The sequence below is a fragment of the Oncorhynchus mykiss genome, chromosome 2, assembly GCF_013265735.2.
Source record: "Oncorhynchus mykiss isolate Arlee chromosome 2, USDA_OmykA_1.1, whole genome shotgun sequence".
Classification (NCBI taxonomy): domain Eukaryota; kingdom Metazoa; phylum Chordata; class Actinopteri; order Salmoniformes; family Salmonidae; genus Oncorhynchus; species Oncorhynchus mykiss.
The window spans coordinates 21,617,480-21,685,718 of record NC_048566.1 but is presented as its reverse complement, the minus strand read 5'-3'; the positions used below and the strand labels follow the sequence as shown (position 1 = coordinate 21,685,718).

The 68,239-nt window shown below is 41.7% G+C and overlaps 2 protein-coding genes and 1 pseudogene across 2 annotated transcripts; 2 read left to right on the top strand and 1 right to left on the bottom strand.

Annotated features, from left to right (window-relative positions):
- Positions 1-8,798: 8,798 nt before the first annotated feature.
- Positions 8,799-14,229, bottom strand: LOC110537622 (C-X-C chemokine receptor type 3-2). Its single transcript, XM_021623806.2, has 2 exons — positions 14,108-14,229; positions 8,799-11,781 (listed from the first exon to the last, which is right to left on the bottom strand). Exons 1-2 carry the CDS (start codon positions 14,138-14,140, stop codon positions 10,666-10,668), a joined length of 1,149 nt encoding a protein of 382 aa, XP_021479481.1. The 5' UTR covers positions 14,141-14,229; the 3' UTR covers positions 8,799-10,665.
- Positions 14,230-38,232: 24,003 nt separating this feature from the next.
- On the top strand, positions 38,233-40,425 carry cnfn (cornifelin). Its single transcript, XM_021623793.2, has 4 exons — positions 38,233-38,381; positions 38,508-38,639; positions 38,845-38,981; positions 39,746-40,425. The coding sequence occupies exons 2-4, from the start codon at positions 38,510-38,512 to the stop codon at positions 39,833-39,835; spliced, it is 357 nt and encodes a 118-aa protein (XP_021479468.1). The 5' UTR covers positions 38,233-38,381; positions 38,508-38,509; the 3' UTR covers positions 39,836-40,425.
- An 11,648-nt stretch (positions 40,426-52,073) lies between these two features.
- Positions 52,074-54,329, top strand: LOC110534450 (annotated as a pseudogene).
- The last annotated feature ends 13,910 nt before the right edge of the window (positions 54,330-68,239 follow it).

Genomic DNA, 68,239 nt, shown 5'->3' with positions numbered 1-68,239 from the left:
AACATACCCTCATAAAACTGACTATCCTACCGATCCTTGACTTCGGCGATGTCATTTACAAAATAGCCTCCAACACTCTACTCAGCTATTTGGATGCAGTCTATCACAGTGCCATCCGTTTTGTCACCAAAGTCCCATATACTAACCACCACTGCGACCTGTATGCTCTCGTTGGCTGGCCCTCGATTCATATTCGTCGCCAAACCCACTGGCTCCAGGTCATCTATAAGTCCTTTCTAGGTAAAGCCCCGCCTTATGTCAGCTCACTGGTCACCATAGCAGCACCCACCAGTAGCACACGTTCCAGCAGGTATTTTTCACCCAAAGCCAATTCCTCCTTTGGCTGCCTTTCCTTTCAGTTCTCTGCTGCCAATGACTGGAACGAATTGCAATTGCTCCTTTGCACCACCGTATCTCTACTTCCACATTCATCTTCTGCACATCTCACTCCAGTGTTTATTTGTGAAATTGTAATTATTTTGCCACTACGGCCTATTTATTGTCTTTCCTCCCTAATCTTACTTAATTTGCACACACTGTATATAGACTTTTGTATTGTGTTATTGACTGTACGTTTGTTTATTCCATGTGTAACTCTGTGTTGTTGTTTGTGTCACACTGCTTTGCTTTATCTTGGCCAGGTCGCAGTTGTAAATGAGAACTTGTTTTCAACTGGCTTACCTGGTTGAATAAAGGTGAAATAAAAATTAATCAAATACTGTATGTGGGAATGTCCATCCTACATGTAGTGTTGGTACATGGACTATTCCTCAACTGCATATATCATAAATTGCTATTGAAAATAGAAGTATTATTTTCAACAACTGACATTTTCAGATTTTATTTTGACACACACTTTGGTGCTTACAATTCATTCTCTACTGTCATAGATTTGGTGGGCACTGTCATCTGTGATCTTTGTGATATGACTTTCTTTAAGCACGTACTGATGAAACTGTCACTTAATATTTTTTTCTTAAAGTCTAAAAACGCTCTAAAGTCGTGGCCAAAAGTTTGGAGAATGACACAAATATTAATTTTCACAAAGTTGGCTGCTTCAGTGTCTTTAGATATTTTTGTCAGATGTTACTATGGAATACTGAAGTATAATTACAAGCATTTCATAAGTGTCAAAGGCTTTTATTGACAATTAGATGAAAAGAGTCAATATTTGCAGTGTTGACACTTCTTTTTCAAGACCTCTGCAATCCGCCCTGGCATGCTGTCAATTAACTTCTGGGCCACATCCTGACTGATGGCAGCCCATTCTTGCATAATCAATGCTTGGAGTTTGTCAGAATTTGTGGGGTTTTGTTTGTCCACTCGCCTCTTGAGGATTGACCACAAGTTCTCAATGGGATTAAGGTCTGGGGAGTTTCCTGGCCATGGACCCAAAATATCTATGTTTTGGACCCCGAGCCACTTAGTTATCACTTTTACCTTATGGAAAGGTGCTCCATCATGCTGGAAAAGGCATTGTTCATCACCAAACTGTTCCTGGATGGTTAGGGGAAGTTGCTCTCGGAGGATGTGTTGGTACCATTCTTTATTCATGGCTGTGTTCTTGGGCAAAATTGTGAGTGAACCCACTCCCTTTGCTGAGAAGCAACCCCACACATGAATGGTCTTAGGATGCTTTTCATGTTGGCATGACACAGGACTGATGGTTGCACTCATCTTGTCTTCTCCGGACAAGCTTTTTTCAGGATGACCCAAACAATCGGAAAGGGGATTCATCAGAGAAAATGACAGTACACCGGTCCTCAGCAGTCCAATCCCTGTACCCTTTGCAGAATATCAGTCTGTCCCTGATGTTTTTCCTGGAGAGAAGTGGCTTCTTTGCTGCCCTTCTTGACACCAGGCCATCCTCCAAAAGTCTTTGCCTCACTGTGCGTGCAGATCCACTCACACCTGCCTGCTGCCGTTCCTGAGCAAGCTCTGTACTGGCAGTGCCCCGATCCCGCAGCTGAATCAACTTTAGGAGACGGTCCTGGCGCTTGCTGGACTTTCTTGGGCGCCCTGAAGCCTTCTTCACAACAATTGAACCGCTCTCCTTGAAGTTCTTGATGATCCGATAAATGGTTGATTTAGGTGCAATCTTACTGGCAGCAATATCCTTGCCTGTGAAGCCCTTTTAGTGCAAAGCAATGATAACGGCACGTGTTTCCTTACAGGTAACCATGATTGACAGAGGAAGAACAATGATTCCAAGCACCACCCTCCTTTTGAAGCGTCTAGTCTGTTATTTGAACACACTCAGCATGACAGAGTGATCTCCAGCCTTGTCCTCGTCAACACTCACACCTGTGTTAACGAGAGAATCACTGACATGATGTCAGCTGGTCCTTTTGTAGCAGGGCTGAAATGCAGTGGAAATGTTTTTGGGGGATTCAGTTCATTTGAATGGCAAAGAGGGACTTTGCAATTAATTGCAATTCATCTGATCACTCTTCATAACATTCTGGAGTATATGCAAATTGCCATCATACAAACTGAGGCAGCAGACTTTGTGAAAATTAATATTTGTGTCATTCTCAAAACCTTTGGCCACGGCTGTACATTTATTCACTCTGTGATAGGGTTGGATCCTATATACCACTTTTATTGTCCTGTAAATGGTTCAGTGCCTATAATTTAGGCTGTGTGTAGAATGGGGCATAAAGGAAATTACCTCTACTAATAAATGACTACTAGATTATAGTGATAAGGAAAACAGCATACAAATTTGGCCTGTGTATTCATTTGCCTTGTGTATTGATAACTAATCATAATTCCATTATTTTTACATAAAAAAGGGAATACTTCAAAATGAGAAGATCCTGCCATGGAAAAGACGACTGGGCTTCCATAAAGTGTAAAGGAGGGGAAATAACTCACCACGCAGCAGGACACGTTCAGCTGTGGGGTCTTTATAATGCAGGTTTGATAGTTATATTTTCAATAATGAATGGTTAGCTGTTCTTTTTTGGTGTAGATGGCCAAGGAAGTTGCACAGAACTTCCCCAACATCCCTTCCCAAATGAATATGGAACCTTCAAAAACACATGGAGCAACTGTGAAAAGAAATGGCTGAGGATATACTAAAAATGTCTGGTATGTAATGACATTTAATTCAAAGTAAATGTAAATTCTTTATTTTTATGTAGTAGTGTGGGACAGCCATATGTTCAGTTCATGACTCTGATTTCAGAGTTCAACAAAGCCAACAACTGCTTCATGTGTGCCACTGATAAAGAACCTGGATGTGGCCCAAAGACTGACTGGGTTAGTAACTTTATTTATCATGTTTATAATCTTTTGACAACAGTGACGGCATGTAAGACAATTTATGATATAACACAATGGACGGCTAATTCGAAATTCGTCATACTGCATTGATATTTGATATTATTTATAACGTCTTACGCTTTGTTTTGTTTTGATTTAATATTTTGCATGCCAACGGTGGTTCCATGTGCTGTGCCTAGGAATGATGACAGAGTTCAACATAGTAAAGAACACAAACTGGAAGTGCAGTCTTTGTTGTTGAAAATGTATGCTATACCCCATCCACACTGAAGAGATAAAACCAGGGATAAAGAGAAAGTCAACACTGTGAAATGTTTCATACTTAATTGAAGTTAAGTGTCTGTTGATATTTTGGAAAAGATTAAAGGTCTACAAGTTGTTTTATTTGTCAATATTATATTTTTATTAATTGATTTACTGGCCACCATTACTGTGGTTACATGTTCAGTATATGTATTGACCAGCAAACCCACTGCAGCCTACCTCACTAACTCCCTCTCCATCCCTGCTTTGGACAATTAATAGCATGATTCTCGTACTTTGCCCCTTTCCTTTATGGTTGATATTAACAATGAAAATAGATATTATCTGTCTCTCTCCTATTGTGTACCACTGTTAAATACTGTGGAAAAATAATTAAAAAAACAGGGAAAATAAGTACTTAGTACTACAAATTATTGTAGAGAAATATTAAAGAAAAGGGTAAACACTGGACTGAACCCCCTAATTGTCAAACTAATAATAATGTACAACAATATAGAAGAGACATAGAGGTTATGCAATATGGGTGTATATCCACTGCATGCTTCTTAGGTGTGTAATTGACATGACCAAGGAGCTATTGCAAATGTGAAATTATGAAAAAGGTATGTTACACCACGTGATTTTACAGTACACAAACAAGAGTGTGCAATATAGAAGGGTAGTCAGCGGACATTAGGTCACATGACCAAGGAGCTATTGCAAATTTGAAACTACGAAAAATGTACCTTACACCACGTGATTTTACAGTACACAAACAAGAGTGTGCACCAAGGAGCTATTGAAATTCTACATTTTGAGAAATGTATGTAAAACCATGTGAGATGAAAATAGACAAACTAAAGGGTGTGCAATGTGTAGGCCTACTGAGTGGACATTCTGAACCTTGTTTGAAGTCACTAGGTCACACGACCAAGGAGCTATTGAAACTTTACATTTTGAAAAATGTGAGATGAAAATGCACAAACTAAAGGGTGTGCAATATAGATGGGTAGTCAGTGGACATTCTGAACCTTGTTTGAAGTCAGTAGGTCAGATGACCAAGGAGCCATTGAAATTATTTATGTAAAAAAAAGTTTGTACTTTGTTTTACGCTCCCTAACTAATTCAACTTGGAATACAAAATGCTGCTCACATTTCCACATGTTTATTGGCTTTGGAAAGCATATTAATGTCCAAATCGTGAAAATAAGACCTGTGCACTGTTGTGCGCAATTTTTCCAACATCATGACATTATTTGTTGTCTGTGGCTCAAGTGGTTTGAAAGCTTTTGAGGTTTGAAAGCTGACTTGAAACTGTCTTTACCTCGGTAAGATTAGCCTACTAAAAGCAACAGGGTTATGCATACATACATTACATATCCTATTGCCCAATCTGTTCTCAGAGCATTTCATATGATTCTATAATTAATTCTGAGAGATGCAATTTAGTTTGATATGTTACATTTAGTATGGTCAGTTATAGCCTACAGTATATACCGATACTTTTTTTTACAGTGTTGTTCACTTTTCTTTCAATCTGACTGGACTGCGTCATCACTGAAAACCCTACAGTGGTTGGCGTATGCCGCTTGTGGGACATGTTGTTTTTAAACAATTAGCAGCGGGGGAAAAATAGATTACGGTAGGTTGTAATCTTTACTCGCACACTGTGCTCGTAAATCATTTTATTTTTTGGGGCAAATGCGAGTGAAATACTCGCACTGTAGAGCCCTGCTACTGTTCAAAAGTTTGGGGTCACTTAGAATTTGTTTTGTTTTTGAAAGAAAAGCATTTTTTTTTGTCTATTAAAATAACATCAAATTGATCAGAAATACAGTGTAGACATTGTTAATGTTGTAAATGACTAGTGTAGCTGGAAACAGCTGATTTTTTTATGGAATATCTACATAGGCGTACAGAGGCCCATTATCAGCAACCATCATTCCTGTGTTCCAATGGCACGTTGTCTTCGCTAATCCAAGTTTATAATTTTAAAATTCGAATTGATCATTAGAAAACCCTTTTGCAATTATATTAGCACAGCAGAAAACTGTTCTGATTAAAGAAGCAATAAAACTGTCCCTCTTTAGACTAGTTGAGTATCTGGAGTGTCAGAATTTGTAGGTTCGATTACAGGCTCAAAATGGCCAGAAACAAATAACTTTCTTCTGAAACTTGTCAGTCTATTCTTGTCCTGAGAAATTATGATGGCCTTCTAGGCAGAGTTGCAAAGAAAAATACATATCTCAGACTGGCCAATAAAAATTAAAGATGGGCATAAGAACACACACTGGACAGAGGAAGATTGGAAAAAAGTGTTAAGGACAGACAAATCTAATTTTGTGGTGCTTGGATCACAAATAAGAACATTTGTGAGATGCAGAAAACATGTAAAGATGCTGGAGGAGTGCTTGATGCCATCTGTCAAGAATGGTGGAGGGAATGTGATGGTCTGGGGGTGCTTTGATTGTGGTAAAGTGGGAGATTTGTACAGGGTAAAAGGGATCTTGAAGAAGGAAGACTATCACTCCATTTTGCAACGCCATGCCATACCCTGTGGACGGCGCTTAATTGGAGCCAATTTCCTCCTACAACAGGACAATGACTCAAAGACCCTCCAAGAAGAAGCAGTCAGTTGATATTCTGTCTATAATGGAGTGGCCAGCACAGTCATCGGATCTCATCCCTATTGAGGATTTGTGGGAGCAGCTTGACCGTATGGTACGTAAAAAGTGCACATCAAGCCAATCCAACTTGTTGGAGGTGCTTCAGGAAGCATGAGGTGAAATTTCTTCAGATTACCTCAACAAATTGACAGCTAGAATGCCAAAGGTCTGCAAGGCTGTAATTGCCGCAAATCGAAGATTCTTTGACAAAAGCAAAGTTTGAAAGACACAATTATTATCTCAACTAAAAATCAATATTTCTAACCTTGTCAATGTCTTGACTATATTTCATATTAATTTTGCAAATAATTTCATGCATGTTTTCATGGAAAACAAGGACATTTCTAAGTGACCACAAACTTTTGAACGGTGTACATATATATATATTTTTTGCTATAAACCACCTTCCCTGAATGACGGGTCACCACTGAGTATGGTATTTATTCATTTGTGGATGTCCATCTTCGATTTTGTATGATATGTTAAGAATTACAATTCCTATTATATGTTACGAATATGTAAAATGTAAAATAAGTTATGAATTCGCAAAACATATTATATGTTACAAATTTGCAAAAATGTACACTATATTATGAATTTGCAAAATGTATGATATGTTACGAATTCTGGCTAGGTGGCAATCATAAGCTAGCTTGCAAATGTTAGCTAGGCTAGGGGTTAGTGTTAAGTTTAATTTATAATTTAACCAGGCAAGTCAGTTAAGAACAAATTCTTATTTACAATGACAGCCTAGGAACAGTGGGTTAACTGCCCTATCAAGGGGCAGAACGACAGATTTTTACCATGTCAATTCAGGGATTTGATCCAGCAACCTTTCGGTTCCGAGCCCAAGACTCTAACTCCCAAGACTCTATATTCCTTTAACCACTAGGCTACCTGCCACCTCTAGGTTAGGTTAAAGGGCTATGGTTAGGGTTAGGGTTAGGGTAATGGTTAGCTAGCATGCAAAGTAGTTGCAAAAGTGCTACAAAGTAGTAAGTAGTTGAAAAGTTGCTAATTACCTAAAATGCTAAAGTTGGCCGTGGTGAGATACAAACTCGCAACCTTTGGTTGCTAGACATTTGCGTTATACATAGTTGCAAAGTAGCTAAAAAGTAGTATGTAGTTGAAAAGTTGCTAATGAACTAAAATACTAAGTTGTCTCTGATGAGTTTCAAACTCGCGCACCCATCCACCCTTACCAACCACCCATAAGTAACCATCTGTCTTATGTACCCATCAGTTGCGGTCGTTGAAGATGAGGGAGGACAATTTAGACTTTTCATGAGAATAGCTTATTTCTATTACAGTACATTGGATGACTGTCATTCATATTCCTTTCATCCAGTTCAATGTGACAGTGATAGGTTTAGGCTACTACATGATTCTCGAATTTTCCCTATACACATCATGAGGTTGCTACAACCTAGCCTATGAATGAAAGTTTACAACGTAGGTGCACACAGGCCGAGATCATGTTTTTGGGTGACAGACAGTGACACATGGACAGACGGTGACACATTCAATATCGCCTTGCACACTCTTCTTGCCTGCATCTAGCTGATCTAGGGTCTAATCATTAGTCCAACAGTTGCAAATACAAGTTGATATTAGAAAAATTCAGGTATGTTTATCCCCGTTTTGTTCCTTTTGCTTCCGTTTAAGAAACTTATTTTCCACAGAATCGGCAGAATGAATACACCCCGAGATGATTCACTTTTATAGCAGCCACTGTTTTCCTTTTCGCATGCCCCTCCACTCACCGTTTCCCTTCCCTTGTGGACTTCACTGCATTACACATCGGCTGTATGTGACCAGGCGAAAAAACCTTTACAAGCCAAACCATATCATAACCCCTACATCGTTGTCACCATATTGGCTAAAATAACGTCATAGTCAGCATAGCTAATACTAGAACTAACATGTTAACCTGCTACAATCATACAGTCAGTAAGCAGTGTAGCAGTTACCTCAGCGAGCCCTGGTGGCAATAAATTAGTAAAACCAAAACTTTGTATTGAAATCAATGTACCCAGAGGAGGATGGAAGCTAGCTATCCTCCAGCTGCACGATGGTGCTACCCTACAGAGTGCTGTTGAGGCTACTGTAGACCTTCATTGCAAAACAGTGTGTTTTAATCCTTTTTTTTGTGACATGTGAATATATTTAGTATAGTTTTATCTGAAAATAATCACTTCTAAAATGTTTTATTTGTCTGAAATTCACTGAGGAGGATGGTCCTCCCTTTCCTCCTCTGAGGGGCCTCCACTGGTACCCATACCAAACACAACATATCATACTAAATGGAGTGTCTCGGATTTACATACAGAATAATACGAAATGCTCTGAGGTTAAATGGCCTGGGAATTTGTTTTCACCTGCCATGTTGTTTCGAAGTAGAGATAATGTATCCTACAGATTAAGAGGATAAGGAAAGAAATATAACATAAATTGTTTTATATGTTGTCCACCAGATGGCGAGATTGGCCTTTTTTGGTAAGTACTACTGGAATGTTTCCTGATACAACTTGCTACATTAATGCAGGTAAATTAACCTTGAAATGTTGTATAGCCAAAAATATCTAGAGATGTAACAAGATATTTGCATATCATTTATTTATTGATATGAAAATTACATTTCCCCCAATGTTTTATTCTATTTTCTCAAATTTCTACAACATAGAAATACATGCATACAATCCTATGTACATATCTGTTGTGCTGACTGATTGATAACAATCTCATCTAAATAGGTAAATTAGCAAATGTTGAACAACAGTCTGGTACCAAAGGACACGTGGACAGTTTGCCATAGGTAAAGCTGCATGTCTGTCATAACTTTACACCTTTGTTTCCCCTCTTCAGCAAGTGACAAAATGAAGCAATCAACTAAAGAAAAAATTATTGCTGCGAGGATTTGAAATGTAAAAAAAAAAAAAAAAAAAAAAGTATTTGCTGCCTTCAAAACTACAAGGCAATATATGAGTAACACATATAGTGATGACTTGGCCCTTTTGAGGGAGTGGGTATCAAACATTTAAAAAAAATCTATTTAGCAGTTCCTTGAAATTATAGTCATCACTTTATCATAAAGCCAAACACTAGAGGCAGATGGGGTTAACATGGTAGGCTATGCGATTGAATGGACTCTAGAATCTCATGAACAAAAATGACCCCAACATTGTATTTACAAGAAGATAGCGAAAGTAGGCTACTATATGAAAAATTCCCCGTCCTGAGAAGGTGTGGTCTTTAAAAGCACCATCATTTTGAGCTAGGCAACTATCAGGAAGCACCAGAGGAATGAATCACAACAAAATAACATACGTTTTTTCCTCACTTTGACACAATGCGCACATCTGTATTTCTTCCCCATTTTGTCAGTTTCACAATCATTCCAATTTCTGTTCCGTCTTTTCATGACTCCCTGCCCCCCTTTTGTCTTGTATTCTCTCTTCCTCTCTCTTTTTATGTCAGTCTCCACATTCCCCTCTTTCTCCCCTTCTTCAAATCTGATTTTAAACCTAACCTTACCCCTAACCACACTTTTAACCTTATGCTTAACCCTAACCTTAAATTAAGACCAAAAAGTTATTTTTTGTTTTCATACATTTTTACATTAGAGCCAATTTAGCCTTTTTGGCTGTGATAACTAGTGACAACCACCTTAAAAAAAGTACATCTCTAAATACATAACATACTACCTGCCTTTGTAGAGATAAAAAAAAAAAAAAAAAAAACTTTATTTCTGCAACAACACACTCACTCAAATTGTAAGCACGCTAGTTACAGTGCCTCCTAAACACATGATTGACATTGGGTAAAGACGATAGGCTATCAGCTGATCATTGTGTTGATGATTGATGTAAACCTGATAGTTAACTAGCATTTTTTGTGATTTCTCTTCAATGCTCTTAAATAATAACTTCATTATATACTATAATATTCATACTCTTCTAACTCATGCTACGGTATATGGCTGGCTGGTGGCCTGTGTGGATATTTTAGTATATGGTGGCTAGCTAAAGTCCAGACTACCTGTGTTGCTGCTGCCCTGACACACATGTGCAACACCCGAAGGGATGAAGGGATGGAGTTGGGTCAGAGGGTCGTAGAGGGTCGTACAGCCTGAATGCAGCTGCTCCTCTCGGTCTTCTGCCTCTCTGCTGCGCGTAGGCTATGTAGACCAAACAAAATATTGATGATGATGCAGATCAAATGTTATGCTGCTGTGGCAGTACTGTTGATATTTAAACTAGGTAGCTTGCTACACAGACTCGACCGGTGACTGCATCCCAAGCCATGCATGTTTGGATACCAGGCACACGCAAGCTCTGTACAGGGCAGACCAATGGGATGGGGGGTTGGGGGTGGTGAACTTGACGACTTTACGATGACTTGTGGGTTCAGAACAACAACAAAAAGGTGCTCGGGTACAGGTAGACCCCTCTCTGTGCACGTGGCTGGCTCACGCCATGACAGAGAAGTGGGAGGTGTTCTCGCTCTCTACTGAGCTGAAGGACCCAGTGGTCCTCCGAAGTTTCCTCTGTCCTCCCCATCTGTTCATCCCTGGATAGAACCTCTGTCCCAGCAGACCCTTACACATTCTGGTCAGCTCCCTCCTAAACTTCACCCCCACAAAGCCATACAGCAGCGGGTTCAGGGCACAGTGTGACAGCCCCATGCTCTCAGACACCAGGATCCCGATGTCCACCGTGCGGCCAAACTGGCAGCCTCCACTAATTACGCCCAGCTTCTTCAGGCTTTCGGCCAATTGGAAGGAGTTGTAGGGTGCCCAGCAGAGCACAAACATGGACACCAGGGAGACGATGAGGTGAAGGGACTTCCTCTTCTGGCGGCGCGAGGCGTTGCAAAGGGAGCGGAAGATACGGATGTAGCAGTAGAGCATGACCAGCAGGGGCAGCCCAAAACCCAGCACCAAGTTGACTAGCGGCATCCCCACCTGCCACTGCACTGAGCTGTGGGGGAACACCGTCTGGCACACCAGCAGGCCCTGATGATCCCCCGAGCGCCCCACTTCCACCTCCACCACCTGTCTAAAGGCGATGTCCACCCCACTCAGGCCAAAGCACACTGTCCAGATGAGGGCACAGGCAATCTGGGCATGGCAGGAGTTGCGTTTCCAGCCGGTGCTGACGGCGTGGACGATGGCTAGGTAGCGGTCGAAGCTGATGCAGGCCAGGAACAGGATGCCGCTGTAGCGGTTCAGAGAGAACAGGGCTCCGGAAATCTTGCAGGCGGCCACACCGAACAGCCACAGGTGGGACCACTGGACGGCGAACAGGGGCAGCGTGAGAGCCAGCAGGAGGTCGGACACGGCCAGGTGGAGCAGGAAGGTGTCGGTGAGGGAGAAGGAGCAGGCCCCGCCTGTCTGAGAGGTGCGGTAGCGCATCAGCACACACAGCACCAGGATGTTACCCACCAGCGCCAGCACAAACACCAGGCTGTAGACCACAGGGGAGTAGCTCCGGGTGAAGTCCATGATGCCATCCTGGTTGCAGGGCACGCCACTGGATTGGCTACTGCCTGTTTCTGGTGAAAAGCTGTAGTTGTCTTCATAAATCTGGAGACATAAGAGAGGAAAAGAGAGTTTGAGGAAGGAAAATTAGCTAACTACAACAATGTTCTGGGTCCGTATGCATGAAGCATTCCCCCTGCCATATAATCTTGTTCATTATGATCAAAAAGGTAAAACTGACCCTAGATCAGCACTGCTACTCTGAGACACTTTATGGATACAGGCCCTGGATTTTCCTCATAGGACAGAGCGCATTTGTATCTCTGACTAAACTCAAGATGATGCAGTGCTATATTCATACAGATGTGTGTACCTATTACATATAATACACAATACACTTAATTTGACCTACAGTGGGGCAAAAAAGTATTTAGTCAGCCACCAATTGTGCAAGTTCTCCCACTTAAAAAGATGAGAGAGGCCTGTAATTTTAATCATAGGTACACTTCAACTATGACAGACAAAATTAGAAAAAATCATTTTTTATGAATTTATTTGCAAATTATGGTGGAAAATAAGTATTTGGTCAATAACAAAAGTTTCTCAATGAAGACTTACAGAAAACGTTTGACAAGATTTTCACACACTGTTGCTGGTATTTTGGCCCATTCCTCCATGCAGATATCCTCTAGAGCAGTGATGTTTTTAAGCTGTTGCTGGGCAACACAGACTTTCAACTCCCTCCAAAGATTTTCTATGGGGTTGAGATCTGGAGACTGGCTAGGCCACTCCAGGACCTTGAAATACTTCTTACGAGGCCACTCCTTTGTTGCCCGGGCGGTGTGTTTGGGATCATTGTCATGCTGAAAGACCCAGCCACGTTTCATCTTCAATGCCCTTGCTTTCACTCAAAATCTCCCGATACATGGCCCCATTCATTCTTTCCTTTACATGGATCAGTCGTCCTGGTCCCTTTGCAGAAAAACAGTCACAAAGCATGATGTTTCCACCCCCATGCTTCACAGTAGGTATGGTGTTCTTTGGATGCAACTCAGCATTCTTTGCCCTCCAAACACGACGAGTTGAGTTTTTACCAAAAAGTTATATTTTGGTTTCATCTGACCATATGACATTCTCCCAATCTTCTTCTGGATCATCCAAATGCTCTCTAGCAAACTTCAGACGGGCCTGGACATGTACTGGCTTAAGCAGGGGGACACGTCTGGCACTGCAGTATTTGAGTCCCTGGAGGCGTAGTGTGTTAGTGATGGTAGGCTTAGTTACTTTGGTCCCAGCTCTCTGCAGGTCATTCACTAGGTCTTGTGATCATTTTGAGCCCACGGGGTGAGATCTTGCGTGGAGCCCCAGACCGAGGGAGATTATCAGTGGTGTTGTATGTCTTCCATTTCCTAATAATTGATCCCACAGTTGATTTCTTCAAACCAAGCTGCTTACCTATTGCAGATTCAGTCTTCCCAGCCTGGTGCAGGCCTACAATTTTGTTTCTGGTGTCCTTTGACAGCTCTTTGGTCTTGGCCATAGTGGAGTTTGGAGTGTGACTGTTTGAGGTTGTGGACAGGTGTCTTTTATACTGATAACAAGTTCAAACAGGTGCCATTAATACAGGTAACGAGTGGAGGACAGAGGAGCCTCTTAAAGAAGAAGTTACAGGTCTGTGAGAGCCAGAAATCTTGCTTGTTTGTAGGTGACCAAATACTTATTTTCCACCATAATTTGCAAATAAATTAATTAAAAATCCTACAATGTGATTTTCTGGATTTTTTTTCTCATTTTGTCTGTCATAGTTGAAGTGTACCTATGATGAAAATTACAGGCCTCATCTTTTTAAGTGGGAGAACTTGCACAATTGGTGGCTGACTAAATACTTTTTTGCCCCACTGTATATAGTCACAGCAAAATAGTCCTGAAGCCACAGGATATGAACATTTAGTCCATAATGGTGCTTGATTGGTGGTTAGAATATTAGCTGGACAAAAGTAGTCTACATGAAAAGTAATGTCAATATAACCGTGTGTAAGTTTTCAGTGAAATTATGTAAATTACAAAGCTTATCTGCATTTCCTGTGGTGCAGGAAAATTCTCAGCAACAAAAGCATGATCAAATTAAGATCATACACTTGTAGCTTCTATGATTTTGAACAATATTTAAGTGGCTTCAGATTCTCTAACCATTGTTTTAAAATACAAGTTTTAATGTACAGATTGTTATACATTGTCTCATACATATTTAGTTTTATTCTGTTCATTTCTTGACCAACCATGTTATAAATATATAATTTCTTATTTGACTTACCTGGCTAATAATTTTTTTTAGTCTGCTACTCCCAATTATTTATTGCAGCATCTATTGCTCTTGTAGTCATAAAGAACTACATTCATCAGTATGTGGCATAACAAGACCGTTACTCACATAGTAATCTGTGGTTGCCTTGACGTGATCCATTGTTACCAACAAAACAGCGGAACACCTGAAACACCTTCACAGACTCAGGACACTCTTCTCGTAGTCTCACCCGCGTTCCTCTCTTCTTTTGCCACAAATAAAAAGGAGAAGCTAGTAATTCAGGAACCGAATCCTCTCATATTTTAGGCCAAGCAGACCTATTCAAAGACAGCTGTTAGGAACCGGTGACTGTCCAAAGGGGATTGTGACAAAGTTTAAAAAAATGTATGTGGCTTACTCAGAGACAGACAGACATGTTTTTCTAGTTATGCACTCTCTCTAGCTGTTATTCCTGGCTTATATTGGCGATATGTAGTACATTGCCATGTACAGTACACACAGTGCCTTCGGAAAGTATTCAGACCCCTTAACTTTTTAAAACATTTTGTTAAGTTATTAAAACTAAAAAACAGAAATACATGATTTACATAAGTATTCAGACTATTTTCTATGTGACTCAAAATTGAGCTTAGGTGCATCCTGTTTCCATTGATCATACTTGAGATGTTTCTACAACTGGACCACCTGTGGTAAATTCGATTGATTGGATATGATTTGGAAAGGCACACACCTGCCTATATTAAGGTTCCACAGTTGACAATGTATGTCAGAGCAAAATCCAAGCCATAAGGTCGAAGAAATTGTCCGCAGAGCTCCGAGACAGGATTGTGTCGAGGCACAGATCTGGGGATGGTTACCAAAAAATGTCTGCAGCATTGAAGGTCCCCAAGAACACAATGGCCTCCGTCATTCTTAAATGGAAGAAGTTTGGAACTGTAAAGGTTTTCCTCCTCTTTGTCTGAAGAGGTGTAGCAAGGATCGGACCAAGATGTGGCGTGGTAAGTGTCCATGGTTGTTTATTTAAAAAACATAAACTGAACACTCAATGAAATACAAAACAATAAACGTGAACAAAACCGAAACAGAACCGTGTGGCGAATAAACACAGACACGGAAACAATCACCCACAAAACAACAGTGAAACCCAGGCTACCTAAGTATGATTCTCAATCAGAGACAACTAACGACACCTGTTCTGCCTCTGATTGAGAACCATACTAGGCCGAACACAGAAAACCAACCTAGAAACACAAAACATAGAATGCCCACCCAACTCACGTCCTGACCAACTAAAACAAACAAATAACACAATAACTAGGGTCAGAACGTGACAGGACCCACCAAGACTCTTCCTAGAGCTGGCCGCCCGGCCAAACTGAGCAATCGGGGGAGAAGGGCCCTGGTCACAGAGGTAACCAAGAACCCAATGGTCATTCTGACAGAGCTCTAGAGTTTCTCTGTGAAGATGGGAGAACCTTCCAGAAGGACAACCATCTCTGCAGTACTCTACCAATCAGGCCTTTATGGTAAAGTGGCCAGACGGAAGCCACTCCTCAGTAAAAGGTAGATGACAGCCCGCTTGGAGTTTGACAAATGGCATCTAAAGGAATCAGACCAAGAGAAACAAGATTATCTGGTCTGATGAAACCAAGATTGAACTCTTTGGAATGAATGTCATGTGTCACATCTGAATGAAACCTGTCACCATCCCTACGGTGAAGCATGGTGGTGGCAGCACCATGCTGTGGAGATTGTTTTCAGTGGCAGGGACTGGGAGACTAGTCAGGTATGAGGGAAAGATGAATGGAGCAAAGTACAAAGATATCCTTAATGAAAACCTGGTCCAGAGCTCTTAGGACCTCAGACTGGGGCGAAGGTTTACCTTCCAACAGGACAACGACCCTAAGCAAATAGCCAAGACATTGCATGAGTGGCTTCAGGACAAGTCTGAATGTCCATGAGTGGCCCAGCCAGAGCCCGGACATGAACCCGATCGAACATCTCTAGAGAGACCTGAAAATAGCTATGCAGCGATGCTCCCCATCCAACCTGTCAGAGCTTGAAAGGATCTGCAGAGAAGAATGGGAGAAACTCCCCAAATACATGTGTGCCAAGCTTGTAGTGTCATACCCAAGAAGACTCAAGGCTGTAATCGCTGCCAAAGGTGCTTCAACAAAGTACTCAATAAAGGGTCTGAATCCTTATGTAAATGTGATATTTCTGTTTTTAATACATTTGCAAAAATTTCTAAAAACCTGTTTTTTGCTTTGTCATTATGGGGTACTGTGTGTAGATTGATAAGGGGAAAAAAAACGATTTAATCCATTTTAGAATAAAGCTGTAACATAACAAACTGTATGTTTTATGTGCAGTGCAGTAGCCTACATTCTAAGAAAAAACCCACACAAACATTGAGACCCCCCCCCCCCCCCCCCCGAAGGAAAGTGTATTCAAATGTCTATGAGCGGACTAGATGCAGAAACTGATATACAAATCCCTGACTGCTTGCCAATTTAATTGAGTACAGAGAGACTGAATGTCTGGCACACATTCCCATAACATTGGGAAATGTTTTGAACTTGCCCCATCTGGGGAAGTGAAATCTGTGTTTTGCAGGAGTTGGGTTTTTACTGTCTGTACTGTGGTATTATTCAGTTTCGACCCTGTCTATTGTAGCTAAAAACCAGACAAACATTTGCATTGTTTGTGGATATGAATCTGTTGGATGGATACAATCAGACATTCTTTGATTTCTGTAAGCATTTCTCTGAGCTCACATGGATATCCAGTTATTTCTAAACCTTGCGGCCATGCGATACAGTCTCCGATACAGTCTCCAAGAGCATGAAAATCATTCTAAAGATATTCCCCACTGTGGAGCCATTGCAAAAACAGGATAGTGAAAAATACAGTGTCTAGCATAGAACAAACTCTTAAAGTCTTTACACATAACTAAATGCAAAGATGTTGTATTATATTATTACTGATATAAAAGCCTCTTACCTGCTCACTGTCGGAGTGTTGACGTGTTGGGGACGTGGACCCCCTGAGGAGATTGAGCAAGTTTGATATCGCTTGCAGTTAGGTGAGGAAGAAGATGTACCTCTGTTTCAGGTCACAGAGTTACCTCTGATGTGCTTTCACACTGTGTCACCCATGCAACGCCCCAGGGAACTGGAATAGATCAGCCATTTGCTGGTTTACTCACTATTTCCCTTAAGCATAGATACTGCATGTATATCTGTTATCTAGAATCTGGCCTTATTCAGATGGTGTGATCGTAAATAGTCATAGAGCAACTATTAATCAAATCAAATCAAATCAAATGTATTATATAGCCCTTCGTACATCAGCTGATATCTCAAAGTGCTGTACAGAAACCCAGCCTAAAACCCCAAACAGCAAGCAATGCAGGTGTAGAAGCACGGTGGCTAGGAAAAACTCCCTAGAAAGGCCAAAACCTAGGAAGAAACCTAGAGAGGAACCAGGCTATGTGGGGTGGCCAGTCCTCTTCTGGCTGTGCCGGGTGGAGATTATAACAGAACATGGCCAAGATGTTCAAATGTTCATAAATGACCAGCATGGTCGAATAATAATAAGGCAGAACAGTTGAAACTGGAGCAGCAGCACAGTCAGGTGGACTGGGGACAGCAAGGAGTCATCATGTCAGGTATTCCTGGGGCATGGTCCTAGGGCTCAGGTCCTCCGAGAGAGAGAAAGAAAGAGAGAATTAGAGAGAGCATATGTGGGATGGCCAGTCCTCTTCTGGCTGTGCCGGGTGGAGATTATAACAGAACATGGCCAAGATGTTCAAATGTTCATAAATGACCAGCATGGTCGAATAATAATAAGGCAGAACAGTTTAAATTGGAGCAGCAGCACGGTCAGGTGGACTGGGGACAGCAAGGAGTCATCATGTCAGGTATTCCTGGGGCATGGTCCTAGGGCTCAGGTCCTCCGAGAGAGAGAAAGAAAGAGAGAATTAGAGAGAGCATATGTGGGATGGCCAGTCCTTTTCTGGCCGTGCCGGGTGGAGATTATAACAGAACATGGCCAAGATGTTCAAATGTTCATAAATGACCAGCATGGTCGAATAATAATAAGGCAGAACAGTTGAAACTGGAGCAGCAGCACGGCCAGGTGGACTGGGGACAGCAAGGAGTCATGATGTCAGGTAGTCCTGGGGCATGGTCCTAGGGCTCAGGTCCTCCGAGAGAGAGAAAGAAAGAGAGAAGGAGAGAATTAGAGAACGCACACTTAGATTCACACAGGACACCGAATAGGACAGGAGAAGTACTCCAGATATAACAAACTGACCCTAGCCCCCCGACACATAAACTACTGCAGCATAAATACTGGAGGCTGAGACAGGAGGGGTCAGGAGACACTGTGGCCCCATCCGAGGACACCCCCGGACAGGGCCAAACAGGAAGGATATAACCCCACCCACTTTGCCAAAGCACAGCCCCCACACCACTAGAGGGATATCTTCAACCACCAACTTACCATCCTGAGACAAGGCTGAGTATAGCCCACAAAGACCTCCGCCATGGCACAACCCAAGGGGGGGGAGGGGGGGGAGACGCCAACCCAGACAGGATGACCACATCAGTGAATCAACCCACTCAGGTGACGCACCCCCTCCAGGGACGGCATGAGAGAGCCCCAGTAAGCCAGTGACTCAGCCCCTGTAATAGGGTTAGAGGCAGAGAATCCCAGTGGAAAGAGGGGAACCGGCCAGGCAGAGACAGCAAGGGCGGTTCGTTGCTCCAGAGCCTTTCCGTTCACCCTCCCACTCCTGGGCCAGACTACACTCAATCATATGACCCACTGAAGAGATGAGTCTTCAGTAGAGACTTAAAGGTTGAGACCGAGTTTGCGTCTCTGACATGGGTAGGCAGACCGTTCCATAAAAATGGAGCTCTATAGGAGAAAGCCCTGCCTCCAGCTGTTTGCTTAGAAATTCTAGGGACAATTAGGAGGCCTGCGTCTTGTGACCGTAGTGTACGTGTAGGTATGTACGGCATGACCAAATCAGAGAGATAGGTAGGAGCAAGCCCATGTAATGCTTTGTAGGTTAGCAGTAAAACCTTGAAATCAGCCCTTGCTTTGACAGGAAGCCAGTGTAGAGAGGCTAGCACTGGAGTAATATGATAAAATGTTTTGGTTCTAGTCAGGATTCTAGCAGCCGTATTTAGCACTAACTGAAGTTTATTTAGTGCTTTATCCGGGTAGCCGGAAAGTAGAGCATTGCAGTAGTCTAACCTAGAAGTGACAAAAGCATGGATTAATTTTTCTGCATCATTTTTGGACAGAAAGTTTCTGATTTTTGCAATGTTACGTAGATGGAAAAAAGCTGTCCTTGAAATGGTCTTGATATGTTCTTCAAAAGAGAGATCAGGGTCCAGAGTAACGCCGAGGTCCTTCACAGTTTTATTTGAGACGACTGTACAACCATTAAGATTAATTGTCAGATTCAACAGAAGATCTCTTTGTTTCTTGGGACCTAGAACAAGCATCTCTGTTTTGTCCGAGTTTAAAAGTAGAAAGTTTGCAGCCATCCACTTCCTTATGTCTGAAACACATTCTTCTAGCAAGGGCAATTTTGGGGCTTCACCATGTTTCATTGAAATGTACAGCTGTGTGTCATCCGCATAGCAGTGAAAGTTAACATTATGTTTTCGAATAACATCCCCAAGAGGTAAAATATATAGTGAAAACAATAGTGGTCCTAAAACGGAACCTTGAGGAACACCGAAATTTACAGTTGATTTGTCAGAGGACAAACCATTCACAGAGACAAACTGATATCTTTCCGACAGATAAGATCTAAACCAGGCCAGAACTTGTCCGTGTAGACCAATTTGGGTTTCCAATCTCTCCAAAAGAATGTGGTGATCGATGGTATCAAAAGCAGCACTAAGGTCTAGGAGCACGAGGACAGATGCAGAGCCTCGGTCCGATGCCATTAAAATGTCATTTACCACCTTCACAAGTGCCGTCTCAGTGCTATGATGGGGTCTTAAACCAGACTGAAGCATTTCGTATACATTGTTTGTCTTCAGGAAGGCAGTGAGTTGTTGCGCAACAGCCCTTTCTAAAATTTTTGAGAGGAATGGAAGATTCGATATAGGCCGATAGTTTTTTATATTTTCTTGGTCAAGGTTTGGCTTTTTCAAGAGAGGCTTTATTACTGCCACTTTTAGTGAGTTTGGTACACATCCGGTGGATAGAGAGCCGTTTATTATGTTCAACATAGGAGGGCCAAGCACAGGAAGCAGCTATCCAGCGGCAAGGAAATGTTCCTTTTTTCTGTCCACAACCACACCATGTAGTGAGCATCAGTGTGAAGAAAATGTCACACCTTATTTATTTATATATTTTACCACCGCTGGGGTATCAAAGCAGCATGTCACCATGTGTAAGAACAACCTCTAACTGAGGGTAACGTTCTCAATCCACATAAATACGTTTTGTGCAATTCAGTTTATTCAGATGTGGATGGATGTCCTAGGTGTTCAGATAAATGACGTTAGGTGGTGGAGCTGTCAGGTTTTCTTTATTCACTTGGGTAAAGAATAAAAACAACGTTTTTACTCTTGGTTGTAAGGTCAATACTACACAGGGGGTGGGGTATGTAGAGGCACTAAACAGGAGCACAAATGGAAGAAGCAATAATCTGATAATACCTGCAACACCTTTGCTCTTAATCTTAGTAGAAACTCATTACATAACATACAAAAAATTAGACCTTCTTATTTTCAAAGCACTGCAGAGACAAGGCTGAATTTGAGAGGGACATTATAGCATGTTGAGGTTGTTACTGTTTGGAGTGGTGGCTTATACAACTGCAACTTCATAGCTGCTGTTTCCTTCCTCTACACTCTGTGACTCAGAGAGGTGAGATGTTAGTCAATGGAAAAAGGCAACAGATTGTTGGGCACTGAGAGTAAGATAATGTACAAAGTATGTTTTGGTAAACTATTCAAGGTATGTGGGGAAATAACTTTCTTATTATATTAATGGGTAATTAGTTGGTGTGTAAACGTTGGTTGAAAATCTTTAAAACTCTCAGGCTGAGTGTTTCTTTTCTATCCAATTGAGAGAAAGCTTTTTGCTTGATCTAATGGTGTATCAACATAGACTACTATTTGTTTAAGGAAACCAACCGGAAAGCAACTACATTGCACACACAATAGTGTAAGATTTCACATCCTTAATTTTACGGAGAAAGACGAAAAAGTCACTGCACACTTCCAATCTAATGCAAATGTATTTTAATTATAGCTGAGCTTTCGGTCAGTCGACCTTCATCAGAGCATATCTCCACAAACAATATTCGGACAGATAAGGCCACACAGAGAGCCTTTTAGCGAAAATATATTTAGAATGAGTCAGAGGGAGAATGAAAGAGGCCACCACATGCTCTTGCTCGATGTGTTTTCAGTGGCACGTGACAAAAACTCACTGCAGAAAAGCCCTCACAGAAGTTGCACAGCTGAGTTCTCATTTATCATCCTATTCAAATGTTTGCATTAGTACTATGAGCAGTGCACAGGGCCATGCACAGACCTTTCATTTTGAGCAAGTGCTCAAAATGAAAAAAGGGCACTCCCCCCTTATTTAAAAGAAAAATCTACTTTAATTTGTATTTACAGTGCCTTGCGAAAGTATTCGGCCCCCTTGAACTTTACGACCTTTTACCACATTTCAGGCTTCAAACATAAAGATATAAAACGTTATTTTTTTTGTGAAGAATCAACAACAAGTGGGACACAATCATGAAGTGGAACGACATTTATTGGATATTTCAAACTTTTTTAACAAATCAAAGACTGAAAAATTGGCCGTGCAAAATTATTCAGCCCCCTTAAGTTAATACTTTGTAGCGCCACCTTTTGCTGCGATTACAGCTGTAAGTCGTTTGGGGTATGTCTCTATCAGTTTTGCACATGGAGAGACTGAAATTTTTTCACATTCCTCCTTGCAAAACAGCTCGAGCTCAGTGAGGTTGGATGGAGAGCATTTGTGAACAGCAGTTTTCAGTTCTTTCCACAGATTCTCGATTGGATTCAGGTCTGGACTTTGACTTGGCCATTCTGGATATGTTTATTTTTGAACCATTCCATTGTAGATTTTGGATCATTGTCTTGTTGGAAGACAAATCTCTGTCCCAGTCTCAGGTCTTTTGCAGACTCCATCAGGCTTTCTTCCAGAATGGTCCTGTATTTGGCTCCATCCATCTTCCCATCAATTTTAACCATCTTCCCTGTCCCTGCTGAAGAAAAGCAGGCCCAAATCATGATGCTGCCACCACCATGTTTGACAGTGGGGATGGTGTGTTCAGCTGTGTTGCTTTTACGCCAAGATAACGTTTTGCATTGTTGCCAAAAAGTTCAATTTTGGTTTCATCTGACCAGAGCACCTTCTTCCACATGTTTGGTGTGTCTCCCAGGTGGCTTGTGGCAAACTTTAAACAACACTTTTTATGGATATCTTTAAGAAATGGCTTCTTCTTGCCACTCTTCCATAAAGACCAGATTTGTGCAATATACGACTGATTGTTGTCCTATGGACAGAGTCTCCCACCTCAGCTGTAGATCTCTGCAGTTCATCCAGAGTGATCATGGGCCTCTTGGCTGCATCTCTGATCAGTCTTCTCCTTGTATGAGCTGAAAGTTTAGAGGGACGGCCAGGTCTTGGTAGATTTGCAGTGGTCTGATACTCCTTCCATTTCAATATTATCTCTTGCACAGTGCTCCTTGGGATGTTTAAAGCTTGGGAAATCTTTTTGTATCCAAATCCGGCTTTAAACTTCTCACAACAGTATCTCGGACCTGCCTGGTGTGTTCCTTGTTCTTCATGATGCTCTCTGCGCTTTTAACGGACCTCTGAGACTATCACAGTGCAGGTGCATTTATACGGAGACTTGATTACACACAGGTGGATTGTATTTATCATCATTAGTCATTTAGGTCAACATTGGATCATTCAGAGATCCTCACTGAACTTCTGGAGAGAGTTTGCTGCACTGAAAGTAAAGGGGCTGAATAATTTTGCACGCCCAATTTTTCAGTTTTTGATTTGTTAAAAAAGTTTGAAATATCCAATAAATGTCGTTCCACTTCATGATTGTGTCCCACTTGTTGTTGATTCTTCACAAAAAAATACAGTTTTATATCTTTATGTTTGAAGCCTGAAATGTGGCAAAAGGTCGCAAAGTTAAAGGGGGCCGAATACTTTCGCAAGGCACTGTAAGCATAGAACTGATTATTTCTGCAACAACACCCTCACTTACAATCACAAATTGTAAGCAAGCTAGTTACAATCATGGCAGAGGGAAGATATTTCGGGGTGGGGGTGCTGAGGAAAACGGGGTGCTGGTAGAATTATTTCTCCCCACGATGCTGACAAATATTTTTGTCTGCTCATACAGGAGTAATAAAGGCCCAGCATACTAATTTGGTGCGATTGTTTTGTTATTGACATTTTATTTAAAAAATATGGTATTCTTATTCAGGGGGTGCTGTAGCATCCTCAACACCTCTACTTCCCCCTGCTATGGTTACAGTGCCCCCTAAAGAGATGATTGACATGGGGAAAAGAGGGTAGGCTATAAGCTGGTCATTGATGTTAATGATTGATGTGAATCTGGTAGTTAGCTAGCTAAATATTTTGTTTTATTGATTGTGATTTATCTTCAATGCTCACTAACGTCTAACATTCATAATCTTCTAACTCATGGTACAGTGCCTTGCAAAAGTATTCATCCCCCTTGGAGTTTTTCCTATTTTGTTGCATTACAACATGTCATTTAAATGGATTTTTATTTGGATTTCATGTAATGGACATTCACAAAATAGTCCAAATTGGTGAAATGAAATGAAAAAAAATTACTAAAAACACATTTAAATAACAAACGTGGTGCGTGCATATGTATTCACCCCTTTTACTATGAAGCCCCTAAATAAGATCTGGTGCAACCACTTACCTTCAGAAATCATATAATTAGTTAAATAAAGTCCACTTGTGTGCAATCTAAGTGTCACATGATCTCTGTATATATACACCTGTTCTGAAAGGCCCCAGAGTCTGCAACACCACTAAGCAAGGGGCACCACCAAGCAAGCGGCACCATGAAGACTAAGAAGCTCTCCAAACAGGTCAGGGACAAAGTTGTGGAGAAGTACAGATCAGGGTTGGGTTATAAAAACATATCTAAAACTTTGAACATCCCACGGAGCACCATTAAATCCATTATAAATAATTGAAAGAGTATGGCACCACAACAAACCTGCCAAGAGAGGGCTGCCCACCAAAACTCACGGACCAGGCAAGGAGGGCATTAATCAGAGAGGCAACAAAGAGACAAACGACAATCCTAAAGGAGCTGCAAAGCTCCACAGCAGAGATTGGAGTATCTGTCCATAGGACCACTTTAAGCTGTACCCTCCGCAGAGCTGGGCTTTACGGAAGAGGCCAGAAAAAAAGCCATTGCTTAAAGAAAAAAATAAGCAAACTGTTTGGTGTTCGCCAAAAGGCATGTGGGAGACTCCACTGACATATGGAAGAAGGTACTCTGGTCAGATGAGACTAATATTCAGCTTTTTGGCCATCAAGGAAAATGCTATATCTGGCGCAAATCCAACACCTCTCATCACCCCGAGAATACCATCCCACAGTGAAGCATGGTGGTGGCAACATCATGCTGTGGAGATGTTTTTCATAGGCAGGGACTGGGAAACTGGTCAGAATTAAAGGAATGATGGATGGCGCTAAATACAGGGAAATTATTGAAGGAAACCTGTTTCAGTCTTTCAGAGATTTGATACTACAAAGTAATGACTTTGGGGGTGAATTGTTATGCACTGTCACGTTCTGACCTTAATGTCTTTGTTTTAGTATGGTCAGGGCGTGAGTTGGGGTGGGTAGTCGGTTCTTTTTTCTATGTTGTATTTATGTGTTTATGTGTTATGTGTATTTATGTGTTTGGCTTGGTATGGTTCTCAATCAGAGGCAGGTGTCGTTCGTTGTCGTTCGTCGTTCGTTGTCTCTGATTGAGAATCATACTTAGGTAGCCTTTTCCCACCTGTGTTTTGTGGGTGATTATTTTCTGTTTTAGTGTTTAGTGTTTTACGCATTGTTTCGGTTTTCGTTTATTTTCACGTTGTTATTTTGTACTTTCAGTGTTCAGTAAAATAAATCATCATGAACACATACCACGCTGCGCATTGGTCCGACATTTCACACTCCTCGTCAGAGGAGGACAAAGAATTCCCTTACATGCACGCTCAAGTTTAGTTTTTTGGCTTATGTTTTGTTTGTTTCACAATAAAATATATTTTGCATCTTCAAAGCGGTAGGCATGTTGTGTAAATCAAATGATACAAACCCCCCCAAATACATTTTAATTCCAGGTTGTAAGGCAACAAAATATGTCAAATGGCAAGGGGGGTAAATACTTTTGCAAGCCACTGTATATGGCTGGTTGGCTAGTGGCTTGTGTTGATATTTTAGTTAGAGTCTAGACTACCTTGTTCAGTGCTTATGTTACGGCTTTCTTGTGTCGAAGGAGAGGACGACCAAAATGCAGCGTGGTTATTTTGATTCATCTTTAATAAAAGATAAACACAAACAATACAAAACAAGAAACCTAAAGTGAAAACCTAAACAGCCTTATCTGGTGCAAACAAACAGTGAGACAGGAACAATCACCCACCAAACACTCAAAGAATATGGCTGCCTAAATATGGTTCCCAATCAGAGACAACGATAAACACCTGCCTCTGATTGAGAACCACTTCAGGCAACCATAGACTTTTTTAGACAACCCCACTATACCACAATCCCAATACCTACAAAACCCCAAGACAAAACACACCACATAATTAACCCATGTCACACCCTGGCCTGACCAAAATAATAAAGAAAACACAAAATACTAAGACCAGGGCGTGACAGAGTTAAGGCAGACGCACTGTCCCGGCTGTATAATACAGAGCAGCGGTCCACGGATCCCACTCCCATAATTCCAGCGTCTCGCCTGGTGGCACCGGTGGTATGGGAGGTGGACGCGGACATCGAGCGGGCGTCACGTGCAGAGCCCACTCCCCCTGAGTGTCCAGCTGGGCGTCTATACATTCCGTTTGATGTCCGCGATCGTTTGATCTGTTGGGCTCCCACGTCACCCTCCTCTGGTCATCCTGGCATCGGTCGAACGGTGCGCTGCCTTGCTGGGAAGTACTGGTGGCCCACTTTAGCTAAGGACGTGAGGGTTTATGTTTCCTCCTGTTCGTTATGCGCACAGTGCAAGGCACCTAGACACCTGCCCAGAGGGAAAACCCCTTCCCATTCCACAACGACCGTGGTCACACCTATCGGTGGATTTCGTGATGGATCTTCCCCCGTCGCGGGGTAACACCACGATCCTGGTCGTTGTGGATCTTTTTAAAATATTTTTAAAATATGTTTTATTTTTACCCCGTTTTCTCCCCAATTTCGTGGTATCCAGTTGTTTTAGTAGCTACTATCTTGTCTCATCGCTACAACTCCCGTACGGGCTCGGGAGAGACGAAGGTTGAAAGTCATGGAGGGCGTTTATGGAACGTCTGGGGGTCTCGGTCAGCCTTACCTCAGGTTTTCACCCCGAGAGTAACGGGCAGGTGGAAAGAGTCAACCAGGATGGTGGTAGGTTTTGTTGATAATGGGATATGTAGGAGGGTGAGCCGGTCAAGGATCGATTCAGACAAGGTGGTCTATTGTATGACAAGTGACAGTTTAATTATGAGTAAAGATATCTGGTACAACGTATACGGGCCATTTCATTCGGTTCTTAAGGAACCAGCAGAAAAGAAGCGCAGATAACAGAGTGCATGTATGTTATATACAGTACAGAAAGTAGGTTGATTCTAGAAGATCGGGTCTTCGGGTTGGTTCAGGCTGAGGTGTAGTCTTCTTGGATTGGCCCTGTTGGGCCGTCCGTCATCCCTCTGGTTCCCGTTCTTTGTCACACAATGTTCAGCTAAAAAGGAGATTAGGTGTGTGCGCTGTCCTCAGTCACACAATGTTCGGCTAGAAAGGAGATTAGGTGTGTGCGCTGGTTTCTGCAAGTCAAGGCTGTCTCTTCCTCCCAATGTGTGGGTGTATGTCTTATCTGTGTGTCCTCGGCAGTTAGTGTGTGTAATGTGTGTGTGCTGTGTGTGTGGGTGTGGGAGCTATCCTGTATGGGACCTAACATGTTTTACTGTGAAAATACGTTGTCTCAGTTATAGCAATGTAATAGCAGTAGGCTGGTCACCTGCATAAGAAATAGCACTTCCTTACAGTTTCTGCGGTCCTATTGCCAGGACCGGCCGGGGGAGCATAACCCCATAATTATGGACTTATTAGCCAGCCCTACTCTGTTGTTTATGATGTTGTTGTCGTGGAGGATTAGTTGAGCTTAAATTGCTTCGAGAAATGCTGCTCTCATAGAATTGCATGCTTTGAGCACTACAAAAAAGTACTATTTGCATGTGAATACTTAATGCCTTATGCTGCATTTGCTATAGGCCTACTGTTTACGATTTTGTTGGTGACACTTTATCTTGATAATTTGCAGTGCGTGAGTTTGACATGTGTCCTTTAGGACAGACCATAGACTTAGATATGCAGTTTTAGAAACTGTTCTTCATTTTGTAAGCAATACATGGCAAAGTAGCCAGAAGGTTGTGGATTCACAGACCACTGTGGACAAGGTTAAGGGTGAAAAGATATCCATTATAATAAAAGCACTGCATGAATCTATCATCTTATTTGCGTTCAGAGAAAAAAAATGCCTTTTATATACGCATTTCATGCAATTCTACGTCATTTTACATGACTGGAGACAAGCAGAATCTCTTTTAATACCACAACAGAGCATGCCAACGAATGAGTGCATGCGCAGCATCGGATGTGTTTTGATTTCTATACAGACTAATGTTAAAAAAGAGGATAGTCTAAGTTTGGAAAAGTGCTAAAGTTTTATATCAACTATAAAAATGTAGTGCAACAGATCCAGTTACGACTGAAGTATCTGATCATCAATGAATTAAAGAAAAAGTCATTCATTGTTTAACACAGCAGCCACATATCATCAGCTAGGTCTATATGCACTTGTAACTTCTTTCATTTAGGAAACTCTCATTTTCTACTGTATAAAAGTTTATTCCATGATATTGTTGTTACATAATATACTTATTTTGACTGTGATTAGTGCATGGGAATATAAGAGCACCTGCTGGGCTAAATTAACAAACTAGGCATGTATAGCTCACCACAGACCCTCAAACCAAAGACTGGCCAAACTCGTGTTTCTAAAAGTTAATTCAAAGGCACTGACTGTACAGTATATCCTAATAAGGCTTTTTTCGTTTCATTATTATTTAATTCTAAGTATTTTTTTTATTTTTTACTTATGTTATTTATAGAGCCTAAATGCAACAGTTATATGCATGTTGTTGACGTGCTGTTGTTGATGTGTTGTTGAAATGCTGAGCGCTCCTGCGAGCTTGTAGCGTGTCACAAATGAAATAATAATAATATTGCCAAATTAATTCATTTTTGTTCCTTCTTAGACTACCTGGCTTGCTCCTGACTAATTTAGAGTTAGTATGTTGTTTAATATTCTGTTGAAATGTTGAATGTCAATTGAAAGTGACAGAATCACACACTACTTCCCAAGCAAAGTACATTTATTCTCTCCTTGGTTGTAGCGCAGCCTCTGAACGTCATAGAGACAAACCAAATATATCCTATATGCATTGGAGTCACGTCTTTCCCTTGCATTTTACAGCTTGTTTCTAGCATAAAGCATTGCAGACTAAAGCGTCATTGTAGATTGTTTTATATAATCAGGTCCGTTTAATTTAATTCAAATCTTATGCTAACAAGGCCTATGCTTTTAGCCATTTTCTTTAACAAAAGCTACAATACCCTCACATACCCCCCAATTACAGCCCTGGTTTTTAATTTAACACACCAACTCTTCACTAGAAACTAGATATTTAAAGAGTGCATGTTGATTGAAGGAATTTGCTGACAAAATGAAAAGTAGACTATAATTTCATCTGTCTAACAGGTAGCTAATACCTCTTATTTCTTGAATAGGAATAAATAGGCTCCAACACAAAGGCCTCTTGTTGTTAGTAGCTAAAGTCAAATTAAAATGAAGAATGTTCCAATTAATTTGGCTTTCTCGAATAAGCCTACTTTCAGCACCCATGCTCTGTCCATATCTGCAGCTGCCAATTCATAGTAATGTAAGTTATGTAAATTACTCAAATATGGCTTATTTTGAGGTCAATATCTGTATATCTCGGATAAAAATATTTTTTATGGGCAATGTTTTTATTCAAATATATTATAGCAGTAGCAAGCTTACCGCTGGTCCTTCTCATCTTCACACTCTCTCTCTCAGTAGGCCTAATCCACACACAGATACAGAATGTTTTGGACAAATACAAAATTATTTTCAGAAGAAGCCTTTGACTCGCCTCCTGAAGTGCCACCGTACACAGCACAGTCATGGTTAGGCAGCACACAAGGGTTTACATCAGCAAGACCAGGGCTGGCCGGGGCTCATGATTGGGAACGCCTATCCATTGCAATGTGTAATGAATGCAGTGTAGCCTAGTTTTATATACACTATCCCAGTAGCGCATACACTCGGGAAGGAAGTACATTTTCTTATAAATACAACTTTTCCCAGTGCTTCTCTGAGCATCCTCTTCGTATAGTCTAGGCCTAAAGTCTACAGAATAGGCTATGGATCATTTTATTGAAACCAGACTAGGCACACTTGATATTGCTTGCCCAGCAGAGAATCAGGGATGGGGGAATCATCGGACACACATCAATATACTATAATAAGCAACTCATTCTCAAACCCTGAGCAAAATTACATTTAAATGACAAATTACATGACCCTCCCCTGGACTAAATAAAACAAATACTAAACCCTCACCCTGGCTGAAATTTAAAAAGCATGACCCCCAACTATTTTTGCTCCCTTAGTGAGGAATTGAAACCTTTTTTGGTGTTGTTTCCTCTCTCTAAAGCTCATGAGCACTATCTTGGTGTTACGAGTTCTGTTTACTGCAGAATAGGAACCCTTTATTTTGGTGATGTTTCCTCTTCAAAACCCCTGAACACTATCAGAGTTAAAGTGTTACTCCACAATGGTACATCAATTGACTATACAAAATACAGAACGAAAAAAAAAACACACACATTGCAGACTGCTCAAAGAGTTGTGAGACACTAAAAACCATCATAGTCAAACATGGTACAGTATTTCCTTTGGCATCATCTATAATACATTATATAATATAAACATTATTGGTACATTACATCATCTATACACACGTTTGCATAAACAAACAAGAAGTACAGTACTAACTTCAACATGATGAAAGAGACATGGTATACAACATTTAATCTGGAATGACAAAAAGTATCATTAAACTCTATTCACAATATTTCTAAACATAAATTAACTGCCTCCAGCCTGCCTAACTTTAATACTCAAAATTATATATATAAAAAAATAGCAAATTAAAAAAGTGTTTATCCAGACATGTTTTTGAAGTTGGCCTTTTCAGTATCTGCACCTGTATACATTTGAAAGTTCAGTCACACTTATTTGGATACACCATCCAAAATATGTCAAATGAAAATTATAATGCAGCAATGGCATCTACAAAATCACACAGAACAAGTACTGCTTTGTTTTCCACCACTAATTAGAAGCGTGTTGAAAAATGGACTGAGCCAATAATCGCAACATAGGGAGATTGAGGTCCTGTGGTGACATCAGATGGTGTGGAAGTCTCCTTAAATGAATAAAATACAATATATTATAAAATGTAATGAAAAAGAATGTAGCATACGCCAATACATTAAAAACCATAAATAGTAACTTAATGAAAACTCCTTTAGAAAAAGTGTACTGTCTTCCCCAAGGAGATGGGGAAGCATCGGGAGGCCAGCTACTGAATGGTGGTGTGTTACCGTCCAACTTGGGTCTTGTGTCGTTATGTCTTCATCCAAGGCATTGTTCATTCTCTCCACAATGTCTTTGAGAACTGCTCGCTTTGAATTGATCCTTTGCTGTGGGTTGCACTCCATTCTTTCTAATTTGGCTCCACCCATATCCAATAACTTCACCGCCAGAGTGCCAGCATGTCTGTGAAAGTATCTGAGCTCAAATGTTGAGTTAGTGAGTAGCTCCAAGTCTTTAATTAAAAGGGGTTTCCTCCATTATTTCATCTTTATTTTCACGTGTTAAGTAACTATCTCCTTTGTGTGAATGTTTCCTCAAGAATACTTGTTAGCTTGTTCAAATCCCTCTTGCCTCTATCTTCCTCATTTCTTCTTTCATTAGTGACACTGCATCAGATGGGACCTGGCATGGCGGTGGCTCCAAGTTCACACGGGTTGGAGTGTCAGTCCTATATCGACATAACCTGAAAGGCCGCTCAGCAAGGAAGGAGCCACTACTCCACTACTCCTTAAAAAAGCCAGACTACGGTTTTCAACTGCACATGAGGACAAAGAACGTACTTTTTGGAGAAATGTCCTCTGGTCTGATGAAACAAAAATATAACTGTTTGGCCATAATGACCATCGTTATGTTTGGAGGAAAAGGGGGGACTTGTAAGTCGAAGAACACCTTCCCAACCGTGAAGCACAGGAATGGCAGCATCATGTTGTGGGGGTGCGAGCAATGAGGTCTACAAAGTTTTTATTTATTTTACCTTGGTTTAACCAGGTAGGCCAGTTGAGAACAAGTTCTCATTTCCAATGCGACCTGGCCAAGATAATGCAAAGCAGTGCGACACAAACAACAACACAGAGTTACACATGGAATAAACAAACGTACAGTCAATAACAAAATAGTTAAAAATCTATATGCATTGTGTGCAAATTAGGTAAGATAAGGGAGGTAAGGCAATAAATAGGCCGTAGTGGCGAAGTAATTACAAGTTAGCATTTAAACACTGGAGTGAGCTGTGCAGAAGATGAATGTGCAAGTAGAGATACCGGGGTGCAAAGGAGCAAAAAAATAAATAACAATATGGGGATGAAGTAGTTGGATGGGCTATTTACCGATGGGCTATGTTCAGGTGCAATGAACTGTGAGCTGCTCTGACAGCTGATGCTTAAAGTTAGTGATGGAGATATGAGTCTCCAGCTTCAGTGACTTTTGCAATTTGTTCCAGTCATTGGCAGCAGAGAACTGGAAGGAAAGGCGGCCAAAGTAGGAATTGACTTTGGGGGTGACCAGTGAAATATACCTGCTGGAGTGCATGCTATGGGTGGGTGCTGCAATGGGGACCAGTGATCTGGGGCTTTACCTAGCAAAGACTTATAGATGACCTGGAGCCAGTGGGTTTGGCGACGAATATTAGCGAGGGCCAGCCAACGAGAGCATACAGGTCACAGTGGTGGGTAGTATATGGGGCTTTGGTGACAAAACGGATTGTACTGTGATAGACAACATCCAATTTGCTGAGTAGAATGTTGGGGGCTATTTTGTATATGACATCGCCGAAGTCGAGGAAAGGTAGGATAGTCAGTTTTACAAGGGTATGTTTGGCAGCATGAGTGAAGGTTGCTTTGTTGTGAAATAGAAAGCTGATTATAGATTTAATTTTGGATTGGAGATGCTTAATGTGAGTCTGGAAGGAGAGTTTACAGTCTCACCAGACACTTAGGTATGTGTAGTTGTCCACATTTTTTAAGTCAGACCGTCCAGAGTAGTGATGCTGGATGGGCGGGCAGGTGGGGTAGTGATCGGTTGAAGAGCATGCATTTAATTTGACTTGCATTTAAGAATAGTTGGAGGCCACAGAAGGAGAGTTGTATGCCATTGAAGCTCGTCTGGAGGTTAGTTAGCACAGTGTCCAAAGAAGGGCCAGAAGTATACAGAATGGTGTCGTCTGCGTAGAACTGGATCAGAGAATCACCATCAGCAAGAGCGACATCATTGATGTATACAGAGAAAAGAGTCAGCCCGAGAATTTAACCCTGTGGCACCCCCATAGAGACTGCCAGAGGTCTGTACAACAGACCCTCTGATTTGACACACTGAACTCTGTCTGAGAAGTAGTTGGTGAACCAGGCAAGGCAGTCTTTTGAGAAACCAAGGCTGTTGAGTCTGCCAATAAGAATGTGGTGATTGACAGAGTCTAAAGCCTTGGCTAGGTTGATGAATACAGCTACACAGTATTGTCTTTATCGATGGCGGTTATGATATCGTTTAGGACCTTGAGCGTGGCTGAGGTGCACCCATGACCAGCTTGGAAACCAGATTGCATAGCGGAGAAGTTACGGTGGGATTCGAAATGGTCGGTGATCTGTTTGTTATCTTATCTTTCAAAGACCTTAGAAAGGCAGGGTAGGAAAGATATAGGTCTGTAACGGTTTGGGTCTAGAGTGTCTCCCCCTTTGAAGAGGGGGATGAACGCGGCAGCTTTCCAATCTTTGGGGATCTCAGACAATACGAAAGAGAGGTTGAACAGGCTAGTAATAAGGGTTGCAACAATTACAGCTTATCATTTTAGAAAGAGAGGATCCAGATTGTCTAGCCCAGCTGATTTGTCGGGGTCCAGATTTTGCAACTCTTTCAGAACATCAGCTATCTGGATTTGGGTGAAAGAGAAATGGGCAAGGTTTGGACAAGTTGCTGTGGGGGGTGCAGGGCTGTTGACCGGGGTAGGGGTAGCCAGGTGGAAAGCACAGCCAGCCATAGAAAAATGGTTATTGAATTTCTCAGTTATCGTGGATTTATCGGTGGTGACAGTGTTTCCTAGCCTCAGTGCAGTGGGCAGCTGGGAGGATGTGCTCTTATTCTCCATGGACTTTACAGTGTCCCAGAACTTTTTGGAGTTTGTGCTACAGGATGCAAATTTCTGTTTGAAAAAGCTAGCCTTTGCTTTCCTAACTGCCTGTGTATATTGGTTCCTAACTTCCCTGAAAAGTTGCATATCGCTCAGTACGCACAGGATGTTTTTGTGCTGGAGTGAACCAAGGGCCATATCGGTTCCTGTTTCTATTTTTTTTTAAATGGCTCATGCTTATTTAAGATGGTGAGGAAAGCACTTTTGAAGAATAACCAGGCATCCTCTTCTGACGGAATGAGGTCAATATCCTTCCAGGATACCCGGGCCATGCGATTAGAAAGGCCTGCTCGCTGAAGTGTTTTAGGGAGTGTTTGACAGTGATGAGGCGTGGTCGTTTGACCACAGACCCATTACAGACACAGACAATGAGGCAGTGATCGCTATGATCCTGGTTGAAGACAGCAGAGGTGTATTTAGAGGGCAGGTTGGTCAGGATGATATCTATGAGGGTGCCCGTGTTTACGGATTTGGGGTTGTACCTGGTAGGTTCATTGATAATTTGTGTGAGATTGAGGGCATCTAGCTTATATTGTAGGACCGCCGGGGTGTGAAGCATGTCCCAGATTAGGTCACCTAACAGTACGAGCTCTGAAGATTGATGGGGGGGCAATCAATTCACATATGGTGTCCAGGGCACAGCTGGGGGCAGAAGGTGGTCTATAACAAGCGGCAACGGTGAGAGACTTGTTTCTGGAAAGGTGGATTTTTAGAAGTAGAAGCTTGAATTGTTTGGGCACAGACCTGGATAGTATGACCGAACTCTGCAGGCTTTCTCTGCAGTAAATTGCAACTCCGCCCCCTTTGGCAGTTCTATCTTGTCGGAAAATCTTACAGTTAGAGATGGAAATTACGCGATTTTTGGGGGCCTTCCTAAGCCAGGATACAGACACGGCTAGGACATCCGGGTTGGCAGAGTGTGCTAAGGCAGTGAATAAAATAAACTTAGGGAGGAGGCTTCTAATGTTAACATGCATGAAACCAAGGCTTTTACGGTTACAGAAGTCAACACAAGAGCTCCTGGGGAATGGGAGTGGTGCTGCAGGGCCTGGGTAAACTACTTTCACTACACAATCATGGTGTTTTCTGTCTTTCTGTTTTTACAGTGTAGGCCTATGACATGTTTTTTTTTTTTAATCAGCACAAATTACTGTAGATTAAGCAATTAAAGCCCCACTCGTGGTCTTCTTAAACTAAAGTCATTTTTGACAGTATGGAGCACAATACCAGGAACTCCCTCAAACTTGTTTTCCAAAGACTGGGGTTCGCACTAGGCAGCTGCTGTAAGAGCTTATTTTTCACTGACTCTCCAAAGGTCGCAAACACAAGCTTGATAGGCAGTTTAAACTTCTTAAATTCAAACATTAAAATACACATATAGTCTACATTTGTGAAAAGTCATCCACAACAACCACAAACTGTAAAGTGCAAAAAGCTAAATGAGAGCAGAAGTGTGATTCACATCAATGAGCTATGTAGATATCAATAAGCGATATCCGTATCGCCCGTGGCTACACCACTGCTGTCGTCTTTTACCTCCAAGCGTTTATTCAAGTTGGATAATCTTTGGATACCAACAGCAGTTGCACCATTGGAAGACATACAGTAGCTTGGACTGTAGCCTACAAGCCTATTCCTGCTCTTTTCCCGCAATCCATCAAACCGATTTGGTGTGTCATCATAGTGGTCTCCGACTTGTGGTCAGACTCTCTCAGGCTGAACAAATTTAAACATGCGCCTTTTTCCAAAGCTGATTTGAATTTCATTGAGAAAACGTGAACATCCTTTCTGAATTTAAAAGGCATCCTAGAAGTAGGCCTAATCGATTGATAAATTGATTGACAAAGTCATTAATATTTTGTTTTAGTATGAGATTTAATTGTGAAGATGATTGTTTTCTTGACAGCTACCACACAAATGTCAATAGCCCATATATGGGAGACCCCATATATGTTCTATCATTCTCACTCAGATATCATATTACAGTGCCTTGCGAAAGTGTTCGGCCCCCTTGAACTTTGCGACCTTTTGCCACATTTCAGGCTTCAAACATAAAGATATAAAACTGTATTTTTTTGTGAAGAATCAACAACAAGTGGGACACAATCATGAAGTGGAACGACATTTATTGGATATTTCAAACTTTTTTAACAAATCAAAAACTGAAAAATTGGCCGTGCAAAATTATTCAGCCCCCTTAAGTTAATACTTTGTAGCGCCACCTTTTGCTGCGATTACAGCTGTAAGTCGCTTGGAGTATGTCTCTATCAGTTTTGCACATCGAGAGACTGACATTTTTTCCCATTCCTCCTTGCAAAACAGCTCGAGCTCAGTGAGGTTGGATGGAGAGCATTTGTGAACAGCAGTTTTCAGTTCTTTCCACAGATTCTCGATTGGATTCAGGTCTGGACTTTGACTTGGCCATTCTAACACCTGGATATGTTTATTTGTGAACCATTCCATTGTAGATTTTCATTATCTTGTTGGAAGACAAATCTCCATCCCAGTCTCAGGTCTTTTGCAGACTCCATCAGGTTTTCTTCCAGAATGGTCCTGTATTTGGCTCCATCCATCTTCCCATCAATTTTCACGTCTTCCGTGTCCCTGCTGAAGAAAGCAGGCCCAAACCATGATGCTGCCACCACCATGTTTGACAGTGGGGATGGTGTGTTCAGCTGTGTTGCTTTTACGCCAAACATAACGTTTTGCATTGTTGCCAAAAAGTTCAATTTTGGTTTCATCTGACCAGAGCACCTTCTTCCACATGTTTGGTGTGTCTCCCAGGTGGCTTGTGGCAAACTTTAAACAACACTTTTTATGGATATCTTTAAGAAATGGCTTTCTTCTTGCCACTCTTCCATAAAGGCCAGATTTGTGCAATATACGACTGATTGTTGTCCTATGGACAGAGTCTCCCACCTCAGCTGTAGATCTCTGCAGTTCATCCAGAGTGATCATGGGCCTCTTGGCTGCATCTCTGATCAGTCTTCTCCTTGTATGAGCTGAAAGTTTAGAGGGACGGCCAGGTCTTGGTAGATTTGCAGTGGTCTGATACTCCTTCCATTTCAATATTATCGCTTGCACAGTGCTCCTTGGGATGTTTAAAGCTTGGGAAATCTTTTTGTATCCAAATCCGGCTTTAAACTTCTTCACAACAGTATCTCGGACCTGCCTGGTGTGTTCCTTGTTCTTCATGATGCTCTCTGCGCTTTTAACGGACCTCTGAGACTATCACAGTGCAGGTGCATTTATACGGAGACTTGATTACACACAGGTGGATTGTATTTATCATCATTAGTCATTTAGGTCAACATTGGATCATTCAGAGATCCTCACTGAACTTCTGGAGAGAGTTTGCTGCACTGAAAGTAAAGGGGCTGAATAATTTTGCACGCCCAATTTTCCAGTTTTTGATTTGTTAAAAAAGTTTGAAATATCCAATAAATGTCGTTCCACTTCATGATTGTGTCCCATTTGTTGTTGATTCTTCACAAAAAAATGCAGTGTTATATCTTTATGTTTGAAGCCTGAAATGTGGCAAAAGGTCGCAAAGTTCAAGGGGGCCGAATACTTTCGCAAGGCACTGTAATTTGGCATAAGTATGGCAAAATGTGAAGAATTGCAAGAAATTCTCTTTAAAACTGTAAAAAAAGCTCTCCACCCCATGCCAAAATGAGTAGAATTGCATGAAATGACCTGTAAAACCTCTGCCCCATGAGACAATTGCATGAATTTTGTTACAAAATTGCAAAACAATTATCTTCCCACCATGGCAAAATGTGTGGAATTGCAATAAACAAACTTACATTTGTCTCTCCTCCATCAAGAGGGGAGCCACTAAAATGTTTTGCCGCGATGTGGGTGGCCCCCCAACCAAATCTCCCTTAGGGCCCCCCAAAATGCCCTGTCAGTAGTGTTGTTGCCCTGATAATTTGTTCAATATCTGATATTGGATGGGGCCGTTGGGTCTGTTAATGGCCATCGCTTTTGCATTAGATGTACAGAATTGCTGGTCTTGATTATCCTCACCCAGTCTATGTATTTTTTAAGAGAGTGTAAACAACACGAACCTAGGCTTGTACATTCATCATTAAACACACAAACACGCACATGCACACACCTGAGTGGCTGAAGTACAAGGTGACGCACTATGTTCCTGCTTTGTCCCATTTACCATACTGATAACAACAACCAAATAAAGAGGTTGACTTTTGAAAGGACTGAAACTTCTACGCCCAGAAACCAAACATTTGACATTTCTCTCTATGAGGTGTTCCGACAGTTCCAAATGGGTGGGCAGAACGCAGGTACTCTTAGTCTCGCCATATTTCATGGAAATGGCATTGTCACCATATGATGATGTCACCATGGGTATAAGAGCAAAGGGCCCCGTGGCGCTCCCATTCACAGCTTTTCCCAAAGCTCACCCAGGATATCTAAGGCCCCAGTGGAGACTGACAGGAATTGAGCACCAGCAGGTAAGTGGCAGGAGATAACCATTGGGACTCTAGTCGGCTTGAATATGAATATTGAATGGTATCAGTGTGTGGAGGTGTAAACGGATGTAGAACTTTGTCCAAATGTCTTCTTCTTCTCCCTGATAGTAATGGCTTATCAGAGTGAGATGGTGATCAGCTCCCAGCCTCAGGTCACCATCAACAACTACACCGTGACCTCCTCTGGGTCCTCAGATTGGAGCTCCAACGTTTGTGACTGCTGCGATGACTGCGGCATCTGTGAGTCCCACTCTGTGTGTGTAAAGTTATGCAAGCACAATGTTTGCATTGTGTTGAGTACACTGTTTAAAAATCCATAGACTGGGTGAGGTTATTCGGTATCAGGAGTTCTGCACAACTAATGTAACCGTGATGGCCTCTCAAACGGCCACACCAACAATTAATGGTGGAGACAGTGTGTGACTTTAAATGTTTTTTCTTCCAGGTCTGTGTGCGATCTTCGTGCCCTGTATCCTGGGTTGTAAAGTTGCACAGGACAATGGGGACAGTTGCTGTGTGCCTTTCCTCCCTGGAGCTTTGATCGCCCTGAGGACAAGCATCCGGAGCAAATACAGCATCTCTGTGAGTGACCCTACTACATCCACAATACAAAACCTATGTCCAGGACCTAAATATAATGGGAAAAATAAAATTCTAAGCCTCCTCAAAGAGTTATAATTTTAATATTTCCTTTATCACTCTAACTGAATGTTAGCGAGTATAGTATATAGTGTAAGGCTGGGAATCAATCCGATCTCGGGTTGATAGGCATTGCGTTTTTTAAAGGCAATCCAATTGAGACAATATATGTAGCATTTACTGTGAGTGAGATCTCTGTGAACACAGGAACATTGCCTGAGCTGCAATGCCTATAACCTCCGATTTAATTGAATACTGGCCTTAGTCTAGTAGTGAAGACTGAAGGAGTCAACAGTTGGCTATTCCTATTAAACAACAATGCAGTCAAGGATGTGCAAGTTTACAGTTAGCCACAACTGGGTGTTTTCATTCTGTTTTTCTACTGCAGACCATAGAATGCAAAAAAAAAGATGGTGAAAAAAATAATGCGAAGAGATGAGAGTTTAGACAAGTCAACCTTATGGGTCCCCCCCCTGTTCTCTCTCCACCCTCCTTTATAGAACTCCCCTGTAATAGGGTCAGGAGTTTTTTCTGACAACATGACCCGAACAAGAAAAACTCTGACCCTATTTATAGCCTAACTGCGACCTGACTAAGATTTTACTTTTCAGGTCATGTGGTCAAGCAAACGTCAAGGCCCTACCTATAAGTGTTGTCATGGTGTTTATGTTATGCTTGACATGTTAATCTTTTATGTTTTTACTCAGGGTTCCGTGTGTGATGACTGGGTAGTTATGACCTGCCTGCCTTTCTGCGGACTCTGTCAGATGGCCAGGGAGCAGAAGATGAGAGGCTGATCGGTTAAATGAGGGGAATAGGTACAGGCTTAATGGCAATCATGCATCCAGTCATGGGAAAAAAAACACAGTGTGCCTTCTGACGTCACAGGTACGATGTCACAGCCTGGTTGGAATATCCTATGCTTTGAACACAACTTTGTTGAAGTATTGCCTTGACTGTGGCCAGTCCATCATATATTTATTATGGGCTGTGCAATACTTTTAAAATATCATTATACTACTAAAGAACCGTACCTTAAACTATACATTATAGTTTACTACTATGAGGCACTTTATATAGTGGTGTTTTTTCTATCATTATCCAATGGTGTGTATTTGCTTGTCGGAAAATGACCTGATTGAGATGTTTCAGATTTCAATAAAGCACAATTTTCACATTCAAAAGAAAGTTGTTCTTCACTTTTTTTCATTTCCATAGAGATGGAGAGGAACATCCAGGGGTAGAAAAGTCAAGAATGTGCTTTTCTACCAAAGCTTTTTTTGGCACATTCTTGACTGGAGTCCCTGGGTTTTCTTCTCCCTCTCGATGTAAATAAAGAACAATAAATGGAGAGCAACTTTCAATTGAATGTGTCCCATGACTTCGGGTCAGTTGTCCATTTTCTTCCTCTTTCTGTACAACCAAAGTGAAAATCGTGTCAGTCATTAATCAAGTATTAAGAGACACATTTTCATAATGTAGCAGAAAGGACCAACATGACACAGCCCTCAGAGCACAGGTAAAGCGGGACTGGAGGCTTTTCAGTAAGATTATATGGGACTGAAGATATGATTTTGCTTTATTTTAATGTTATATATAGACTCTCTTAACCTAAAAATAACAAAAGTATTTGATAATTCATAATCAAATTATGTTATGATGGATTATGATAGGTTAATGAAATATTGCTTCCAGCGTCGATCAAAGCTCAGAAGGCTCATTTATCTTCTTGATCTGACAGAGTTCTAATCATGCCTGCCTCTGTGAACAAGTGGAATCATTAACAGTGGTTTGTTCGTTGTGTTTGCTTGTGTCCCTCGGATTTTTCCTTTTTAGCAGCACATTCACCACTCCCTCAAACGGCCAACTCCGCCCTCACGCAGCACAGGCCGAGGGCCTTAGACATGAAACGGACTCAGAGCAGGTGTTGTGCCCAAAATCTCCCCCTGCCAGAATCCCCCCCCCCCCTTCGCGTGAGCACGCATACACACAATTTTTCATTGCTGCAACTTGCTTGCTAGTGGAGATTTCGGCTCTAAACTCTTGTCAGTTTAGCCTACATTTCACTGATGTTAGTAGCAGAAAGCATTTTTTATTCGTGTCCTTCAAGGCAGCTGTCAATGATCACATTAGGTTGCGTTTCATTTTGTTTTTTTATGGCGGTTTGATCGCGGGGGAGGCACTAACGTCTGCAGTTTTCGGTTTGGCTATTTGTTTCAAGTGTATTAGTCTATAAATAAATCTCTTTGCCAAAATTCGTCATCACTCCCATGTCTTATTCGACTAGTAGTTGTTCTGAAATGTTTATTGCTTGCCTACATTTCACTCCCTCCTCTGTTTAATATAATCACCCACTGGCAAAATCCTGCCAAAATTCTCAAGATACAACGGAGTGAAGAGCAGAAATCTCAACTAGCAAGCAAATTAAGAATTGGGCGTGTGCGCGTTCACACGAAGGGGGGGGGGGGGGGGGGGTGGGGGGCGATTCTGATCTATCAATAGTTATTGATAGATCAGTCAGCTGGCTGCAGACTTATATTGCAGTAACATTGATGGGCTCTGGATAGTATTCCTTAGCCAGCTAAGAGGAAGTAAGAAGCTAACGTTAAAGTGAAATATGCAGAAATGTATTGCTCCTCCATCTCCTGGTTGCTAAAATTCTAATAGTTAGCTTAATCTCAGTTTATGTGACAAAACAAGCAAGTATAGGATAGAGAATAATTGTAAACCACTGAGAAAAATATTTTCCATAACCAAAAATATTGTATTTTCAGCTGTTTTAAGCTGGTGTATAAAACAACAAATCACATTTCTACGTGAATTTGATCAGGTGGCCCAAAAAGTTACATATTGCAGATTCAAACAGTGCCTAAACTGAGCAACAAATAGACTACTAAATTCTCACAATAACTTTTCTTTACAGAGAGTAGGCTACTGAGACAGACCTGTGATGTAGCGCTCACGCTTCGAACACACCATAGTATGCAGCATCATCTGGATATGTATGCAACAAAAGTTCAACATTCACCCAATTTCTGTCAAACCGTCTACACATACAGTTTGAGCATACATTCAATAGCACCACACCGAACGAACGCACAATGCTGCAAGGCAAACGCAGCATTTCATTGGAAATGAATGTTATTCTGGTGTAATTCTGGTCCAAAATGCAATGACGCTGTTGGTGTGATAGAAGCGTCAGTGGTGAGGCTGAGGCAGGCTGCAATGCATGCAGAAGGAAGCAGAAGAGACAGAGAGAGAGAGGTTAGTACAGTAGTTCCCAAACTTGTGGCCCAATGTGGGGTCTCCTGAGAAAATATGTACTTATCTTATCGAACAAGTTAAGAACTTTAAAAAAGGAGATATATTTAAATATGAACATATCCACATGGCCTATCTTCCCTAGGCCTATTTAAAATGCAATCAACATCCTAACAATACAGTTCTAACAATGTAAAACGTTTTTGTTTATATCAATGTTTGTTTGTCTTATCTCCATCGCCCACCGGATATTATAGGTTACCCATCACCTTTCATTTTTTTTACCACTACAAAACTGATATAAATACAGAATAGTAAGTGATATTCTAATAATTCATGTGAAGGGGCGCGTGCTCAGTCCCCTCCTGTACTCCCTGTTCACTCATGACTGTGCAACCAGGCACGACTCCAACACCATTATTACATTTCCCGAAGACACAAGAGTGGTAGGCCTGATCACAGGCAACGACGAGACAGCGTATAGGGAGGAGATCAGAGAACTGGCCATGTGGTGCCAGGACAACAACCTCTCCCTCAACGTGATCAAGACAAAGGAGATGATTGTGGACTACAGGAAAAAGAGGATAGAGCATGGCCTCCGACCGCAAGGCACTGCAGAGGGTAGTACTAACTGCCCAGTACTTCACTGGGGCCAAGCGTCCTGCCATCCAGGACCTCTACACCAGGCTGGGTCAGAGAAGGCCCAAAAAATGGTCAAAGACTCCAGCCACCCTAGTCATAGACTATACTCTCTGCTACCGCACAGCCAAGTCTAGGTCCAAGAGGCTTCTAAACAGCTTCTTCCCCCAAGCCATAAGACTCCTGGACATCTAGTCAAATAGCCACCCAGGCTATTTGCATTGCCCCCTCCCCTCCCCTCTTTAAACCATTGTCACTTTAATAACTCTACATGTACAGTTGAAGTTGGAAGTTTAAATACACTTAGGTTGGAGTCATTAAAACAAATTTTTCAACCACTGCACACAATTCTTGTTAACAAACTATAGTTTTGGCAAGTCGGTTAGGACATCTACTTTATGCATGACACAAGTAATTTTTCCAACAATGTTTTACAGACAGATTATTTCACTTATAATTCACTGTATCACAATTCCAGTGGGTCAGAAGTTTATATCCACTACGTTGACTGTGCCTTTAAACAGCTTGGAAAATTCCAGAAAATGATGTCAATGCTTTAGAAGCTTCTGATTGGCTAATTGACATAATTTGAGTTAATTGGAGGTGTACCTGTGGATGTATTTCAAGCCTACCTTCAAACTCAGTGCCTCTTTGCTTGTTATCATGGGAAAATCAAAAGAAATCAGCCAAGACCTCCTCCAGAAAAAATGTAGACCCCCACAAGTCTGGTTCATACTTGGGAGCAATTTCCAAATGCCTGAAGGTACCACGTTCATCTATTCAAACAATAGTAAAAGTAAAGTATAAACACCATGGGACCACGCAGTCATCCTACCACTCAGGAAGGAGACGCATTCTGTCTCCAAAAGATGAACCTACTTTAGTGCGAAAACCACAAAGGACCTTGTGAAGATGCTGGAGGAAACAGGTATAAAAGTATCTATATCCACAGTAAAACAAGTCCTAAATCGACATAACCTGAAAGGCCGCTCAGCAAGGAAGAAGCAACTGCTGGGTCTTCCAAATGGACAATGACCCCAAGCACACTTCAAAGTTGTGGACAACAAAGTCAAGGTATTGGAGGGCCATCACAAAGCCCTGACCTAAATCCTATAGAACATTTGTGGGCAGAACTGAAAAAGCATGTGTGAGCAAGGAGGCCTACAATCCTGACTCCGTTACACCAGCTCTGTCAGGAGGAATGGGCCAAAATTCACCCAACTTATTGTGGGAATCTTGCGGAAGGCTACCCGAAACGTTTGACCCAAGTTAAACAATTTAAAGGCAATGCTACCCAAATACTAATTGAGTGTATGTAAACTTCTAACCCACTGGGACTGTGATGAAAAAAACAAAAGTTGACATAAATCATTCTCTCTACTATTATTCTGACATTTCACGTTCTTAAAATAAAGTGGTGATCCTAATTGACCTATGACGGGGAATATTTAGTAGGATTACATGTCAGGAATTGTGAAAAACTGAGTTTAAATGTATTTGGCTAAGGAGTATGTAAACGAAACTGGCAACGGAAATGTGTAATGTAAATGTACCATTCATATCATTTGAAGGATGGGATGATTTTTAGTTAAATTATCACTTTTAAATTATGTTATTGAAATGTTACTTCATGAATTGACTAAAGTGTAATATTTTTAAACACTATATACTGTACACTATAATTACATAAATATGTATCATATATAATATGTATCATAATATATATCATATATATCCAAGATGGCGTAGCAGTCAGACGTGTTTGTCCTTCCTCTTGTCGTGAATTTTTTTTTTTTTTTTTTGCATATCTTTTTATATTTTTCTAAACCCTTACTTCAAAATACTATCCTGCAACCCACCTCACCCAATGTGGTGTGGACCTGCTTTTTCTCTAACTTATTTTTCTTTGCCTCTTACTGGAATCTCTCCAACATAAACTAGCCAGCTAACTAGCCAGCTAACGGTCATCAGCTAACCTTAGCTCGGAAAGCTCTCGCCAGTTTGTACAACGCGATTCAACCAGAGCATACCGGACCTATTTTTTTCTCTCCATATCCCCGGATTCCTATCGCAAGCTCTGAACTTTCTCACCTTCGCAGCTAACGTCCCCTGAATGCTAGCTGTCTAGAGCACAACGGACTGTTGGCTTACGAGGCCCATCGAATACGTTCTGAAGCCACTAGCTAGCAGTCAGCTATCCTTTGCTAGCGGTCATCAGCTACCTTTATCCTGGACAACTCTCGCCAGTCTGTACAGCGTGACTCAAACCAGAGCTAGCCGGACTTATTCTTCTCGATATCTCCGGATTCCTACCGCAAGCTCTGAACCTATTCTTTTTTTATAAACATATTATAAATGTATTTTTTCCACCTGGAATTATAGCAGCTAACGACCCCTGAACGCACAGCCGCTAATCTGTGGCCTGCTAGCTATCTTAAGCACATTGGACTGCTGATTTAAGAGGCCCTTCGGACATATTTTCTTCGGCCACTATACATATTTTGCCAATTGGCCTGGTTTACCACGCAGAGCTCTGCTGATCCGTCCGCTGATGTAACTGCACGAGGGGGGCACAACAGACTTCCCTCCGTTGCGTCATCCCTCTAAGACCTTTCTGTTAGCCTGCTAGCCCCATGCCGCTAGCTGCTTGAAGCCACGCACTGGACTTGTATGATCACCTGGCTACGCATGCCTTTCCCTAACGTCACCATGCTGTGTCGATTGCTGTTCTGGTTTGTAACTATTGTTTTATTTTACTGTAGAGCCTCTTGCACTGCTCAACACTCCTCGGCCAACAATTTAGTTCCACCCCCCACACACGCAGTGACATCACCTGGTTTAAATGCTATTTCTAGAGACAATATCTCTTTCATTATCACTATATGCACAGGTTTACCCCCACTGTATTCACATCCTACTATACCTTTGTCTGTACATTATGCCTTGAATATATTCTACCTTGCCCAGACATCTGCTCCTTTTTTTCTCTGTTATGAAAGTACTAGGCATCCAGTTCTGTTAGCCTTTAGCCGTACCCTTATCCTACTCCTCCTCTGTTCCTCCAGTGATGTAGAGGTTAATCCAGGCCCTGCAGTGTCTACCTCCACTCCCATCCCCCAGGCTCTCTCATTTGTTGACTTCTGCAACCGTAAAAGCCTTGGTTTCATGCATGTTAATATTAGAAGCCTCCTCCCTAAGTTTGTTTTATTCACTGCCCTAGCACACTCCACCAATTCGGATGTCCTAGCCGTGTCTGAATCCTGGCTAACTATAACATTTTCCGACAAGATAGAACTGCCAAAGGGGGCGGTGTTGCAATTTACTGCAAAGATAACCTTACTATCCAGGTCTGTACCCAAACAATTTGAGCTTCTACTTCTAAATGAACCTTTCCAGAAACAAGTCTCTCACCGTTGCCGCTTGCTATAGACCACCCTCTGCCCCCAGCTGTGCCCTCGACACCATATGTGATTTGATTGCCCCCCATCTATCTTCTGAGCTCGTGCTGCTAGGTGACCTAAACTGGGACATGCTTAACACCCCGGCCATCCTACAATCTAAGCTTGATTCCCTCAATCTCACACAATTTATCAATGAACCTACCAGATATAACCCCAAATCCGTAAACACGGGCACCCTCATAGATATCCTCCTAACTAACTCACCCTCCAAATACACCTCTGCTGTTTTCAACGATCACTGCCTCATTGTCTGCATCCGTAATGGGTCTGCAGAGGGGTCACTGTCAAACGCTCCCTAAAACACTTCTGCGAGCAGGCCTTTCTAATCGACCTGGCCGGGGTATCCTGGAACAACATTGACCTCATCCCGTCAGTAGAGGATACCTGGTTATTCTTTAAAAGTGCCTTCCTCGCCATGTTAAATAGGCATGCCCCATTCAAAAAATGTAGAACCAGGAATAGATATAGCCCTTGGTTCACTCCAGACATGTCTGCCCTTGACCAGCACAAAAACATCCTGTGGCGTTCTGCATTAGCATCACATAGCCCCCGTGATATGCAACTTTTCAGGGAAGTTAGGAACCAATATACACAGACAGTTAGGAAAGCTAAGGCTAGCTTTTTTAAACAGAAATTTGCATCCTGCAGTACAAACTCGTAAAGGTTCTGGGACACTGTAAAGTCCATGGAGAATAAGAGCACCTCATCCCAGCTACCCACTGCTCTGAGATTAGGAAACACTGTTACAACTGACAAATCCACTATAATTGAGAATTTCAATAAGCATTTCTCTACGGCTGGCCATGCCTTCCACCTGGCTTCTCCTACCCCGGTCAACTGCCTGGCACCCTCCACAGCAACCCGCCCAAGCCCCCACCATTTCTCCTTCACCCATATCCAGATAGCTGATGTTCTGAAAGAGCTACAAAATCTGGAGCCTGACAAATCAGCCGGGCTAGACAATCTGGACCCTCTCTTTCTTAAATTATCTGCCAAAATTGTTGCAACCCCTATTACTAGCCTGTTCAACCTCTCTTTTGTATCATCTGAGATTCCCAAAGATTGGAAAGCTGCCGCAGTCATCCCCCTCTTCAAAGGGGGAGACACTCTAGACCCAAATTGCTACAGACCTATTTCTATCCTACCCTGCATCTCTAAGGTCTTTGAAAGCCAAGTTAACAAACAGATTACTGACCATTTTGAATCACATCGTACCTTCTCCGCTATGCAATCTGGTTTCTGAGCTGGTCATGGGTGCACCTCAGCCATGCTCAAGTCCTTAACGATATCATAACCGCCATCGATAAGAGACATTACTGTGCAGCTGTATTCATTGACCTGGCCAAGGCTTTCGACTCTGTCAATCACCACATTCTTATTGGCAGACTCAACAGCCTTTGTTTCTCAAATGATTGCCTCGCCTGGTTCACCAACTACTTATCTGATAGAGCTCAGTATGTCAAATCGGAGGGCCTGTTGTCTGGACCTCTGGCAGTCTCTATGGGGGTGCCACAGGGTTCAATTCTCGGGCCGACTATCTTCTCTGTATACATCAATGATGTTGCTCTTGCTGCTGGTGATTCTCTAATCCACCTCTACACAGACGACACCATTCTGTATACTTCTGGTCCTAACCTCCAGATGAGCTTCAATGCCATACAACTCTCCTTCTGTTGCCTCTAACTGCTCTTGAATGCAAATAAAACTAAATGCATGCTATTCAACCGATCATTGCCCGCACCTGCCCGCCCATCCAGCATCACTACTCTGGACGGCTCTGACTTAGAATACGTGGATAACTACAAGTGTCTGGCTAGACTGTAAACTCTCCTTCCAGACTCACATTAAGCATCTCCAATCAAAAATTAAATTTAGAATTGGCTTCCTATTTCGCAACAAAGCTTCTTTCACTCATGCTGCCAAACATACCCTTGTAAAACGGACCATCCTACCAATACTTGACTTCGGCGATGTCATCTATAAAATAGCCTCCAACACTCTACTCAGCAAAACGGATGTAGTCTATCACAGTGCCATCTGTTTTGTCACCAAAGCCCCATATACTACCCACCACTGCAACCTGTACGCTCTCGTTGGCTGGCCCTCGCTTCATACTCGTCGCCAAACCCACTGGCTACAGGTTATCTACAAGTCTCTGCTAGGTAAAGCCCCGCCCTATCTCAGCTCGCTGGTCACCATAGCAGCACCCACTTGTAGCACACGCTCCAGCAGGTATATCTCAATGGTCTCCCCCAAAGCCAATTCCTTCTTTGGTCGCCTTTACTTCCAGTTCTCTGCTGCCACTGACTGGAACAAACTGCAAAAATCACTGAAGCTGGAGATTCCCATCTCCCTCACTAGCTTTAAGAACCAGCTGTCAGAGCAGCTCATAGATCACTGCACCTGTTCATAGCCCATCTGTATACAGCCCATCTATCTACCTCATTCCCATACTGTATTTATTTATTTTGCTGCTTTTGCACCACAGTATCTCTACTTGCACATCCATCTTTTGCACATCTACCATTCCAGTGTTTAATTGCCATATTGTAATTACTTCGCCACCATGGCCTATTTATTGCCTTAACTCCCTTATTTGTTCTTATTTGCACTCACTGTGCAGATACTTTGTTTTCTTATTTTTCTACTGTATTATTGACTGTATGTTTTATTCATTCCATGTGTAACTCTGTGTTGTTGTATGTGTCGAACTGCTATGTTTTATCTTGGACAGGTCGCAGTTGCAAATGAGAACTTGTTCTCAACTAGCTTACCTGGTTAAATAAAGGTGAAATATTCTTTTTTTTTAAGTAAAAAAAACTATAATTACAATATACGGTACACACTAAAATTACATGTCACAAAACTGTGGCAGTCTGGTGTAATGGTTAGCCCCCAAGACACTGGACCACATACAGTGAGGGAAAAAAAACTATTTGATCCCCTGCTGATTTTGTACGCTTGCCCAATGACAAAGAAATTATCAGGCTGTAATTTTATTGGTAGGTTTATTTGAACAGTGAGAGACAGAATAACAACAAAAAATTCCAGAAAAACGCATGTCAAAATTTTTATAAATTGATTTGCATTTTAATGAGGGAAATAAGTATTTGACCCCTCTGCAAAACATGACTTAGTACTTGGTGGCAAAACCCTTGTTGGCAATCACAGAGGTCAGACGTTTCTTGTAGTTGGCCACCAGGTTTGCACACATCTCAGGAAGGATTTTGTCCCACTCCTCTTTGCAGATCTTCTCCGAGTAATTAAGGTTTCGAGGCTGACGTTTGGCAACTCGAACCTACAAGCTCCCTCCACAGATTTTCTATGGGATTAAGGTCTGGAGACTGGCTAGGCCACTCCAGGACCTTAATGTGCTTCTTCTTGAGCCACTCCCTTTGTTGCCTTGGCCGTGTGTTTTGGGTCATTGTCATGCTGGAATACCCATTCACGACCCATTTTCAATGCCCTGGCTGAGGGAAGGAGGTTCTCACCCAAGATTTGAAGATACATGGCTCCGTCTATCGTCCCTTTGATGCGGTGAAGTTGTCCTGTCCCCTTAGCAGAAAAACACCCCCAAAGTATAATGTTTCCACCTCCATGTATGACGGTGGGGATGGTGTTCTTGGGGTCATAGGCAGCATTCCTCCTCCTCCAACCACGGCAAGTTGAGTTGATGCCAAATAGCTCCATTTTGGTCTCATCTGACCACAACACTTTCACCCAGTTGTCCTCTGAATCACTCAGATGTTCATTGGCAAACTTCAGACGGGCATGTATATGTGCTTTCTTGAGCAGGGGGACCTTGCGGGCGCTGCAGGATTTCAGTCCTTCACGGCGTAGTGTGGTACCAATTGTTTTCTTGGTGACTATGGTCCCAGCTGCCTTGAGATCATTGACAAGATCCTCCCGTGTAGTTCTGGGCTGATTCCTCACCATTCTCATGATCATTGCAACTCCATGAGGTGAGATCTTGCATGGAGCCCCAGGCTGAGGGAGATTGAAAGTTATTTTGTGTTTCTTCCATTTGCGAATAATCGCACCAACTGTTGTCACCTTCTCACCAAGCTGCGATGGTCTTGTAGCCCATTCCAGCCTTGTGTAGGTCTACAATCTTGTCACTGACATCCTTGGAGAGCTCGTTGGTCTTGGCCGTGGTGGAGAGTTTGGAGAATCTGATTGATTGATTACTTCTGTGGACAGGTGTCTTTTACACAGGTAACAAACTGAGATTAGGAGCACTCTCTTTAAGAGTGTGCTCTTAATCTCAGTTTGTTACCTGTATAAAAGACACATTGAAGCCAGAAATCTTTCTGATTGAGAGGGGATCAAATACTTATTTTCCTCATTAAAATGCAAATCAATGTATAACATTTTTGACATACGTTTTTCTGGATTTCTTTGTTGTTATTCTGTCTCTCACTGTATACACCTGGTGATGTGGAAACAATTCCCTCTCAACCCGTCCTCTCTGTCTCCCTCTGTATCTGCTTCCCCTCTATATCTTCGACTATCACTGTCCATAAAACAATAACAAAAAAAACAATTATTTCAAATCAAATCAAATGTATTTATATAGCCCTTCGTACATCAGCTGATATCTCAAAGTGCTGTACAGAAACCCAGCCTAAAACCCCAAACAGCAAGCAATGCAGGTGTAGAAGCATGGTGGCTAGGAAAAACTCCCTAGAAAGGCCAAAACCTAGGAAGAAACCTAGAGAGGAACCAGGCTATGTTCAATTGTCCAATTTACAAATACATCATTGGGAGATGTCTGAGGGGAGGTTGTCGTGGAAAATTGCAACATTATGCTATAGTGCTTGTAAGATTATAATCTTTGTATTGCATTAGAATGGTTGTTTTATTCGACAGAATAGAGTATTCTGTTAACTATTGTGTGTGTGTTCTACTGAGGATGGGCCTCTATGAGATAACACTGACAGAGGAGATTTACGATGTCTTTGGGTAATAAAGCCTAAAGAACATTCCAGATAGTAAAGGTCATGTTTTTGTGCTATACCGTACCAGGGTGAGACGGGTTCCAGTTTGGTGTAGGAGATGGCCAGACACTGGTCTTTACAATGAGAACTGTTGACACAGCAGTAACTGTCTATGTATTATAGATATCTTTCACACAAATTCTAACCTTTGTGAATTGTTCCTAAGATCTGTGGTTCATCATGTAAGTTGAGAGGGGTGTGTCTTGGCTATAAAATATCTTTGTACTTTTCTGTATTCACTTTTCAATGGTTCATTAGAGATAGCATGTCATTGAAAGGCAAAAAGGGCTATTGCAAAGCTCTTAATAAAAAGATGCAGTTTAAGTGTAACTCTGACTGGTGTGTAGTTTGTAACTCTCCTCATTTGGTAAAGCAGAAAAATGCCACCATAAGGTTGAGGTGTATCATGATATGGTGAAGGAAAATACCTAATGGAAAAGAGGAACATAAAGCCGTAAGAGAACTAACAATTAACAATGGCACAGTTATTTTTTTTATTTTCCAATGAAGTCACTGAGAAATGTATTGTAAAGTCACTCAAATGTGTTTTTCCCTTCCCAATTGAGCTGGCTTATTGGCATGCATACCTATGGAGAATATAAGAGTCTAACTCATTTGAAGAAACAAAAATAACACATTTATTTTCCCAATGCAAACAATTCCTGGAACTGAATTAAAATGATGGTAATGTGCTTTTAATTAAAGGACAAGATTCTCATTGGAAAGAGTTCAGACTAGATGTAGAACATTACTCACCTTTTCCCTTTCCTGCTGCACAAGTCAGACATGGCCGGGCTAAAAGATGTAATGTAAATACCTTCGACCATCTTCCAAACCTCAGGACGCTTCAGATTGACAATAACCATTTGGAGACCATAGACAACCAGACATCCCAAAATCTGATCCAACTGAAGAGCCTAAACATGTCCTTGAAAAAAAATATCAAATCTCAGCTCCTCTGTATTTCAGGACCTCAAGAAACTTGTCAACCTGTCACTAAATAATAACTCACTGATTATGCTCCCTCCACTTATTTTCTCCTCACTCTACAATCATATTACAGCAGAAATACCTGAACAACTTCTCTGCGGTGGCAGAATCTGTGACTCACTTACTGAAGCTGACAAAACTAGATATGTGCAATAACAATCTAACGTCCATCCAGCATTATAACCATACAGACCTACCAGAGTCCCTCACCACCCTCTATCTCTGTAACTGGCCACGTTAGCATGTGAGTGGGGCTTCCATAGCCATATACTACTACTGGATCTCTCCTACAATGACCAGCTTCCCTTCAAGGGCTTTCCAAGGTGTGGACTTGTGGAAGCTAAACTACATGCGTTTGCATTCAACCAATGTCACAGTGCCAGAGCTTTTGAACATCAGCAATGTTAGAGCTGGGAACATAGACTTCTCTGGTATGGGGTTGAAGACTGACAATCTGCTCATGGAGTTATGCAGCCTTTTGAGTACAAAGGTTACATTTTTAAAGCGCTGTGTCTGGGTACCAATGGGATACCGTCATTGCGGAAGAACACACTTTCCAACTGTCCAACAATCAGAGGTTTATTGGATCTTTTCTTCAACCAGTTGAGGAAGGTAAGATGCCTCCACTTTCTCAAAGAACAGGATCAAATCAAGAAGTTCACCAAAGAAAAAAAGCACCTCACCTCCATAATGTCCTGCAACAGACAGAACCTCTCGGTCGCAAATCTGACAGATCTGAGCTACCATTACAATTGCACTCTTTTGCTTTCCACCACACACCAAATGTGAAGACCCTACAACTCGCAGCGTACACTTTTGACAATCTGACCAAGTTGACTTTCCTCTCCTTGGACAACTCCTGTGCCGGGGTGATGCAGCTGCAGTCGGGCATCTTCAAAAATCTGCGGAAATTGAGCAAGCTCAGTGCAAGGAACATGGGCATCCAGTCCTTCTCAAAGGAGGTTTTTGGGAATCTGACAGAGCTGCAGATCTTGCTTCTCAACCAAAACGTAATGCAATCCTTAGATGTGAATGTGCTGGAGGCTCTCCCTAAACTGCGCTACCTGGACCTGCGCAACATTCCTCTTAGTTGCACCTGCCTCAATAGTGACCTGCAGAACTGGACTTTGACTAACCAGAGAGTCCAGTTAGTCTTACAATACAGTCTACAGTGCCAAGATAAAAAAAAACTCCAAAAAAGCTTTTACAACTTTGACACCAATGTTTGCTACCTGGACCTGGGAGAGTACCTTTTTGCTACTACAACCACTGTGATTTTACTGCTGACTATAATTCCACTTCTCTACACCAAGCTGTATTGGAAACTGAAGTATAGCTATTATGTGTTCCGCTCCTGGTTCGGCCAACACTGGCGCAGGCTGAGGGAGAAAGAGGAGCACTGCAAATACGATGCTTTCATCTCCTATAACTCAGCGGACGAGCCCTGGGTACTTGACCAGCTACTTCCAAACCTGGAGGGCAACGGAGCCTCTTTCTGGCTGTGCCTGCGCCACCGTGACTTTGAGCTGGGCCGCAACATCGTGGACAACATCGTCTCCACCGTGTACAGCAGCCGCAAGACCATCTGCGTGGTTAGTAGGCATTTCCTGTGCAGCGAGTGGTGCTCCCTGGAGATCCAGCTGGCCAGCTACAGGCTCTTCCACGAGCTCCGGGACGTGCTCCTGCTCATCTTCCTGGAGCCCATCCCTGAAAGACAGCTGTCGGCTTACCACCGTATGAGAAAGGTCATGTTGAAGAAGACCTACTTGCAGTGGCCGGGGTCAGACTGCACTGACCCGGTCAAGGCCCAGGAACTGTTTTGGAACCATCTAAGGAGGGCACTGAGGAGCGGGGGCAGCAGGTTTGAAGAGGAGGATGGGGGGAGGGAGGAATACTTCAATCAGCCACTGACAGATGATGATAACTATTACTTAATGCCTTAAGGAAAGGGTTATAGGACACACTTTGCCCTAGCAGCAGCCATGATTTTCTACTTGCTTGCATCTAGCATTGTCTATGCTTTGATTGATTGCTATGATAAGCTTAATTCATTTTTGGTGGGCTTTTGTAATTTGCTCATGGAAAAAAACGAATTTAATCCTATTATGTACTAAATAATATTGTATTACTGTATGTATATTTAAAAGATGCAGAGGAAAATGGAAATAAGATGATCAGACATACGCTGATAAATCATGTTGCAAAGTTAAAGTATGCTTCTTGTTGGTAAATATCACTGTCTCAAATCAGCAATACACCGACATGTTAGACCTATTACTTAATCACTTAAGGAAAGGGTTAGAGGACACACTTTGCCCTGGCAGCAGCCTGTTTCCAGGACATTAAACAAAGTTCAATGTAATGAAAGTACTGACATCATGCATACCCACACATACAGTGCCTTGCGAAAGTATTCGGCCCCCTTGAACTTTGCGACCTTTTGCCACATTTCAGGCTTCAAACATAAAGATTTAAACTGTATTTTTTTGTGAAGAATCAACAACAAGTGGGACACAATCATCAAGTGGAATGACATTTATTGGATATGTCAAACTTTTTTAACAAATCAAAAACTGAAAAATTGGGCGTGCAAAATTATTCAGCCCCTTTACTTTCAGTGCAGCAAACTCTCTCCAGAAGTTCAGTGAGGATCTCTGAATGATCCAATGTTGACCTAAAATGACTAATGATGATAAATACAATCCACCTGTGTGTAATCAAGTCTCCGTATAAATGCACCTGCACTGTGATAGTCTCTGAGGTCCGTTAAAAGCACAGAGAGCATCATGAAGAACAAGGAACACACCAGGCAGGTCCGAGATACTGTTGTGAAGAAGTTTAAAGCCGGATTTGGATACAAAAAGATTTCCCAAGCTTTAAACATCCCAAGGAGCACTGTGCAAGCGATAATATTGAAATGGAAGGAGTATCAGACCACTGCAAATCTACCAAGACCTGGCCGTCCCTCTAAACTTTCAGCTCATACAAGGAGAAGACTGATCAGAGATGCAGCCAAGAGGCCCATGATCACTCTGGATGAACTGCAGAGATCTACAGCTGAGGTGGGAGACTCTGTCCATAGGACAACAATCAGTCGTATATTGCACAAATCTGGCCTTTATGGAAGAGTGGCAAGAAGAAAGCCATTTCTTAAAGATATCCATAAAAAGTGTTGTTTAAAGTTTGCCACAAGCCACCTGGGAGACACACCAAACATGTGGAAGAAGGTGCTCTGGTCAGATGAAACCAAAAATTGAACTTTTTGGCAACAATGCAAAACGTTATGTTTGGCGTAAAAGAAACACAGTTGAACACACCATCCCCACTGTCAAACATGGTGGTGGCAGCATCATGGTTTGGGCCTGCTTTTCTTCAGCAGGGACAGTTAAGATGGTTAAAATTGATGGGAAGATGGATGGAGCCAAACACATGACCATTCTGGAAGAAAACCTGATGGAGTCTGCAAAAGACCTGAGACTGGGACAGAGATTTGTCTTCCAACAAGACAATGATCCAAAACATAAAGCAAAATCTACAATGGAATGGTTCAAAAATAAACATATCCAGGTGTTAGAATGGCCAAGTCAAAGTCCAGACCTGAATCCAATCGAGAATCTGTGGAAAGAACTGAAAACTGCTGTTCACAAATGCTCTCCATCCAACCTCACTGAGCTCGAGCTGTTTTGCAAGGAGGAATGGGAAAAAATTTCAGTCTCTCGATGTGCAAAACTGATAGAGACATACCCCAAGCGACTTACAGCTGTAATCGCAGCAAAAGGTGGCGCTACAAAGTATTAACTTAAGGGGGCTGAATAATTTTGCACGCCCAATTTTTCAGTTTTTGATTTTTTAAAAAAGTTTGAAATATCCAATAAATGTTGTTCCACTTCATGATTGTGTCCAACTTGTTGTTGATTCTTCATAAAAAAATACAGTTTTATATCTTTATGTTTGAAGCCTGAAATGTGGCAAAAGGTCGCAAAGTTCAAGGGGGCCGAATACTTTCGCAAGGCACTGTATAGAAACAGAGAGAGGAACTGAAAATCTTGTAAATGTGCCCTCTGTGCCATGACTCTGTACCGGTACCCCCTGTATATAGCCTTGCTATTTTACTGCTGCTCTTCAATTATTTGTTACTTTTATTTAAAAAAAACTGCATTATTGGTTAAAGGCTTGTAAGTAAGTATTTCACTGTAAGGTCTACACTTGATGTATTTGGCGCATGTGACAAATAACATTTGATTTTATTTGATGTTCTACTTGCTTGAAATCCAGCGTTGTTGATGTTTTGATTGACTGCAATAACAAGCTAAAGCCGTCATTTGCATTTGTAATTTGCTGTCATGGAAAAAGTGTACTTAATCCCGTTGCGATCAGTACTTAACAATATTGTAATACTGTATGTACATTTAAAAGATGCAAACTGGAAATTAAAAATAAGATGATCAGGTGTACCTTGACAAATCATGTTGCAAAGTGAATTCAAATATTCTATAAGTATACTTCTTGTTGGACAATATCACTGTCTCAATCAGTAGTACACAAACTAAAACAAGTAAATAAATAATCTATTATTAGATTTTAATATAAGTGACTATGTACAGTATTTTATTCACAGGTTCATTTTATTCGGTCCATTTTACCGGGAGAGAATTGTATACTCGCGTTCTCGCTCCTTCTCAAAACCAATTATAGAAAAAGGTCAGAGGGGAGGGACATCTGGCTTTCTCATCTGATGGGTTTTGAGAAGGAATATGCTAGGAATATGCACTTGGGATGGGATCTAACCATAGACAGCAGACAATCCTCTGCATAATGCATTAATGCTGATTCATGTCTTTTATAATCTGAGCTAAAGGTATCCTGCTTGTCAAAAATAATAAAGTATACTTTGAGTAGGCCCACTGGCCACAAAAATAACGAGGGACACATTCACATGTGCTGCCAAAGTTGACTTGTCCACTGTAGCTGTCTGTAAATGCATACGTTCTGCAATGCATTTTATTTTATAGTGCTCCTGTATGTTTTTGCATGCGCATGTTTCAATTAGAAGTATTCATGCAATACAAAATACAGTCTGCTGCTGTTACTTTTCCACAGCATTATTGTGTTTTTACTGTCCAGGCTGGAAGTAGTTTTAGAGTTGCAAAGTTAGAGTGGATGGATACATTAGTAGGAAAACATCCATTGGGTTGAGAGCAGCTTTGTTTTGCACATTCTGCAGCATTTGGGCTGAATACTATGTGTTTTGGAATCACAGCGGTGGCAGGCCTCTTCGATCATTTGAACACTCAATCTTTATTTTTGACCACATGCAGCTTTGCCCTTGGCTCTTCTGACTGGACCCTCTGGCGGGTAGTGGCGGTTGGCGCTTCATTATCAACAGTGGAGGTGGTGGGGGAGGGAGGGTGGTGGATGGGGGAGGTGGTGGTGGTGATGGGTGGGTCATCATCACTGATAACGTTGTTCCTGTCATGATCTGTTTGCATAGGTTCAGCATATGCATTCAAAATCCTGGCAGGCAAATGGCCTGTCTCCCCCTCATAGTCCATATCTGACCCATCGCTATCACAATCACCGGGGACAGCATTTTTCTCATTTTGAGGGATAACTGCACTGTTGCACGCCTTGTCTGGGCAGTCACCTAGATCCAACATATCCAGAACTTGACTCAAAGTGTGACTAAAAGAAAGAACAGAGTAGAACGTCAGGTAGAACAAGAACTATGTATGTGTATCAGTATGTGTACACCTGGATGGTCACTATTGTTGCCGTCAACATGTTTACTCATTCTATGACCACACTGAACAAAGTTGAGTAATTGCAAATGCACATAGCAATACTAGACACCTTAAAAATGATTGAGTGAATTGGTATACATTGAGAGAGAGAGAGAGTAATATTATACAATTAAATAATAGATCATCACTCACACACACAGACATGTCTTCATAGTTGTTCATAGTTTATCATAGTTTGTCAAAGTTTCTAATTATCGTTTCCAATCACAGTTTGAACACAGTTGGACATGGTTTCTAATCATACTTTCTAATAATACTTTCTAGTCTGAGAGGTTTGATATAATAAGAGGGTCAAATAGACCCTAAGAGGGCCGAAGCTATTGTTTACAAACAAATAAATAAAAACAATGGTTCAATGGATAAATAGCCTTGATTTAAAAAAAACATACTTGTCAATGAAAACAATTTAAGACATATCATTCTTAAATAATATATGTCTATATACAAACATCACATTGAATATTCAACTCACCTTCAAAAATCTCCATGAGGAAGGAAAGATTCCCAGATGATCTTTTAGATGTTCTGTCTTCATGCTGTTCTGGGCTGTTGGCTGTTGTAGAGGGGAGGGGCAGTTGAGTGTGCTGGGCCATTTTATGGTCCTGCCTCTGGGAGCCTGTCAGCTTGTGACACGATGAGAAAGTGAAAGTGATATTTTGTGCTACAAACATACTTCTATTTGAAGAGATTTTTTTGACCATTCAGGGATCTAATACCAAACAGTCATGAAATCATAGTTTTTTTTTATCTACACTAAAGAATGTGAATTTGGTCATAAAAATAATTGTTGACTAGTTATATGCATGGAAATAAAGATGCTTAAAATATTTGACATTCTGGAGAGATTATTGGACACTATAGGGGCCTCCAGACCTTGTTAAAGACAAATGTCTATAAAGATGGATTGGTATGAGATATCTGTTCCATTTTTGGGGGACATGTTGACAAGATGTTGGGGAATCACTCGAGGTGGAATATTGACCAACTGAGCATCTCAGTGTACAGTTCAATTGGCATTTTGTAACATTTTAGTCTTCTGTGATGTATTTAAAGTGGCATGTTTGGTTGCAAACTCAAAAATGAATATATTTAAACTATATCTGACATGTTACTGGTGTCTATTTTTAAGTCAATAAGCATTTGTGTAAATTGTGCGCTTTTGCTTCACAGTAGATTTGTTTAAGACCACCAAGAAACACCTGATTTAGCCCACTGCATGAATTATTAAGGGGGTAAAAAGGAATCTGTTTAATGGATGGAGGACGGGTGGCTAAACATTTGGGGGTCAGGTCGGAAAGAATTGTCGGGAAGCTGCAGGAAGGCTCTGTCAGTAGAAGAGTGGCTTATGCTTAATAATCACAAGAAGAAGGTACAAGATGAAAAGTACAATTTCCAAGACTGGGGATTACACCCAATATCCCAGAGTCAGAAAGAAAGGCCATCAGACTGTTAAACAGCCACCACTAACATTGAGTGGCTGCTGCCAACACACTGACTCAACTCCAGCCACTTTAATAATGGGAATTGATGGGAAATGATGTAAAATATATCACTAGCCACTTTAAACAATGCTACCTAATATAATGTTACATACCCTACATTATTAATCTCATATGTATATGTATATACTGTATTCTATATCATCTACTGCATCTTTATGTAATACATGTATCACTAGCCACTTTAACTATGCCACTTTGCCACTGCACTCAATACCATCTACTGTATCTTGCCTATGCTGCTCTGTACCATCACTCATTCATATATCTTTATGTACATATTCTTTATCCCCTTACACTTGTGTCTATAAGGTAGTAGTTTTGGAATTGTTAGCTAGATTACTTGTTGGTTATTACTGCATTGTCGGAACTAGAAGCACAAGCATTTCGCTACACTCGCATTAACATCTGCTAACCATGTGTATGTGACAAATAAAATTTGATTTGATTTGATATGTCACGATCGTCATCGTCGATTGAGAACCATACCCGGCCAAAACATAGAACATAGAGTTTCCCACCTGAGTCACACCCTGACCAACCAAACATAGAGAATAAAAAGATCTCTACGGTCAGGGTGTGACACATTACTGAATTTGAGAGGGTTGGAAGAGGTGGGTTTGGATGAGGTGAATAGGAAAGACTTATATAGGCGGTGTGTCAATGTTTTGAATAAAGATAAATTGAAGAATAGAAAAGACACTCCTTGGAGGGGAAAACTGGGTATTGGTGACAAGGTAAAGTTAGCATGCAGAGCACTGTATAAGCCACCGTTACAAAAGAGCACTGGTGACATCTAATGGATGGTTTTGCATGGCATCATTACTTATTTTCCACCATAATTTGCAAATAAATTCATTAAAAATCCTACAATGTGATTTTCTGGATTTTCTTCCCTCATTTCGTCTGTCTTAGTTGAAGTGTACCTATGATGAAAATTACAGGCCTCTCATCTTTTTAGGTGGGAGAACTTGCACAATTGGTGGCTGACTAAATACTTTTTTGCCCCACTGTATGTATGTATGTATGTATATATATATATATATATATATATGCTTTTTCTCTCTCTCTGGCTCTCGATTGATCTCTCTCACTCGCTCTCTCTCTGGGGGGCCTTGATCCTACCAGTGTCTCAACAGCATCTCTGTCACAACTTCTACCGAAGGTAGTTCCCCTTCCTGTTCGGGTGGCACTCGGCGGTTGTCGTCACTGGCCTACTAGCTGCCACTGATCCCTTTTCCCCTTTTCTGTTTATTCGTTTCACCTGTGTTTGTTTTAGGCTGATTGGTTGGGCTTTATTTATGGGCCTGCTGGTTGTGCGGGATTGTTTGGTGTACGTGTGTACACGTCTGTGTGTCTCGGTTTGCCCATGTTCTTGGGTTTTGCTGGACTGTTTAAGTCCCGTGTTTGGGGCATTTGTTTCGTGGGGTTGGCGTATGTTCACCGTTTTTGTGCATTAAAAGGTATTAGCACTACCCTGAACTCTCTGCTTCCTGCTCCTGACTTCTCACCCACTACACCCCGGACGTTATAATCTCCTTATCCAAGTCAGTATCCAACTACCTAAAACCATTAAACACTACCTCTAATCTCTTACCATTACTACCAAAACAATTATATTAACTCCCAATTATAGAGAGCCACATTTTACTATATGTTTAGTAACATAGTATTTGGCAGTGTGTTATATGTTTGCTATTTTGTTATGACATTGCAACAGTGGTTATTATGCTGTAACAATGAAGTGTATAGTAAATCAATCTCCCTGGAAAGTTGACCTGATTTAACAGGCCTGTCCTATGTGGGTCGGGTGAGAGCTGAATTCAAGACAACCTTCACCTGCACCTCCAACCGCATCCTAGGATGCACTACACCTGGTTGTTGAAGGGGCGCACTTTATATGAGACCTGTTGTTTCTTCTGCTGGTCATCTGTATGGGACTGCTGTTACTCCTGGATCCCTAGAGGGGGCGCTATTGGACAACAGCAGATTTGCAGGATTTAGGAGAACGTTGAATGAGGCCAGGTTCACATTCAGAATGAACAATAAAACAGGAACTAACATTTAGAAATTTAGTCCTGTCCAAAAAGAATGCTCATTACTCATTTCCATAATAAAGTTTCCTCTGTTATGGCATAATGATAGTTGAGTAATTGGAAGTTTCCAGTGAATTATGTTTATCATTCACATGCAGTGGATAATGATGGGATAAATAACAAACCAACATATTCATACTTTCTATGTAATATTTTCTGGTTTTCAATAAAGTGGCTTGTGAAAGTATTCACCCCCTTGGCATTTGACCTACTTTGTTGACTTACAACCTGGAATTAAAATGGATTTTTGGGGGGTTTGTATCATTTGAGTTACACAACATGCCTACCACTTTGAAGATTAAGAAAATGTTTTATTGTGAAACAAATAAGAAATAAGACATAAAAACAGAAAACTTGAGCGTGCATAACTATTCACCCCCCCCCCCCCCCCCCCCCCCAAAAGTGAATACTTTGTAGAACCTACTTTTGCAGCTATTACAGCTGCAAGTCTCTTGAGGTATGTCTCTATAAGCTTGGCACATCTAGGCTCTGGGATTTTTGCCCATTCGTCAAGGCAAAACTGCTCCAGCTATTCAAGTTGGATGGGTTCCGCTCGTGTACAGCAGTCTTTAAGTCATACCACAGATGCTCAATTGGATTAGGTCTGGGCTTTGACTAGGCCATTCCAAGACATTTAAATGTTTCCGCTTATACCACTCGAGCGTTGCTTAGGATCATTGTCCTGCTGGAAGATGAACCGCTGTCCCTGTCTCAAATCTCTGGAAGACTGAAACAGGTTTCCCTCAAGAATCTCCTTGTATTTAGCGCCCATCCATCATTCCTTCAATTCTGACCAGTTTCCCAGTCCCTGCCGATGAAAAACATCCCCACAGCATGATGCTGCCACCACCATGCTTCACTGTGGGGAAAGTGATTTCGGGGTGATGAGAGGTGTTAGACATAGCATTTTCCTTGATGCCCAAAAGGCTACATTTTAGTCTCATCTGACCAGAGTACCTTCTTCCATATGGTTTGGAGAGTCTCCCACATGCCTTTAGGCAAACACCAAACATGTTTCCTTATTTTTTTTCTTTAATCAATGGCTTTTTTCTGGCCACTTCTGTAAAGCCCAGCTCTGTGGAGTGTACGGCTTAAAGTGGTCCTATGGACAGATACTCCAATCTCCGCTGTGGATCTTTGCAGCTCCTTCAAGGTTATCTTTGGTCTCTTTGTGGCTTCTGATTAATGCCCTCCTTGCTTGGTCTGTGAGTTTTGGTGGGCAGCACTCTATTGGCAGGTTTGTTGTGGTGCCATTTTCTTTCAATTTTTAAAGAATAGATTTAATGTTGCTCCATGGGATGTTCAAAGTTTGGGATATTTTTTTTTGATAACCCAACCCTGATCTTTACTTCTCCCTAACTTTGTCCCTGACCCGTTTGGAGATCTCATTGGTCTTCATGGTGCAGCTTGCTTTGTGGTACCCCTTGTTTAGTGATGTTGCAGACTCTCAGGCATTTCAGAACAGGTGAATCAAATCAAATGTTATTTGTCATTTACACATGGTTAGCAGATGTTATTGCGAGGGTAGCGAAATGCTTGTGCTTCTAGTTCCGACCATGCAGTAATATCTAACAAGTAATCTAACCTAACAGTTACACAACAACTACCTTAAACACACAAGTGTAAAGGAATGAATAAGAATATGTGCATAAAAATATATGAATGAGCGATGGCCGAATGGCATAGCCAAGATGCAGTAGATGGTATAGAGTACAGTATATACAGTGGGGCAAAAAAGTATTTAGTCAGTCACCAACTGTGCAAGTTCTCCCACTTAAGATGAGAGAGGCCTGTAATTTTCATCATAGGTACACTTTCCACCATAATTTGCAAATAAATTCATTAAAAATCCTACAATGTGATTTTCTGGATTTTCTTTCTCATTTTGTCAGTCATAGTTGAAGTGTACCTATGATGAAAATTACAAATACTTTTTTGCCCCACTGTACATATGAGATGAGTAATGTAGGTTATGTAAACATTAAATAAAGTGACATTGTTTAAAGTGGCTAGTGATACATTTATGTAATAAATGTTTTCATTATTAAAGTGGCTAGAGATGAGTCAGTATGTTGGCAGTAGCCACTCAATGTCAGTGATGGCATGTCTGATGGCCTTGAGATAGAAGCTGTTTTTCAGTCTCTCGGTCCCCGCTTTGATGCACCTGTACTGACCTCGCCTTCTGGATGATAGCGGGGTGAACAGGCAGTGGCTCGGGTGGTTGTTGTCCTTGATGATCTTTTTGGCTTTCCTGTGGCATTGGGTGGTGTAGGTGTCCTGAAGGGCAGGTAGTTTGCTCCCGGTGATGCGTTGTGCAGACCACACTACCCTCTGGAGAGCCTTACGGTTGTGGGCGGAGCAGTTGGCGTACCAGGCGGTGATACAGCCCGACACGGTGCTCTCGATTGTGCATCTGTAAAAGTTTGAGAGTGTTTTTGCTGACAAGCCGAATTTCTTCAGCCTCCTCAGGTTGAAGAAACGCTGTTGCGCCTTCTTCACCATGCTGTCTGTTTGGGTGGACCATTTCAGTTTGTCCGTGATGTGTACGCCGAGGAACTTAAAACTTTCCACCTTCTCCACTACTGTCCTGTCGATGTGGATGCTCCCTCTGCTGTTTCCTGAAGTCCACAATCCTCTCCTTTGTTTTGTTGACATTGAGTGTGAGGTTTTTTCATAACTCCACACTCTGAGGGCCCTCACTGTAGGCCGTCTCATCGTTGTTGTTGGTAATCAAGCCTACCGCTGTAGTGTCGTCTGCAAACTTGATGATTGAGTTGGAGGCGTGCATGGCCATTCAGTCATGAGTGAAGAGGTAGTACAGGCTGAGAACGCACCCTGTGGGGGCCCAGTTGAGGATCAGCAGGGTGGAGATGTTGTTACCTACCCTCACCACCTGGGGGCGGCCCGTCAGGAAGTCCAGGACCCTGTTGCACAGAGCGGGGTCGAGGCCCAGGGTCTCGAGCTTGATGACGAGTTTGGAGGGTACTATGGTGTTAAATGCTGAGCTGGAGTCGATGAACAGCATTCTCACATAGGTATTCCTCTTGTCTAGATGGGTTAGGGCAGTGTGCAGTGTGATTGGGATTGTGTCGTCTGTGGACCTATTGGGGCGGTAAGCAAATTGGAGTGGGTCTAGTGTGTCAGGTTGGGTGGAGGTGATCTGGTCCTTGACTAGTCTCTCAAAGCCCTAACACGTTTAAATGTTTTACTCCCGTTGGCTGCAGTGAAGGAGAGCACGCAGGTTTTGGTAGCGGGCTGTGTCAGTGGCACTGTATTGTCCTCAAAGCGAGTAAAGAAGTTGTTTAGTCTGTCTGTCGAGCAAGACATCGTGGACCACGATGGGGCTGGTTTTCCTTTTGTAGTCTGTGATTGACTGTAGACCCTGCCACATACCTCTTGTGTCTGAGCCGTTGAATTGCGACTCTACTTAGTCTCTATACTGACACTTAGCTTGTTTGATTGCCTTGTGGAGGGAATAGCAACACTGTTTGTATTCAGCACCTGTCACCTTGCCCTGCTTAAAAGCAGTGGTTCGCGCTTTCAGTTTTGCACGAATGCTGCCATCAATCCACGGTTTCTGGTTGTGGAATGTTTTAATAGTTACAACATCACCGATGCACTTGCTAATACACTTGCTCACCGAATCAGCGTTCAGCGTATTCATCAGTTATTGTCCGCTGCTATGCGGAACATATCCCAGTCCACGTGAGCGAAGCAATCTTGAAGCGTGGAATCCGATTGGTCGGACCAGCGTTGAACAGACCTGAGCACGGGCGCTTCCTGTTTAAGTTTCTGTCTATAGGCTAGGAGCAACAAAATGGAGTCGTGGTCAGATTTTCCGAAAGGAGGGCGGGGCAAGGCTTTATTTGCATCGCGGAAGTTAGAATAACAATGATCCAGGGTTTTGCCAGCCCGGGTCTCGCATTCGATATGCTGATAAAATTTATGGAGCCTTGTTTTCAGACTAGCCCAGTTAAAATCCACAGCTACAATAAATGTAGCCTCAGGATATGTGGTTTCCAGTTTACATAGAGTCAAATGAAGTTCGTTCAGGGCCATCGATGTGTCTGCTTGGGGGGAATATACACGACTGTGATTATGATCGAAGATGATTTCTCTTGGTAGCGAATGCGGTCGGCATTTGATTGTAAGGAAATCTAGGTCAGGTGAACAAAAGGACTTGAGTTCCTGTATGTTGTTATGATCACACCACATCTCGTTAGTCATAAGGCATACACCCCGCCCCTCTTCTTACCAGAGAGATGATTGTTTCTGTCAGTGCGATGCATGATGAAACCAGGTGGCTGTACCTACTGATGACGTATGCCGAGTGAGCCATGTTTCCGTGAAACAAAGAACATTAAAATCTCTGATGTCTCTCTGGAAGGCAACACTTGCTCGGATTTCGTCTACCTTGTTGTCAAGAGACTGGACATTGGCGAGTAGTATGCTAGGGAGCGGTGCGCGGTGTGCCCGTCTACGGAGCCTGACCAGAAGGCCGCATCCGTCTGCCCCTTCTGCGGCGCCGTTGTTTTGCGTCGCCTGCTGGGATCCTATCTATTGTCCTGGGTGGTGGACCAAACAGAGGATCCGCTTCGGGAAAGTCGTATTCCTGGTCGTAATGTTGGTGAGTTGACGTTGCTCTTACTTCCAATAGTTCCTCCAGACTGTATGTAATAAAACCTAAGATTTCCTGGGGTAACAATGTAAGAAATAACACATAAAAATGTTTAAATACTGCATAGTTTCCTAGGAACGCGAAGCGAGGCGGCCATCTCTGTCGGCGCCGGAAGTACTATATAGAATCTATACTGAGATCATGTGACAGATTATGTGACACTTAGATTGCACACAGGGGGATTTTATTTCTGTAATTATGACTTCTGAAGGTAATTGGTTTCACCAGATCTGATTTAGGGGCTTCATAGCAAAGGGGGTGAATATATATGCACGCACCACTTTTCAGTTAAAATTTAGTTTTACATTTTTTTATCAAGCTAGTTTTCTTATTTCACTTCACCAATTTGGACTATTTTGTGTATGTCCATTGCATGAAATCCAAATAAAAATCTATTTAAATTACAGGTTGTAATGCAACAATATAGGAAAAACACCAAGGGGGATGAATACCTTTGCAAGTGTCACGCCCTGACCTTAGAGATCCTTTATTCTCTATTTTGGTTAGGTCGGGGTGACACTAGGGTGGCCATTCTAGTTTCTTTATTTCTAGGTTGGCTTGGTATGGTTCCCAATCAGAGGCAGCTGTCTAAAACCAGAAATAAAGACAATTAATCACTAAACTTGAATTATCTTCATCAGATGACACTCATAGGACTTCATGTTACACAATACATGCATGTTTTGTTTGATAAAGTTCATATTTATATAAAAAAAAAATGGAGTTTACATTGGCGCGTTAGATTCACTAGTTCCAAAAACATCAAGTGATTTTGCATAGCCACATCATTCAACAGAAATACTCATCATAAATGTAGATGATAATGTAGTTATACACATGGTATTATAGATATACCTCTCCTTAATGCAACCGCTGTTTCAGATTTTTTTTAAAACTTTACGGAAAAAGAAATACATGCAATAATCTGAGACAGCGCTCAATTTAAAAACACCACAGCCGCAAAGATGGCGTCTACATAAACAAGAAATGACATGATAAATATTCCCTTACCTTTGATGATCTACATCAGAAAGCACTCCAGGAATCCCAGGTCCACAATAAATGTTTGTTTTGTTCGAAAATGTCCGTTATTTATGTCCAAATACCTTCTTTTGTTAAAGCGTTTGCTATACATATCCAAACGCTAATTCTGGTCAGCGTTATATCAGACAAAAACTTCAAAAAGTGATATTACCGGTCGAAGAAACATTTCAAACTGAGTACAGAATCAATCATTAGGATGTTTTTAACATATAGCTTCAATAAAGTTCCAACCGGAGTATTCTTTCTTGTCTTCGTGAGCAATGGAACGCAAGTGACTACCATGAGGAAAAAGTGGGATCACAAAATGGCTGCTTGATGGACAGCTGATATATTCTGCTCTCATTCACTCCCACAACAACATAGACGCCTCATTATAATTTCTATTGATGGCTGACATCTAGGGGAACCCCTAGGCAGTGCAACATCATTCATATCTCAAGGGGATTTCATTGGGGACTCTGGTGAATACATACAAGCTCAGATTTCTGACTTTCTGTTTAGATTTCAACTCAGGATTTTGCCTGCCAATATGAGTTCTGTTATACTCACAGACATCATTCAAACAGTTTTAGAAACTTCAGAGTGTGTTCTATCCAATACTAATAATAATATGCTAATATTAGCAACTATGACTGAGGAGCAGGCCGTTTGATATGGGCACCTTTTCATCCAAGCTACTCAATACTGCCCCTGCAGCCATAAAAAGTGAAACATGTGGAACTCTACGCACACTGC

Bases quoted from the DNA above. Each gene is read 5' to 3' on its own strand.
- cnfn (XM_021623793.2), top strand. From the start codon at position 38,510: ATGGCTTATCAGAGTGAGATGGTGATCAGCTCCCAGCCTCAGGTCACC. The intron at 38,640-38,844 runs GTGAGTCCCACT...TTTTTCTTCCAG, and splicing joins CTGCGATGACTGCGGCATCT to GTCTGTGTGCGATCTTCGTG. The intron at 38,982-39,745 runs GTGAGTGACCCT...GTTTTTACTCAG, and splicing joins GGAGCAAATACAGCATCTCT to GGTTCCGTGTGTGATGACTG.
- LOC110537622 (XM_021623806.2), bottom strand. From the start codon at position 14,140: ATGGATCACGTCAAGGCAACCACAGATTACTAT. The intron at 11,782-14,107 runs GTGAGTAACGGT...TTATGTCTCCAG, and splicing joins AGGCAACCACAGATTACTAT to ATTTATGAAGACAACTACAG.